This window comes from Papaver somniferum, chromosome 4, assembly GCF_003573695.1.
Source record: "Papaver somniferum cultivar HN1 chromosome 4, ASM357369v1, whole genome shotgun sequence".
Classification (NCBI taxonomy): Eukaryota; Viridiplantae; Streptophyta; class Magnoliopsida; order Ranunculales; family Papaveraceae; genus Papaver; species Papaver somniferum.
In genome coordinates this window covers 77,750,076-77,822,164 of record NC_039361.1, presented here as the reverse complement: position 1 = coordinate 77,822,164, position 72,089 = coordinate 77,750,076, and the positions used below count along the sequence as shown (strand labels likewise).

Below are 72,089 nucleotides of genomic sequence, written 5' to 3'. Positions count from 1 at the left end.
TGTTGAACTAGAACATCGAGCATATTGGGTTGTTAAGAAACTTAACTTTTCTCTTGATAAGGAAGGTACTCAACGGAAACTTCAACTCAACGAGTTGGAAGAGCTGAGGAATGATGCTTATGATAGTGCTAAGTTGTACCAAAATATAATGAAAGTGTTTCATGACAAGCGCATTCTGCGCAAGTCATTCACACCTGGATAGAAAGTGTTATTGTACAACTCTCGTTTGCATCTTTTTCCAGGTAAATTGCGTTCTAGATGGACAAGCCCGTTCTTGGTGCGCACAATATTCCCTCGTGGAGCTGTAGAACTCGAAGATGTAGCAACAAAGAACGTTTTCAAAGTCAATGGCCAGAGACTAAAGCCATTCCTTGAACCAATTCCACATGAAATTGAAACAACTGATCTGGAGGACCCTGTCTATCTGGATTGAATAAGTTGTCCCTTGTACATGTCAGGTTTAGAATTCCTTTTTCTTTCTCTTGCTTTCTTTTGGTTTCAGTTTGATAGATTAGTTTTTTATTTGCTATCTATAAGTTCTGTTTTTGTGATATCTGCCTGGCTGTGTGATTCGAAACACTCAATCGTCTAGTTTGACAACACTTGGTGGATCCGGTACTCTCTAACCTCTTCTTTCTCTTCATGAACTTCATGGCATGTTATAACTTTGTGAATCCTTAGAAACATTGAAGATACTGTTTAACATAGGTTTGGGGGTGTGAGTAGATATTACATGAACTTTATAGTGATTTGGTATGAATATTGTAAATAGATATTATCTATAAAAAAAAAGAGAAAAATGAAAAAGTGAGCTCATTTACCTTGATTTCTGATTCATGTGAAAGTAGCATAGTGTAGGGTTTTTGACCTGATGATAAGGTACTCCTGATTTCTAGCACCATAACATATGAAACTCGATTTAGTTTATTTTTTTTGAAACCTTTTGAACATCTGATCTGAAAATACACTTGTGCAATCTATCAGGAAATAATGTGTGCTACTTTGAACTTGTGCCTTTGAAAGCTAAATTGATATATCCAACTATTGAGAATAGAAATTGAGATACATGTGTCACATTTCATGGAATTTGAGCTTATATTTTGTCCTAGAACTTTGTGGGTGTGTTCTAAGCAAACCCTCACGAGACTTCAACTCGTCCACTAGGGACACTTGGTGGTTTAAAAGGCTTATTGCATTAGCTAAATGCAATCGAGAAACCAGCGACAGTGGTATAGGTAGGATTTTCTTAGTTTTATGTTACTCGTGGACGAGCAAAATTCAGGTTTGGGGGTGTAATCGGTGCCTACTAATGCGTATTTCTAGGCCATTTTGTTGTCTTTTGTCACATCTGAAGTACTTTAATGTATTATTTCAAGTCAAATTATGCGTTTTACATGCCGAGTATCAATAATCCTTTTTGTTGTAAATATTGATATTTTGTGCTTATTTATAGGATTGATAAATATGGGGGATTCATAAAGCGAGCCGGGGACTGAAGGTTGGAGTGGCAACATTATATAGAGTGGAGTTTGTGTGTGGCCTTGAGGATAAACGCATTATCAGAAAGAAGATGGACCAAGTAATGGGATTAGTCTGTGTTTGGAAAATGAGGAAACAAATGGAAATTTCATTTATCCATACCTAAGCTAAGGAAAGCATCCAAACATTCCCTAGAGAACTTTACCATTGTCTTTTCCACGGTCAGAAACAAGTTTGCTCAACTTTTATTTCTCTCTTTAACCACCGACACTACCTTCTCTGCCAATCAAAACCAAAAAGAACCCTATATCTCTATCAACCCTAATCTAGCCCTATTTCCCAAGCCTTCTCTTCAATTGGTACCATCTCACATCAAGTTACCGTTAGAAGCAAGATTTGAAGAGGCATGGAGATAAATCAGAACGTTGTGAAATGAGTATTTTGAAATCTGCATCAATGGTGAGTTCCGAGAATATCAAACCCCTAAATTTTATATTATTTGTTGTATTGTACAAGGGGAAATTGGGTATGGGTATGAGAATTGTATAAAAAGGGGTTATGTTGTGTAATTGAGGGGTGGAGGCAGAGAGGGATAAAGGAAGTACTCTAATTAGTTTACTTTTGCTCTTAGGGTTCTAAAAGAGATCAGTTGAAAAACAAATCAATTGGGTTTTGTTGCTTCAATGAATTTATCTATAATTGAATCTCATTTATCTCTTGTTTTCAGTATGTTCTATTTTTTTAAGTGACGCATTTATGTGTCTATTTTGATCTCGATTTTCTATTTTGTTAGTACCCATTTTTGTACTTATTTTGGTATTTTATGTCTTTGTAGGTGTTTTTGGAGAAATAAGTTTTTGCGGGAAAATTGGCTCGAAAAGTGGTATTTGAGCTCGTGGGAGAAAATTATTATTCAGACTCTTAGTTTGGATAAGGGGCATCCTAATTACTAAAGGACACCCACTTGATGTTTGCACCCCAGGGCACCCAGCTGATAAAGACACACCATCAGAGGTTAGGGGACATCTCTTCTTCACAGTTCAAAGTTGGCAAATTGGCGGGAAAAATTACATCCACCGCGTGAAATTCTGGGAAAGATTCAAGCGAGCTATTATTGGACTTTCTCGTTGGATTGGGTCTGAATTAGTCTGTTAGGACAGCACAGGCTTGGTAATGACTTTCGTTACGTGAAAAAAGGAAATCTACATGGGTTTTGGATAAAACAGAGGAGGTGGAAACTTTGTCGGGTCTGTTGATGATTTGGGAAGATACGTGATATATGAAGAGAGTATATGTACGTCTAGGATCGCATCCTATATTTACTAAAGAGGGTTTTAATAAAACAGGGAAGATACTGTTTTAGAATCGTAAGGAAATGGAAGTCTAATATTTTCTCGGTTAAACAGGGAAAGAGAATTGGTTGGAGTATGGAAGTTACATGGAGGAAATCAGGGAGAATATCTTATCTTCTGACTTGAGCTTACCTTTGGAATAACTCAGCTCCTATTGAAAACGCGTAAGTAGAGAAAAAAGGAAAAATCCCGAGTCTTTTGGGTGAAAGAAAAAAAAGATTTGGAAGCAATATTCTTGGACTGTGGTGTATATATAGTCTTGGAGGAGTATTAAGAAAAGAGGATCGAGTAGTTTGGGGCCTTACGTAGTTTAGGGGAAGCTCTGGTACGAAGAAATCACACTGCAGAGAAAGTTGCAGCAGCAGGAAGAAGAAGACGAAGCTGAAGAACATTGGACAGACGAAGACAGTCGCAGAATCCGTGGCCTTTTCTTTCAAAATTCAGTCACTTTGTAACAATTTCTGTAACAACTATTCAGAGTTCGCAACAGTTCTGTGTTAGGGTACTCTGTAACAGTGGTTCGTAACAATTATATCCGTTACAAACACGTTATTTTATACCTTCTCTTCTTTTTAATCAACTTTTGAGCAACAAGCATGTATTTTGAGCAAGTGGTTAATATGAGGAGCTAAACCCCATTGCTGAGGCGATAGAGGAAGCTATTTTTCCAACAAAAAGTGGTATATTCTTATTTATTTATTTATCGCAATTATTTTTATGATTGTTTTTCCTTGATTGAAAATTGTTTGAATGATTCTTGTTAAGCAATTGTTATTTCTTTTGATAGAGCATGCTTGGACCTAGGTTTTTGATGTTCTATGCTTCGGATTTACACCTGTTATTTTGAGAATCTACTTGTTTCAATAGTTTAGAATCAAATTAAACGAAAAAATTGCATGAATATAAATATTGGATTAAATCACTTTGAATTTGGAAAATAGTGGAATCTTAGCCTCGGTGTTTCTTTTAGTATTGATATCATCTTTGATTGAGTTTGCTATAATTTTTAGTGAGTTTTCTATTTTAATATTAGGATTTAAGTCTAATTAATATCTTTCACAAGTCTGAGAATCGAACCACTTTTACCACTATCTACAAATCACATCAATTTTTGGCGCCGCCGACGCGGACTTGTTTTTAGGGTTTTAGATTTATTTTTTTTATTTTTTTTGTTTTTATTATTTTTGTCTTTTTTTTATGTTTTTGGGTATTTATCTTGTGTCTACAGGTTCTGGATCATAAAGAAAATTGAGTCAAGGAGTTTGGTGATTTCATAAAGACTTGGAGCTAAAGGTTAAAGCAAAAAGAACAGAAAAGAAGACAATTTTATTTTAGACAATTTTAGTTTAGGGTTTGTTTATTTTATTTAAAAAAAACTGTATTAGGGTTTATTATTTTTGTAATTTTTCTTTATTTTTTTGGACTTTTGGACTTTGGGACATTATTTTTTTTTTATTACCCTATGGAAGGGTACTTTAAATATAAATTGTTTGCAGAGAAGGAGGACAATTACGATATTTTATCTGCACCTTGGGTTCGTACACTAGACATCGGAGTCAGTGGCCCGAGTCGACTACAACCGATTCATCCCCCGTCTAGAACGGGAGGTAAGATTCTAAACACTCGTGAATCCCCTGTCAGCGAGTTACTGGACTCCTTCGTATGCATATATGTTGAGGACTGAATACGGACATTTATTTTTCTTGTAAAGGGCAAGGCCTGGCCATACAAGATAAGGGTTCGGATTTCATCACCGTTCTCTTCTTGCCTGCTTTAGGAACACGTAACCTATGCGAACCTAAGCCTAAAATTTTGACTAGAATGAGACCGATAAGGTAACGAGCTTAACAGGAAAGTCATTCGAAAAATATTGGTTACTCTTTTAAGCATACTTCGAAGTTCGTGACGGTTTCTGTAAGTTGAATGCGTGACTGTGTCGCCTTGTAATACCGGGTGAGGCCTTGGGTATCAAAGCTCCACCGAGCTTCCCTCGCCTCTATTCAACTTACGTTAACTCGGATTGATTCCATAGGGGTTTTCTTAAATTGTAACGAAATCCCGTTCGAAGGATTAGAAGCTGGTCTAGAAACAATCTAAGTGGAGCCATCATGATTTTTGTTTGCTAGAAATCAATAGGTTTGATTTGGTTGAGTCGGCCTTGATCTGTGTTTGCTTACCCTTCCAATTTAGAAAATTCTATTGTATGCCTGAACGTAAAAGAGACGCACTAGGTAGATTTGTTAAAGAGAAACCTAGTAGTTCGAAGCGTCTCGATTACCTTAATCTAGAAAGTCCGGCTTTTGAAGAGTCTGTTTTTGAACGTTGTTTAACTGAGGAGAGAATCCATGTTGCTCCGATAGCGCCAGAAATGGCAACTTTGAAAGCTTTGTTGAATCCAACTAGGACTACCCGTCCTTCGTGTATTAAGTTAGCTGAAACGGAGGCACCCTATGAGCAGAAACCTGGGACCTTACAGATGCTCCCAATCTTTTTAGGGAAAGAAAATGAAAACCCTTATTACCATGTTAGGGATTTTGAGGAAATTTGTAGTACTCTAAGAATTAGAGGCTTAGATGATGATGCTTTGAAACTTAGGTTATTCCCATTTTCCCTGAAAGATAAGGCCAAGTCGTGGATGTATAGTTTGGACTCCGAGTGAATTGAGACATATGAACAACTTAATCTGCCTTTTTCAATAAGTTTTTCCCTAGACACAAAACATGGTCTATTAGGACGCAAATATGCACATTTTCACAACAAGAGGGAGAATCTTTATATAGGTATTTGGAAAGGTTCAATGATTTATTATCCCAGTGTCCTGTTTAGAAAAGGTTAGGCTAGTTCAGATCCTTTATGAGGGTATAGATTATTCCCAAACGACCATGGTTGAGTCTCTATGCACTGGTGGATTTGAAAACCAAACTGTTGATGCGGCGATGGAATTTTTTAATGAAATCGCCGAAAAAACCCATCAATGGGAAAATAGTAGGGCACCCCAGAAAACAATTCTTTTAAGTAGAGGAAACGTTAATAGGGTAGAAGGAGGCTATGAATCAGATGCCAAAATTGTTGTTATAGCAAAAAGGTTAGAAGCCTTAGAAGTGGGCCAGACTAGTGGTAGAGTGGAGCCTTTTTGGGAAGGCCAGAATATTGAAGAGCAGGCCAATGCTCTTTATAATAACACTAGATTTGATAACCGTCAAAAGATTGACCCATATTCAGAAACCTATAATCCTGGTTGGAGAAACCATCCGAACCTTTCGTGGTCTAAGGGCCAAAGTCAAGGTCAGTTTAGTAATTCTAATGCTCCCCCAGGTTTTGGCTATACTAAGAATCCTTCAGGACTAGCTCAGTTTCAGAATCAGTCAGATAAGAAAATCCTAAGTTTAGAGGAATCTCTCGCCTTGTTAACTCAGCAAACTGCAAAATTCAGTTATCCGTAGAACAAGTCTACAAGCTAGTAACAGGATAGGACAAGAAAATAGTCAGGCTATTTCCGAGTTAAAAACCCAGGTTGGTCTGATAAGTGATTCTTTGAGAGAAAAAGGTAAGTTTCCTAGTCAAACACAACCCAACCCTAGAGGAGTTCATGAATTAGGTGCAAAACCATCGAATCAATTGAATGTGTTAGAACCCTTAGAAGTGGTAGAGTTGTAGACAATAAGGTAACCATGCCCGATAGTGAACATACTGTAGTTCACCCCTCAGGATCTCACCTCTCAGGACCAGTAGCTGAAGAGACTGATAAAGTTTCTATGATGTGAATTCGGTTCCTGAAAGGTCTGATTTTAGCCTAGAGCCCCATTTCCTCAGCTATTAGTACCAACAAAGAAGGAATCGAACTTTAATGACATAGTGGAGGTTTTTAAGCAAGTTACCATAAACCTTCCCTTATTAGATGCAATTAGGCAAATTCCTGCTTATGCCAAGTTCCTTAAGGATATGTGTACGCGAAAGCGAAAACTTAGCGTCCATAAGAAAGCCTTTTTAGCTAGTCACGTAAGTTCAATCATTCAGAACACCACAACTCCAAAGTACAAAGACCCAGGTTCTCCTACCATTGCTTGCACAATAGGTAACTTCCGGGTAGAAAAAGCTTTACTTGACTTAGGAGCCAGTGTGAACTTACTGCCATTCCATGTATACTTACAGCTAGGACTTGGTGAAATGAAACCTACTCAGATGACACTGCAGTTAGCTGATAGGTCTGTTAAAATCCCTCGAGGTGTTATCGAGGATGTTCTTATTGAGGTCGACAAGTTTTTTATCCAGTGGATTTCGTGGTCCTAGATACCCAACCTGTCCCTGACCCAGAGAACCAGATACCTGTGATTTTAGGTCGCCCATTTTTAGCTACGTCTAATGCGATCATTAACTGTCGAAATGGTGTGATGAGTTTATCTTTTGGTAATATGACTATGGAGATGAACATTTTTAATGTCAGTAAGCAACCTCATGAGCTAGATGACACATGTGTTGAGAGGTGAACATGATAGAAGCCTTAGTTCAGGAGTCATTACCAAACATCTTGTCTGAAGACCCATTAGAAAGTTGTCTATCCCATTTTGGTTTAGATTTTGACGACGATAGCACTATTGAACAGGTGAATGCTCTATTAGATTCTACCCCTGTGTTAGACACTGATAGATGGAAAGCTAGGTTCGAACCGTTACCAGTTTCTGAGACTACCCTAATTCCTTCTTTAGAAGAGCCCCCAAAGTTGGACCTTAAACCACTACCCGATACTCTAAAGTATGTGTTTTTAGGCCCATCTGAGACTTTACCTGTGATTGTAGCTTCCATTTGGATAGTGATCAGGAAAGTAGGCTAGTAAATGTACTTCAAGACAATAAGGAAGCTTTAGGGTGGACTATAGCAGACATTAAGGGTATAAGTCCTACTGTGTGTATGCATCAGATTCATTTAGAGGAAGACTCCAAACCTTCTAGGGAGATGCAACGTCGACTGAACCCTAACATGAAAGAGGTAGTTCGAAAAGAGGTGCTTAAGTTGTTAGATGCGGGTATTATTTACCCAATTTCAGACAGTAAGTGGGTCAGCCCTGTTCAGGTTGTCCCCAAGAAATCAGGTATCACTGTAGTCCAGAATGATAATAATGAATTAATCCCAACCCGAGTGACCACGGGATGGCGTGTGTGTATTGACTATAGGAAATTGAACAAGGTCACAAGGAAGGATCACTTTCCCCTTCCTTTTATCGACCAAATGCTAGAGCGATTAGCTGGACATAGTCACTATTGCTTCTTAGATGGCTACTCCGGTTATAATCAGATCGTTATTGCCCCAGAAGACCAAGAGAAAACCACTTTTACCTGTCCCTTTGGTACCTTTGCGTATAGACGCATGCCTTTCGGGCTATGTAATGCCCCTGCAACTTTTCAGCGTTGTATGATGAGCATATTTTCTGATATGGTAGAACGGTTCTTAGAGGTCTTTATGGATGATTTTTCAGTGTTTGGTTCATCTTTCGATGAGTGCTTGCATCATTTGACATTAGTGTTGACTAGGTGTAAGGAAAAAAATTTAGTGCTTAATTGGGAAAAATGCCATTTCATGGTTAAATCAGGAATTGTATTAGGGCACATCGTCTCTTCAAAGGGTATAGAGGTAGACAAAGCCAAAGTTGACCTTATTAAGACTTTACAGGTCCCAAAAACCGTAAAAGATATTAGGTCATTCCTAGGGCATGCAGGTTTTTACCGTCGATTCATTAAGGATTTTAGCTTGATTTCTAGACCTCTTTGCAATTTGCTTGCAAAAGATGTTAAGTTTGTCTTTGATGATGCTTGTTTAGAGGCTTTTGAGAAGCTTAAAACTTTACTCACTACTGCCCCGATAGTCCAGGCACCTAACTGGAACCTACCCTTTGAGATTATGTGTGATTCTTCAGATTATGCTATAGGCGTCGTTTTAGGACAACGAGAAAACAAATTACTTCATGTGATTTATTATGCTAGCAAAACTCTGAATGATGCCCAAATGAACTACACAACTACCGAGAAGGAACTTTTAGCCATCGTGTTTGCCTTGGATAAGTTTAGGTCCTACCTATTAGGTTCTAAGATCATAATCTATACAGATCATGCTGCTTTGAAATACCTTTTATCTAAGAAGGATACCAAACCTAGATTGATTAGATGGATCCTATTGTTACAGGAATTTTCCCCAGACATTAGAGACAAAAAGGGTGCAGAAAATGTAGTAGCAGACACTTGTCTAGGCTAGTTGTTAGTTCCCCTAGTGATTCCCTTCCTATAAGGGATAGCTTTCCTGATGAACAATTGTTCTCTGTTTCCCAATCACCTTGGTATGCAAATATAGTGAATTATCTTGTTACTGGTCGAACCCCTCACATTGGGGTAAGCAAGATCGTTCTAGGTTTTTAGCCGAGGTTAAGCATTTCTTTTGGGACGATCCTTATCTGTTTAAGTATTGTCCGGACCAGATTATTAGGAGATGTGTATCTGAGAGTGACCAGTCTAGTATTATCTCCTTTTGTCATGAACATGCATGTGGGGGTCATTTTAGTGCTAAGAAGACTGCTGCTAAGATTTTGCAGTGTGGATTTTACTGGCCTTCGTTGTTTAAAGATTCCCATAGTCATTGTGTTTCTTGTGAGCGTTGCCAGAAGTTAGGAACCATTTCCCGTAGAAATATGATGCCTTTGAACCCTATTTTAGTGATTGAGGTCTTTGATGTGTGGGGCATTGATTTTATGGGTCCATTTCCTATTTCGTTTGGTTATCTTTACATACTTGTCGCTGTAGACTATGTGTCTAAGTGGGTTGAGGCGGTTCCGTGTAAACGAATGACCACAGGGTCGTAGTCCAGTTTTTGAAAGAGAATATACTTACACGTTTTGGTACGCCGCGAGCTATAATTAGTGATGGAGGTTCACACTTTTGTAATAGACCGTTTTCTCTTTTAATGAAACAATACGGTATTACCCATAAAGTAGCAACCCCATATCACCCTCAGACTAGTGGTCAGGTAGAGGTTTCCAATAGAGAAAGACTGGTCGTCGAGGCTTACTGATGCCTTATGGGCTTACCGTACTGCGTTTAAGACACCCATTGGAATGTCACCTTATCGTTTAGTGTTTGGAAGGCATGTCACCTGCCTGTTGAGTTAGAGCATCGAGCCTATTGGGCTATTAAGAACTTAAACTTTTCACTTGACAAGGCAGGAGCTCAAAGAAAGCTCCAGCTCAATGAGTTGGACGAGATTCGTAGAGATGCATACGATAGTGCTAAGGAGTATAAGAACAAATGAAACTTGTGCATGATAGGAATATTTTACGAAAGTCATTTTCTCCAGGTCAAAAAGTTCTTCTGTATGACACTCGTTTGCATCTATTCCCCGGGAAGTTGCGCTCTCGGTGGACCGGTCCTTTTGTGGTCCGTACTGTTTTTCCTCATGGCGCTGTTGAGATTGAGACACCAGATGGTAGTAGTTCTTCGAAGGTTAACGGTCAGCGATTGAAGCCCTTTTTAGAGCCTTTTCCTACAGGTGATGTTGAGGAGGTCCCTCTGGAGGACCCTGTTTACCTTGATTGACCATCGAGGCGATTTTGTATGTTGTATAATATTTTTGTAGGTTTTTGGTTACACTTCACCCAGGTACTATCTTTCCGACTTCTCTCTTTACTATTTCCTCATGTTACTTATATTTTTGGTACTGTTCTTTGATTAGAAACATTGAGGACAATGTTAGATTTAAGTTTGGGGGTGGGGTAGAACTTTTTGTTACCTTTTCGTTGCAATAAATAAACTCCAGAGCCTAGAAATTTATCCCTATTAAGGATGGCACTAACCAATCTAAGTGGATGGAAGCATTTTGGTTGTAGGAGTTGAGGAACCAATCTGACTAGATGGCAACATCTAAAGAGTCTATTCATAAAAGCACAGAGCTCAGGTGTTAGAAATAACATGATAGTTTCACCATATCTCGTTGAGTCCTTTTCACTTCTGTTTTTATTTTGTTTTGTTTTTAAACTATGTTTCTCTAAGTGATTAGGTGGGGCTCACGATTCAAGTTGTTACCAATGCTAGGGTGAATTAGAGTGATTGAGATACAAAAAAAAAAAAAGTTGAAAAAAAAAAGACCAGACCATCACACCAACTGGAATAAATTCAATAAAGTCGACCACTGGAACCCTTGTATATGCCGGTTGTGTTGACCTATAGTTAGGATTATCGACCACTGGTACCCTTGTATATGCCAGTGTGTTGATATTAGTCAGACTAGTATCTCAGTCCATTAGGATAGGTTCATTTTGGCGGAGGCCTTCAGATAGATATGAGAAACACCGTTCACCTAGTAAACATCAAAACCATCTATGTTTTTCTATATCCATCTTCTTGATCTATCCATGTGATTAGTTTTGACTCCGGATATTGATGTCCATAGTGCGACTATCTGAGTAGAGCTCTGTAACTTCATATGAATTTTTAGTATGCTTGAGTGCAAACTCGTGTACAACAATTGGAATTTCGCATCAGGGTACTTCCTCCTGTAGTCAATAAGTATGCCGACCAAGGAGATTCTTTAGTGCCTTCCAAGGTTCTGTGTAGATAGCTAGGGTCTGGAGTAAAAATGTTTTGCGGGTATACCTCTGGTAAGTCCTCCGGAGACAACACTCCGCCACTAGGGACACCTAGGAGTTTAAAGGCTTATTGCATACGCTAAATGCAATCGACGATGCCTGCGACAGTGAGTTAGGATTTTATTCTATTTTATTTTTGCTCGAGGACTAGCAAATAATAGGTTTGGGGGTATTTGATAGACGCATTTATGTGTCTATTTTGATCTCGATTTTCTATTTTGTTAGTACCCATTTTTGTACTTATTTTGGTATTTTATGTCTTTGTAGGTGTTTTTGGAGAAATAAGTTTTTGCGGGAAAATTGGCTCGAAAAGTGGTATTTGAGCTCGTGGGAGAAAATTACTATTCGGACTCTCAGTTTGGGTAAGGGGCATCCTAATTACTAAAGGACACCCACTTGTTGTTTGCACCCCAGGGCACCCAGCTGATAAAGACACCCCATCAGAGGTTAGGGGACATCTCTTCTTCACAGTTCAAAGTTGGCAAATTGGAGGGAAAAATTACATCCACCGCGTGAAATTCTGGGAAAGATTCAAGCGAGCTATTATTGGACTTTCTCGCTGGATTGGGTCTGAATTAGTCTGTTAGGACAGCACAGGCTTGGTAATGACTTTTGTTACATGAAAAAAGGAAGTTTACATGGGTTTTGGATAAAACAGAGGAGGTGGAAACTTTGTCGGGTCTGTTGATGATTTGGGAAGATACGTGATATATGAAGAGAGTATATGTACGTCTAGGATCGCATCCTATATTTACTAAAGAGGGTTTTAATCAAAACAGGGAAGATACTGTTTTAGAATCGTAAGGAAAGGGAAATCTAATATTTTCTCGGTTAAACAGGGAAAGAGAATTGGTTGGAGTATGGAAGTTACATGGAGGAAATCAGGGAGAATATCTTATCTTTTGACTTGAGATTACCTTTGGAATAACTCATCTCCTATTGAAAACGCGTAAGTAGAGAAAAAAGGAAAAATCCCGAGTCTTTTGGGTGAAAGAAAAAAAAGATTTGGAAGCAATATTCTTGGAATGTGGTATATATATAGTCTTGGAGGAGTATTAAGAAAAGAGGATCGAGTAGTTTGGGGCCTTACGTAGTTTAGGGGAAGCTCTGGTACGAAGAAATCACACTGCAGAGAAAGTTGCAGCAGCAGGAAGAAGAAGACGAAGCTGAAGAACATTGGACAGACGAAGACAGTTGCAGAATCCGTGGCCTTTTCTTTCAAAATTCAGTCACTTTGTAACTATTTCTGTAACAACTATTCAGAGTTCGCAACAGTTCTGTGTTAGGGTACTCTGTCACAGTGGTTCGTAACAATTATATCTGTTACAAACACGTTATTTTATACCTTCTCTTCTTTTTAATCAACTTTTGAGCAACAAGCATGTATTTTGAGCAAGTGGTTAATATGAGGAGCTAAACCCCATTGCTGAGGCGATAGAGGAAGCTATTTTTCCAACAAAAAGTGGTATATTCTTATTTATTTATTTATCGCAATTATTTTTATGATTGTTTTGCCTTGATTGAAAATTGTTTGAATGATTCTTGTTAAGCAATTGTTATTTCTTTTGATAGAGCATGCTTGGACCTAGGTTTTTGATGTTCCATGCTTCGGATTTACACCTGTTATTTTGAGAATCTACTTGTTGCAATAGTTTAGAATCAAATTGAATGAAAAAATTGCATGAATATAAATATTGGATTAAATCACTTTGAATTTGGAAAATAGTGGAATCTTAGCCTTGGTGTTTCTTTTAGTATTGATATCATCTTTGATTGAGTTTGCTATAATTTTTAGTGAGTTTTCTATTTTAATATTAGGATTTAAGTCTAATTAATATCCTTCACAAGTCTAATTTCTTAAGCTGGGGCTGAGATGAAACCCTTAGACTATCACTAGATACTTATATTTTGATGTTGTTCTTGATGTGCTTTACTGAATTAGGAAATGTTTAATCTTTGAGCTGCAATATATAACTTACACCTAGTATGTCATGCATCTTAGGTTGTTAGAACAATTGTATATTGCTATATCAACTCATGTTTAATTGAATACATTAATCTGTGATTAGATGTGTTGTCTGAATACATTAATCTATGATTAGATGTGTTGTAATAAGACATCTAATACTAGGGATTAATACCTTAGTTGATATTAAATCTTCCACATTGAGATCCCTTTGATGAAGCGAAAGAATCGTATCTCCATCGCTGATTCAATATATGGGAAAAGAACAACTTCATTGTTGAATATCTAGTATAGTTTGAGTAGTGAAATCAACTACCCTAGTACCACCCATCAACTGTTTCAAAGTCTTTCTTTTGTTGTAGCATTTTACATTTAAATCTTTCTCAAAACAAACTATTTCGTCGTTTCGACAATCATCCGGTTTTAAATTAGTATAGTAGAACTTAGAAATTCAACTTCACACCAATCAAGTCCCTGTGGGAACGATCCGTGCTTACTGTATTCTACATTGTAGATACCGTATACTTGCGGTTAGTTTAATTGTAGGCTTTCAAGTCTTACGAATATCCTATGAAAAATATTATTAGTTAATGTGCTAGACTAATAATAGAAGTTTTCTAAGAGAGTTTATGGAAATATGGTTGGTAATTAATTGGAAATAGGAAAACCGAAATTAGGTACTTTAATTTTAATATCTTGAGAATATTTTCGGTTTTGGAATTTCCTTGTTTTCCAAACAACCTTGGTCTATAAATACTTGAGTTTCCATTTCTTTCAAACTATCCTAAGAGCCGGGCAAACTTCATTCTTATTGTTTCTGGAGAGGAAAGTACCCTAATTGGGTGAAATCTCTTACGACCGCTCGTTTAAAGACTTCAGTGGGATCAAGAAGCTCTATGAGTACCATTGGTGAGAAACCAGATAATTGCATTGTTATTTTAGTTTTAGATTATTGATTTAATTGACTAACGGTTGTTGAAAATTTGACTCCACCTAGTTTGTTTATTCTTGAGAACATTTTCTTCTGATATAAGGCTCACTCAAAATATATCAAAGTATCGACGGTATCTTTAGAACCATTTTCGGATGTAAAGACATCTTGTGATAATCCATGTTAACAGACTTTGTTATGTGTGTGATTGATCACAAGAGGATTCAAGGTATGTTGTGCAGGTTATTTTTGAATACAAACGAAGATCTAAAGACGACGAAGTTTTTCTTATTAGTTTTCGTATTTTGTGAATTGTGTGCACAAACCTTGATCAGCTGGGATCCAACTAGAATTGTTTTTATCTTTGATAGACTTGATTGGCTAGTTGCGTGAGATCGGCATCACCTTATAGTTTCTCTTTGAGATCTATATTGATTGATTTTAAATCTAGAATTTGGTTATTTCGGTAATCAAAGTTTAGGTTGATCTAACCAGACAAAGGAGTTTATTAGTTTAAATGGAAGAGTCGTTGTCAACAACTCAAACAATATCTTTTCAGCAAAGATTGATTAGAGTTGTTACCAAATAGATTCTTCCTTTGTTGTTTGGAATACGATCCAAAGGACTTGATTCACGTGCGTGAATCCAGAAGTCGAAGGCACGGGGATACTAAGGAAACTAAGTATTTAGGGGTAGTCTACTTGGTCTCAACTATACGAAGTTGGTATTAGATTTTGTATAGCGGCTTAATTCTGAGAGTACTCAAAACTGGACTAGGTCGCGAGGTTTTTCTACATTTGCGGTTTCCTCGAAATCTTGTTATGTCATTACTTTGTTTTCCGCATTAAAATTTTTATTATAATTAAGTAAATTGCACACGTACGTTAATCCGAATTACTTGACTTTGATCCTAATAGTCAATCGGTTATTACCGTAACTATTGTCAAGTAAATATCTTGTTGTCGTCTTGTTTCGATCTCGTCCATAAATAATCACACAAGGTATATGACTTAAGTTGTGTTGTTTCGACTCTGTCCATAGACGATCACTTAAGAAACCGGACTTATAGGTTGATATTTAAAAGATTGTGGTGTATTTGGGTACCTTCATCTTTTCACTAGTCTAACCTAACGAAGTTGACTTTAGTAATATAATCAAGTATATTCGAGTTTTGGAGCTAAAATTTGACAACCAAACTTGACATACCAACGCTTGGTGGGTGGGTTCAATCGAGCAATACTCTAACACTACTAATATTAACAATACTTGATTACTTGGTGTCCTTGTTGTTATTCTATATGATTGTATCCGTAATGTTACCTTCTCATCTTGTAACCTTCCAATCGCCATTGCATCATGTAAATTAATAAGGGCGTGGGATTGAGTTTCTAGTCTCACCTCGTCATTTAATTCACTTATAAAATAGCTCCCAAAATTTCTTCGAGAAAATTATCTACCAAATTTGATAATCGTTCAAATTTTTCACAATATTCAACATATGAACCCGAGTGCCTAATTTTAGCCAGTTTGGCCCTTACATCCTCATACGAAGTAATATCAAAATGACTAATAATGGCTTTCTCAAATTCTGGCCAAGTATCTACATGTTTAGTTCTCTTGAACCACTTATACCACTGTAAAGCTTTGCCATCCAAAGTACATGTTTCTAACTTTATTTTCTGATTTGCAGGTTTTTCATACTACTCAAAATATTGTGCACATCAGATCCATCGAACTTAGAAAAGTATAGTCGCTTTTTTCATATCTTTAATTGGCTATCTCTCTCATTATTCCCGATTTTTTTACTTTCCACAAGCTGGACGATCTTCTCAATTAAAAAAAAAGTTTTATTTAATTTCATCTTAGCCATCTTCTCTGATATCTCACCCTATTACTTTTCCATAATTGCTTGTTTTTGTTTTCGAGTTTTGGTCATAAACAGGAAAGGCCTGCTCTGATACCAATTGATAAGAACTTAATAGTTCTTAATTCTTACCCATGTCCAGCAGAGTAAACTTTAAAAGAACACATAAAAATCTTACAAACTTACAATTCTCACAGGTAAAAAAACTAGATTTTCTTATATAGGCCACTGAACTCATTGAATTGGGGAAAAAATGCTAAAAGGGAACTACTTCTATAACTAGGAATCTAAAACAAATTCTTAAAACTAATCAATTTATAAGCATTCCTAAAGCAAAAAAAACTTAGGGATTTCTTACCCTAACTGTTAGAGCATTGCTCGGTTGAACCCAGCAAGCGTCGGTATGTCAAGTTTGGTTTGCCACGTTTTAGTTTCAAAACTCGAAGTTGCTTGTTTTAATTGCTAAAGTCAACTTTGTTAGGTTAGACTAGGAACATAGAGATTTTGAGAATCGCGCTTGTTACTGATGAAGAACCTCAAGACGTATCGGCACCAATAAACACATCATCCTACAGTTCGAGATTAGTAACACGGACTTTGGTTGTTCCATTTCTATCCACGTTTCTTTCAAGTCAGTTTGTACTGAAAACATAACATACGAAGTTTATTTACGTGTCTCTAGTATGGTAACTTAATTATTTTAATATGATCATAGTGTGAAGGAAAGATATACAAGTTGTTTCATACAACTTTGGTATATGTAATTATGAAGTGTAGTTTATTTATGGACTCCGGAGAATCGACATAACACTAATTGGTAATACGTAATTATTTAGTGTGTTGAACTTCCGGTTGAATCCATACCTTGGAATTTTGTTCAACTACATAGTTTAAGGAAGCAAATTGAGAAACTTATTTCGTAATTGGATAGTGATTCAGATGATCTATAGTAGGACCGATACCTTAAATAAGGATCTCTACCAGGACCGATCTCTAGTAGGATCTCTACTAGAACAGATCCTATATAACCAAAAGTGAATTTTCGGTTTGTCTACTATCTTAGGGTTTATATAGATACCAAAAATTTAGTTTGGTTATAAAAGAAAGGTCATAAGATAATGGCATAGTGATTTGAACATGTGTTAAACTCTTATTACTTAATTTTCAAGTATTTTCCTTGATACTCAGACGAGATCCCGAAACCGAAATATTCTGATATCTTTTTGATATTCGAATTTTTATATGATTTCCATATCCTAGGGGATAGTATATCTCTTGTTTTTATATTAGTAAAGTATATTTTGTATACTATCTAATATTAGTTGTCATCCAAGAGGGAGTTCGGTACAAAACTGAAAATATATTATTATTGCATACCTTCTGGATTCTCAGATTTGGTAATTCCTTGTTGTCCATACAAGACATTGGTATTTACACTACAAATAGTGGAGCTTGTGTTCTTACAAACTCGTCCGGGAATATGCTGATAATTATCGGTGTTTAAGGGAAGATTCCGGAAAGTTCCATAACACACTAGAAATATCTAGTGTAGAGAAACATAAGGTTTCCTAGTTTAAGTTGATTTTCATATTTAGATAGGTTACCTAAATAACATTAGGTTTCCTAGTTGGTTTGGGTTTCCTTTTCCAAGGAGACTAATACTTGGGAATCAAGTTATGAATACTATATAAGGAGGCATGTATGGTGATTCTGAGACATGGAATTTTAAAGGTTTTCTAGAGAATTATAGAATACACAATGTAGTTCTCTAAGGTTTTGTAGGGATTACATCCCACCTCTTGCGGTGGAGTTTAGAGAAGAGGGACACCATTCTCTGGTGTTGTAAGATACACTGTTGGTGTTGAAAGAGTACATCGTTATGGTTTTATGAAGATGTGGAAGACATCGTGTAGTGAAGAGAAGATCTCCTTGTTCGTTGGTGTTGGAAGTGACATCGCTTGTGTTGGAAGTGACATCGTTTAGAAGGATATCATCTTGTTATATGAGATAAGTATTATATATCTTGTTTGGTTAGCCATTATTTGGGTTTATGGATCGTTTTTGTCCAAGAGAGTTATTTTAGGGTTTATGATCAACACAATGTTGAATCATAGTTTGTTGATTTATTCGTCAATCGTTAAGTGTGTATTATCTATTTAGTGGTTCCATAATAATGAAGAAGTCATAACTTTTTTGGTGTATGTAGGCATATTACCGAACCACGTTAAGTTTGTGTTCTTTACTTATTGCTTCTAATGTATGTTTGCATCGTTTATCTTTCATTCTACGTCGATCCAAAGATCTAGTTTCTTGTGGGTTAGTTCTTGTTGGATTTTTCCAATAAGTGGTGCGGTTAGTTTGGCTATCTCCCACAACAAATGGTGCGGTGAGCGTAGACAGGATCAGAGTTAGATGTGGGGATGTTTCGGTTTTCTGCGGATATACGGATTTTTTGGTTTGGTTTCAAAGGAGTTGATGTTTTCAAGTATTCAAGTACGATTGATTTGAAGTTATCAAATATTCGAAGATGCATATATTGATGTTATCAAGCATTCAAGTTTAAAGGGTTTGATGTTATGAAGCAAGTTAAAGTGTTTTAGAAGAATGGGATACTTTGATATTCCACATTCGTTTTTGGTAGTGCTTTACATCGAAGGATTTGACGTTATTCTTCTTGAAGCATATTAAAAAAACGGGGGTCTAAAAACCACACCCAATATATCGCTTAGCAATCTGTATGGACAAACTCCAATGTACTTTTGAGAGAATCAACTATACAGTAAGACTCAATCTAGATAAAAGTATATCAAAGAGTTAATATCTCAATCTCTCGATTTGATCTATACTCAAGCAAATAGAAACCTGCGAGTTTTTATCAAATACTACAGAGATAACTTGGATGGTACCAAAGACCAGTATCCAAATGTCAATCAATTTAAATCAACAACCAAAGGTTGGATATTATAATTGATTGAACCTAACGCACAACCTGTGATATTTCAATTATAAAGATAAACAATATAATGCGGAAATAGAAATAACACAGACACCGGAATTTTGTTAACGAGGAAACCGCAAATGCAGAAAAACCTCGGGACCTAGTCCAGATTGAACACACACTGCATTAAGCCGCTACAGACACTAGCCTACTTCAAACTAACTTCGGTCTGGACTGTAGTTGAACCCCAATCAATCTCAGATTGATCCAAGGTGCAGTTGCACTCCTTACGTCTCTGATCCCAGCAGGATACTACGCACCTGATTCCCTTAGATGATCTCACCCACAACTAAGAGTTGCTACGAGCCAAAGTCGAAGACTTTGATAAACAAATATGTCTCACACAGAAAAGCCTATAGAAATAGATAAATCTGTCTCCCAAAGAAATACCTACGAGTTTTGTTCTGTATTTTGATAAATCAAGGTGAACAGGAACCAATTGATAAACCAGACTTATATTCCCGAAGAACAGCTTAGTATTATCAATCACCTCACAATAAGCTTAATCGACGCGGCGAAAGAAGATATTGTGGAATCACAAACGATGAGACGAAGATGTTTGTGATTACTTTTATATCTTGCCTATCTTAGATATTAATCTCAAGCCAATATTTACGATTGTACTCGTACGATAGAATATACAAGATCAGATCACACAACTATGATAAAGTAGTATAGGTCTGGCTTCACAATCCCAATGAAGTCTTTAAGTCGTTAACCTGGTTTAGAAGAAGAAACCAAAGGTTAAAGGATAATCGACTCTAGCTATGCAACTAGTATCACACAGAAGGTGTGGGGATTAAGTTTCCCAGTTGCTAGAGTTCTCCCTTATACAATCTTTCAAATCATGGTTTGCAATCAATGTTAGCTTGGTAACAAAGCATTCAGTATTCACCGTTAGATGAAAACCTGATTTAGATTCAAGCTAATATCTTTCAACCGTTAGATCGAAAAACCTAGCTTGTTACACACAAATAAAATGTACGATTTTAGATTTGTGTAACCGTACCTAAACATGTATATTTTTTGGTTCAACGGTAGTTAACCAAATAGTTATCCATATGAGCACTTTCATATCGACCAATATCTTCTTCACCATAACTAGTTCAAATGACTCAAATGAATTAGTTAGAGAGTTGTTCAATTGCAAGGAAATCTTATGTAACTCTACAAGACAAAATCGAAGCAAAAACGATTTGATTCACTCGAATCGGTTTATGAACTTTATATCCACGGTTTGCAAACTTGCATTCCTTAGTTTATATAAACATGAGTTCACAAACAATCGTCTTTAGATATAACCTAACTCAAGTTCGTGGACTGGGTTTGCGGACTTAAGTTCCCATAAGGAGTTCTCAAACTCCAGCAGATTTTCTGGGGTCGAGAACTTCCACCAGTTCGCGGACTGGGTTTGCGGACTGAGTTCAGGGCTCTTGTTCTGGTTCTCTTGATCAACAAAGTTCGCAAACTTCGGTTCAAGGAATAAGGACTTATACATATATGTGTTTCCACAACAATGCTTATATCCAACAATGGTTATATAATCTAAACTCTCATTTCAATCATTGAAACATTCTTCTATAATGTTATAATAGTCGTTAGACATAAAGAATCAACTATCGTCATCAAAGCCATTTTCAAAGTGATTGAAACATAATATGACTTTCGTCACTAGGTAAAGATAAATTTGTCCAAAGCGAAAGCTTACCAACACATATTTTGAGAAATAGATAGGCGAGATAAACTCGGCTCGAAATAAAAAATGTGTATAATCAAAGTCTATATAGCACAATGACTTTTGTCTCAAGATAGGAGAAAGAGTAAATAGACTTTTGAGTGATAGATAAGTTCAAGTCTCCACATACCTTTTAGTCAATGAAGATCCACCAGTTCCTTGAGCAGTCCTTCGTCTTGTATGATGATCGCCATGGAGTTCTTGAGCTCAACTACACTTTCTATCCTAGTCCGAGACATTAGCTATAGTAGACTAGAAATCAAGACTTATAGTTTTGATCACTAACATCGACAAACATGCTTGAGATAGCAACGCATACGAGGTTGACCGAGAAATTCTCTAACACATATAAGTCTATGCATTCTGCATAGCTCCAAGTAAGTATTTGTGTAACCATATTTGGTTAGTTGATTGTGTTTTTTACTTCGTTTCGTATGAGGCTCTTGTGGACTATTTTGGAAGACCAAGTTGTTTTCGTTTTGGTGTATTTGCTTCACAATTCACATTTTAAGAAAGCAAGAGCATTGTGGTTGAGATACAAGCTTTGGATTGTATGTTTGCTAAACTAAAGACGACAATGTTTAGTGTGTCAAATTCTTATTATAGTTTCGGTACGAAGGGTACAAGTTTGATATCGGTCGTCATCAGTTAGATCATGTTGTTGTTAATCTTTTGACCTAAAAAGTCAAAGGAAGTTAAGCATAAGTTAGGATCAAGTATTTTTGTGGCTTCAATTGCATAAGGCAGTGAAGATTTGGGGAGATCTTTTTGAAGATTTCATTTTGGGAATTGTTGACTGTTATCAAGGATCAACATGTTTCTGTTTCAAAGAGTTTAATTTCTCTTGGAGTACTTGTTGCGCGTTGGTTACAAGTAAGTTGAAGCGTGATGATCGTTTGATGAGATGTGGTACTTTTGGACCTCGTATACGGGGATTTCAGTTTTGGTTGATCTATTGTTTCTTACTATTTAATGAGAAATAATTTTTTTAACAGTTAACACAAGTTATGGAATATGCATCTTAGGCATATGATTGAAGAAATAGTTATTTAGTTGTGTTTCTGTGAATGTTGTAGCTTCGAAGGGCGTTTACCTTTGGAGAGCGATGTGGTTGCAGGTTTGGGTATCATTATGTTTCGTATACATGATATGTTTAGTGACATCCATTTGGGTTTTTAGGGCATCTTTCTTACTGTTTCTTAGAGAGATGATAAGTAGATTATGACCTTTGTTTCGATGATGTTTTTGCGGAGGATTTTGGCAGTGTATCAGGGATCATCGAAGAGGTTTGAAGTGGAAGACCGTTTTGAGAAACAGGTTGATTTTTTATGTTGATTTGTTCCAATTTGGAGGTGAAGACCCGTTTGAGAGGAACAAGGTATCGTTTGGGCACTTTATAAGTTTAGGTACAATTATATTGTTTGGTGTAGAAAGCGATTTTATCGCATACTACTTGGAGAAAGCACAGTGCATGTTGTTCAAGTTTCTTGGACAAGTTTGGGGCTGAAGTTTTGGTGTGCTATCTCGTGAACCTTTTATCATCTATTGTTATTTGGCGAAGTACTTCTGGAAAGTGATCAAGTTTTGGTTGCCAAGTTTATTTCTTGTAAGAGGAAATAGTTTTGGTGTTAGAGTTGAAGAAGGTGTTATTTTTTTGGTATTTCAGAAGTTGTGTTTGTAATTCTTGATCAGTTTTGAACTCTCGGTTGAGAGATTTATGTTATGGCAGTGATGATGATTTGAGAGGTTTTGGTTTTAGTGGAGCAGTGTGTTCCCTTTGCTCATCTACTATAAATATTGAGATTGTGGTTTCAATAGTAATAGAGGCGGTAGAAGATGAGATCAGATATTTCTCTTGAGACGTCTATTCAGCAACAATTTAGTTTTATCATCCTTTTCTTCTCAGCTTAGCGTGAGAAGTTAGCACTATTGTCTTGGATAGTTATTTAAGAACTTATTACGGTTGCTTAAGAGTAAGAAGACAATGGGTGAGCACAACAAAATTTTGGATAGTTGCTTGGGATCTAGTGGAGTTGCCTAAGGTTAAGAAAACGGTTGGGGTGTGTTTGGGTCTTCACATTTTTTTGAAGGATGATTGCCAGATTTTGTTTGGAATAATTACACACTGATACACGTTTTTGGGTAAGGTTGACTAAAAGATGTGCACAAGACGAAATTTGATTGTTATGAAGTTTTCCTCCTTGGTTAATCATATTTCTATTCGAGTCCTGTTAGTTTTGATGTGGTGGTTTGACTTAGTCGACGAAGTCGAAACTGCATTATTTCCTGGAGATTTGGTGGAGGACATTAACTTGTCATAACTCGTTTGGTTTGATGTTGCTGGTTTTGTTTGGAAGTTTGGTATGTCAGCTTTTGGAGCCTCTGGTTTGTTTGTTCATCGAGTTACTGATTTTGTGAAGCTTGACATGTTTGGTTTCTTCGTATCCCTTTACTCGTTTTAGGGGATATGCTCATGGAAAAGAGCAAGTTCAGTTTTATTGCTTTAAGAAGCAATTGATTTTGGAGTTTCGAGATGAAGGGGGTTTATTCTGCTAAGAAGACACTTAGGCATAAATTTTGACGAGATTTGTTGACTTCAGTCGTTTGGGGGGTTAAGTTGGTACTTGATCCAGTTTTATCTTCGTTGAGGTCCTTTTGGATGCTGAAGTGATTGTCGTGGTTTGAAGATCGGCTCAGATTAATGGAATCTTTACCGAGGTGGAGATTTGTTAAAACATCGACAAGGTGGAGATTGTTGATAATTCTCGGTGTTTAAGGGAAGATTCCGGAACACACTAGGAATCTTTAGTATAGAGAAACATAAGGTTTCCTAGTTTAGGTTGATTTCCATATTTAGATAGGTTACCTAAATGACACTAGGTTTCCTAGTTGGTTTGGGTTTCCTTTTCCAATGAGACCAATACTTGGGACTCAAGTTATGAATATTATATAAGGAGGCATGTATGGTGAATCTTAGATATGGAATTTTAGAGGTTTTCTGGAGAATTAGAGAATACACAATGTCGTTCTCTAAGGTTTCTAGGGATTCCATCCCACTTCTTGGGGTGGAGTTTATAAAAGATAGAGATCATTTTATGGGGTTGTAAGATACACCGTTGGTGTTGAAAGAGTACATTGTTATGGTTTTATGAAGATGCGGAAGACATCGTTTAGTGAAGAGAAGATCGCCTTGTTCGTTGATGGTGAAAAAGACATCGTTGGTATTGAAAGTGACATCGTTTAGAAGGAGATCATCTCGTTATGTGAGATAAGCATTATATATCTTGTTTGGTTAGCCATTATTTGGGTATATGGATCGTTTTGTCCAAGAGGGTTATTTTAGGATTTATGATCAACACAATGTTGGATCGTAGTTTGTTGATTGATTCTTCAATCGTTAAGTGTGTAATTCTCTATTTAGTGGTTCCATAATAATGAAGAAGTCGTAACTGTTTTGGTGGATGTAGGCGTATTGCCGAACCACGTTAAGTCTTGTATGCTTTACTTATTACTTCTAATGTGTGTTTGCATCGTTTATCTTTCATTCTACGTCGATCCAAAGATCTAGTTTCTTGTGGGTTAGTTCTTGTTGGATTTTCCCAACAAGTGGTGCGGTTAGTTTGGCTATCTCCCACAACATAATATACTGGCTAACAGTTTGTGCGGGAAGCCCATTGATAAAGGAGAATAGTCTAATTAGTTGAAATTTCTTGTGTGTCCTTCGTTCAAAGTCTTCTTTGGGATCAAAAAGCTTTTAATACTATCGTTGGTGGAATTATTTTAGTTTACAATTACTGATTTGATTTCCTAACGGTGTGGTTATCCTTGATAGATCAAACTTGTTTATTTTATGGTCCTTATCTTCTAATATAATGCCACTAGAGTTTGTTTCATACATTATGGATTCGGGATATGAAGATAGGACTAGTGATCATCCAATGTTAATGGACTTTGTTCTGCGTGTGATCGACTAATAGTGGGAATCAATTTGTTTGTTCGGGTACTTTGAAAATTGAAGATTGGAGGGTGGAAGACTTGCTTTTTGGTATTCTGATCTTTGTGATACTTCATGCACACTTGATTGACTGGGATCCAAACAAGGAATATATTTTGATAGACGTCAGATTTTTTGTAAAGATCGATAGTCTATCTAGTTGTTTCTCTTTTGAAAATTGCTTTGATAATTTGTAAACTAAGATTGACTATTTCGGTAATCTTTATCTTAGTTGATCTTTGACCATAAAGAAGTATATAATGGTTAGACGGAAGATCGTTTGACTTATATCTGGTTAAACTTTTGATTTTTGGAGATTGATAAGTGAGTGGTTACTGAAAAATATTACCTTTACTGTTTCGGATTAAGATCCAAGGGAATTGCGAAGCCTAAGTCTTCACAGTATGTGAAGCGACTTGAGATAGTAGACTATGTCTTTGGATTCACGTGCGTAGACCAATTTGGTTGTAGGCGCAGAGATACTGAAGGAACTGAGTAACTAGGAGTATTTTACTTGGTCTCAACTATACGAAGTTGCGGTAGTCAATTTTTATAACGGCTTGATTATGAGAGTATTCAAAACTAGACTAGGTCTCGGGATTTTTCGCCGTTGCAGTTCCTCAATAATAAAATCTTGTGTGTCGTGTGATTCACTTTACTTCCACATTATGTTGCTTTGATTTTATAATCTAAGTAAATACACTTGTTCGTTAATAAAACTTGGTATGGTCCCATAGATTGGTCCGATCATGAACTTCAGCTATATAACAAGTTACATCTTGTTGAAATAATCTTTTGACATATATTGTCTCTATAGGAATATACAAGGTGTGTCTGTAGTAGGTTGATATGAAAATATTTTGGTGTACTTGGTACCTTCGTCATTTCACTAACGCTAATTTTAATCATAGATTCAAGCAAATTTGTGCATATGTGTGACATCACCTTTGTTATCTTAGCCTAAAGTTTATTGATTAATTTTCTTAGTTAAAGAAGATTCTTTGTGAGATATAACATCGAGAATATATTACGTAATCTACAGGAAAAGTGTGCATCCAAAAAACGTTTCAGTCGATTTAAATATGAAACAAAAGAAAGTACGGAAAAAAGGTTTCATCTATGTCGGTTTGAATATGAACCACAAAAAAAACACAAATATGTAACATTATTGTAGATTTCATAATCTAGACAAAATAACTCAACATGAAAATTCAAAACAATCGAATCAGTAAAAAGAAAATCGAAGAATTTGAAGGATCAACTGATAAATCAAAAAGAAAGAGAAAGAAACTTGAAAAATCGAATTTGAGTCTCTGATAACTGATTCGACTACTACGATTAGCTTAGTTTGAAGATGATCGACTGAAGATAATCAATTTGAAGGATCAACTGTAACTTCTCTTCTCTACTTCAATTCTATGGAAAAGCACATCGGGTCTCAAAGACTGAAGATGATCAATTGTTTAGCCATTAAAAATCAATCTTCATATGCAATTCGAAAGATAAACTATGATTGGCACCTAAACTTTTTTTGTATTGATAAATCTTCAATCGCGTGAACCATAAAAATCTAAGGATTTGATGAAGATCTGGATTTGTCTCTCTGAATCTGATTTCTTTGAAGAAAATCTCGATTCTCTAAAAGATTTTTTTCCGCCAATGTTTCCTTTCAAACAGTGAAAATATATAGGTGAGTGCAGGTTTAAAATTTTGAAAGTATTAAAAACTAGTAAATCTAAAGGCTTCGAAAGAAAATAATGTTTTTGTATCATTTTTATTGCAGAGGACTATGTATACAGTATTATGTTTGGAGTTTTAAATTTTAATCTAGAAGTATGGGAGTTGAAACTAACCTATTATTTTGAAACGGATGAAATATGAAAGTTTTAAATTTAATCTAAAAGGTACAGGGGTTTTAATCTAACAGATACAATCACCTTGGTGTTTTACACCATTTTAGGTTTTTCTTTTGCTTATTCTCTACACCCTAGAGGTCAGGTTCTTGACCCCCTCCAGCTCTTGTTTCTTTTTTGCTTTCTTTTTCAATAAAATTTTCTCGCGACTTGGATTAAAAGAAAAGCAGAAAAAAAATCAATTACAGGAAGTGGTAATAATTACAACAGGCCCCAAGAGATGCACACCCCTCGTTGGCCTTCTAGCAAACTTTGCAACACAGTCACAACAACCTTGTTACTAGTTCTATTGACAAAATTAAGAGACATTACAATACAAAATGGAAGGCGTAATCTAGCTCTAATTTCAATAATTAGATTTTACGCATTTCGTTATCAGTTAGATGAGCTAAAACAAGGGTTGTTTTTTCTCCATTTACATCTATCAAAACAACCTGAAGTGTGACTACTGTAATATCACATGCAACATTGGAGAGTCAACACAGATCCAATGTACCGTTCGTATGCTAACCAGTTTTCAATTTCATATATGTACAACATTTGAGGAGGTTAACTGGAGATGCAAGATTGCAATGGCTAGTGAAAAAAATTGAAGGCCACTCACACAACAATCTATCACTTAGCAGTTTGATCTCCATGGCTGGCAGTTGTAGCGGGAAGGAAATAAGGATCTTTTCCTTTTTGGTAAATATTGAATAACTGCTTTGAGTAACTTCTAGCCAGCCTCTTGCAGTCTTCAACCGCTTTAGAATCAAATATCTCCAACTGTTTCACAGATTTCTTTAGGTCACCTTTGCAGTCCTTATCCATTAAGAACTTGGCCAAAGTAGTAACCCTGTTAAGAGAAAATATCAATTAAGGACAAAAGAATATGAAAAGAGAACACCAAGAAAAGATTATATTGTTGATTCTTCTCAATTCGATTTTGTTTAATGTTCTTCGACATAACTATGGTATTTCCTATCCTATACAGGTGCACCCACGAGCAAGAAGCTCTGTAGCTCCCACTGTTCACCTAACAACTACAGATATCTGGGGAAGCCAACAAATCTTATATCTGACAGTTACGGAAAAGTCGACACTAAATTTTCTTGTGCTGCCCAACTCCGTACATACAAAGTCTGCGGTCAATATAAAGATTGAATTTTCATATTGACGAGTGAGGTAGTGTCGAGGCCACTTAAAGCTATTTGCAGGTCTCCACTAACTATATTGAGAATTTACAACCACAAGTTTTCAGTAACGATAGGAAGTGCTATGATCATTACTCTTAGACGGAGGATCTGCAAGTAATAATTCTCTAACTACTGCCAAACTGAGAGGATACCTCTCTAGGGTAAAGCAAATGTTAGACGAATTGCATCAGTTGAGATATATGATATGGCTAACTAAGATATCAAGAAAACGAACTATGAATACAGCAGCAGAAAATGAAAAGAGTCTGTGCAATAGATTAGGCAATTGAACATAGACAGTATAAAAATGTAAACCAAAAAGTTTTCAAAAAATTTGCAACATTTGAACAAGCCCATCTGTAACTGCAAAACAATACTTTCTTCCAGTTCAAGTATAAGTTAACTGGAAGTGAAGGAAAAGTGTAGAGAATTCTTTACACACCTGAATGCATCGCTGCAATGGAACAGTCCCTTGGCTGATATTGCGTCTTCAGATACATGCTGTCGATAGAGAGCACAAACAGCTTTTAAACAGAGTTCAGGATTCTCTTCAAATGAAGAAAGCATATCAGCTTCAAACTTCCATTTAATCTCTTGGTCTTTGTTACTGTTCCAGCTATTCATCGGCATCATATCCAAAAGGTCACCAAGAGAATTCTTCGGATCAACAGAACTATCAGAATCTTCAGATTCGCCGGGACTTTCACCACCGTTATCCGAGACCAAGTTCAAAAAAGGTTTCTTACTCATTCCCAATTGATCTTGAGATGATGATCCATGTTGAGATGGTCTCTCCTCAACAAAGCCCCAACCCCTCCCTTCTTTAACATTATCACCCCAATTTAATAAATGTAAACTTACAGAAGAAATGTTCACATATTCAGACTCCGACTCATGATGCTTATTGATGCTAGCGTTGTACACATTCAGCACATTCTCTGCGGGGTTCAACTTGTACACATGAGAATCCTCCCTCACTCCACTGCTGGTTTCAGCATTAGGTTCGTTCCTGGTGTTTTCATCTCTTGGGTTTACACCACTTTGAGTAACTTCATTCTGCAAACACTCTTCAGGCTCAATTATCTTTTCAGAATTACGCAACTCTGCACATCTCAGTATTGAACTTTTCTTTCCATTCCTCTGGACTAGACTCTCCAACTTCGAATGCGAGACTCTGGACATCCCGCGGCTGTTGAATTTTCATTTTCCATCCTCAAGACTAGACTCTCCAACTTCGAAATGCGAGACTCTAAACATCCCATTGTTGAATTTCATTTTCCATCCTCAAGACTAGACTCTCCAACTTCGAAATGCGAGACTCTAAACATCCCATTGTTGAATTTTCATTTTCCAACCTCAGGACTAGGCTCTCCAACTTTGAAATGCAAGACTCTACACACCCCGCCATTGCTGAATTTTTATTTTCCATCGTCTCAACTAGGCTCTCCAAATTCGAAATGACACATCTCAGTGTTGAATTTTCTTTCTCCATCATTAGAAATTCACTCTGCAAATCCGAAAACTTATTCCTCCAATATTCAGCTGCATCCTCATCTCCAGCAGCAGCCTTTCCAGTTTATTCCTCCGCATATTTACTCCGGAGTTCAGTGAACTCAACTTTTTTCTTCTGGAGCTCCAGACTCTCCGATTCAACCACAGGCTCCCTTATTTCTGCTAATGATTTTAGTTCTCCAGAAGTTTCCGTTCTTTTGACTTTTTTCCTCTTCGTCCCAATTTTAGCAGAACTACCTTCTATAATTCTATCAGCTGCATAGAAAATTCCCAATTTGTTACAATGCAATGATTCTTACTATTCCTTTGGAGAACTTAACAGATAAACTATGAAATTTCTCAATCAGTCATCAAAATTTCTAACATTCAAGCAAACAGAAACGAACAACAACATAAAAAAAAAAAAAATCGCTAAAACAAAGATACATTAGAGAAATGTAATGTATGTAAGAGTAACTCACAGTCACAGGTATGATTAGTAGGTGGTTGAACTCCTGTCCGGTCATCTTCCTCCGCTAGCCGCTTCTTCTGCCATTTCAAGCATTTTGAATCCCTAGTTTCTATATCGCTATCAGCTTCATCATCTCCACTTTTCTTCTTAAGCTTCTTCTTAGTTTGGATTGCAACATAATAATTGTAATGTTTTTCACAATATTTATTATCAAGAGCACTACTATCATCAGCAGCACCACCACCAGAACTCCCCATTCTAAAATTCTTGCATCTCCATTTTACATTATCAGTCCTACAACAACGCTGTTCATCAGGAGCGATGGAACTCAGCTGATCAGGAGGCAGCAGACTCAGCTTCTTCATCTTCTTTTTCTTCTTCTTGGTTAGATCTAGAATTTCACCAGCCATTTTCTGAGTCTTCATCACGACAAGATAATGCCCTAAAAATCACTTAAGAGGAATACAGAATGGGATAAAAGTACAACTTTTGTGAAGCTTGAAGTGGTAGTACAAATGTACAATACTAGTGAAATGGGGTTCTCCTGTATACCCTTTTAATTTTGCCCAGGGCTTTCTAGACATGTTCCTTTATTACCACCGTACAAACTGTAAAAAATGTTTCTACAGCTGTAATAAAGTTAAAATAAAAATTCCCCTCTGACTAGTTTGCCCATTACCTATGGATAGATAGGCTGCCCAAACCATCATTGGATCTCTCCTCGGCCAATTTAACAATACAGGTGGTTGCAGACTAGTGTTTGATTGACTAGACCTACTCAGGCGCAGTAGCAGGATGTAGTGCATTTTTTTTTTCTGAAAGTTTAAATATTGAAATAGACCAACTAAAAATTACATGAGGCTGAGTATCCTGTTGACTGTCCTTATCTCACTGTTAGGTACTGAAATACGGGAAACTTCCAACAGGTTGTTCTCCTATGATTGTAATTGAATTACATTTGAAAGTAAAAACTGCTCTAAAGCAACAAATAAAAAACTTGGCATCTGTTTACAATGTTGTTTGTGGTGACCTTGACTCCTTGCTTGCTTAGCTAACACATTTGCTACTTTATTACTACTCCTATGAAAAAAAATAAAAAAACACTCACAAGACTTCGGAATCCTTGGAGCTTAATTTCTCCACTATCGTGTTTGCTAGTCCCTTCGCAAACTCAATTTCTCCTTTGCAATCTCCTTCGGGCCGAAAATGGTGACAGTCCATGCTTTCTGCCCGCTTTGCTGCTTCTAGGATGTAGTGCATTAAACACTTGAAAGAGCACAAATGAGGTAGTGCATTCCTTTTGCCCCTTGTTGAAATATCTGTCTTTGTGCTAATTGGATATTGCATAATGAGTAATATGAATAATATCTTCGGGTCTAGAAGGTGGATGCGTTTTATTTCTCAACCTAAGTGCTTGATAATCTTTGTAATAGAAACCTCTATATTTTGGTTTCTCTCCTATATCTGTTGTATACTGAGGTAATGGTTCAACCCACTAATCTCCTTCCAAGTTATAAAAGAATGCATAAGAGTGTCGACGTCTTCCTCCTGTTGGTCTCACCACCCTATGTGTTGCACTTTTGTACTTGTTGTTGCTCAGCACCTTCAGTTTGGGTAGTCATGCATTAGTCTTATTTGTTATTTTTATTTATTAGCAGGAGGAAAAATGGTATATATGGAGCTAGGAATAGATGTACCTGAATAACATCACTTATGTTGACAATGATACTACCTTTGATTGGAACTACTGGAATCCATCCTCCGTCCTTGAGAACTTCAAGACCTCCAACATCATCCTGAAACACAAAAGTGAAACAATTTCCATCTTGGTGTTCGCTTAAACCGTTGCTTTCGGTTTCTGTTGCTGGATGGTAGCTTAAGTTCGCCATGAAATCCCAACTTCGATCGAGGTTATACTCATGGAGAAAATTCGGAGGAAGGTTTAAACATTCGTTCAAAATTCCCTCTATAACTGACCCTGTTTTGGTGAGGTGGGAAAAAACTTCTTGCAACACTTCCCTGGTGAATAATATCGCAAAGATTATAAACACGTATCTACGAATTATTGGCAATGGAGTGATATGGCAGGCATGTAAATGTGAACAAACCTGAACTCTGGCGGATTGTCGGGGTATATATTCTTGAAACTCGATTTCGAGTGAACATCAACAAGTACTCATTCTGACCTGCAGTAGGATTAACTTGGCGGCTATAACTAGCTGGAAGAGGTGCACCAGGAACAGGACTATACTTGAGCTTCTCTTCATCAGGTAAATCAAAAAACGTTTTGGAAAGATCAAGTGCTTGGCTCATTAAACCTGCAGAAACACCATGATTCACAATTTGGAAGAACCCATACTGAGAAGTGAGAACACGCCTGATCTATGACCTCTTTGATTTTCTTCTTCTTGGCATCTAATTCATCTGGATCAACTTCATTGTTGCTAAAGAATGGAAGGAGATCAATTGTAGGGATCCTCTCAGTTTGAGGCATAATGTGGACACCAGAAAAATCCTCCTAGACAAATATGAAAGTTTGGCTATGAATATGATCTAGAGAAACACTTTCGTCAGATGGCTATGAAAAATAACCACAGGTTTTTTTTCTTAATTTTTTTCTTAAAGTTGATGAAATTGCTGCTTTCCATCTCTTGGACAGAGTGAGGGAGTAATTACAATCAAAAAGATTTTGACCGACTGTTTCAAGGATTTGGTAGGTACAAGGGCAACCGCCTAACTAGCTAACTATGGATCACCACCATGTGAACTAAGAATTATCTACCTCAGCTGCAGATTAGTAATAGCAAACAACTCTATGACTCCGTATAGAGTATGCTCGGAGACGAAGGATCCCAATAAGATGTCCCATAAACCATTTCTGACAAACAGGAGATATACAGTGCAAATCCAAGTAAAAAATAGAGCAACCACAAAAGATAAGGAAAACTATATAGCTCATATATGTAAAAAGTAGTAATGTATCGACAAGATTTAGAAATAACTTTACTCCTATTACTTGATCATTTTGTAACCAGATAGATATACTAGATGCACATGACCCAAAATCAGAGCATATAGCCAAAAGAAAAAAGAGCAAAAGGAAAGCTGAAAACATCAGCCAGAACAGGACTATCTCTATCATTCCTCATCGTCCTCATCATCATCGTCCTCATCATCATCGTCATCCTTTCCCTGATGATAACAAGTGACAGTTAATTTTAGGAATAGCACCAAGCATTATCTAAAACATTTAATAAAGCATGCCTATATAACTACCTCTTCGTCCCCTTCTTCGCCTTCCTCATCATCAAAATCCTCATCAGCTTCCTGTACCAATGAAATTCAAGGTTAGGAATATAGAAAATAACATAGGCGAGCTTAAAATAACCGTTGGCTAAATATAAAAAACAGAAAAACAATAAAGGTGCCAGTAACTTACATTGTTAAAATATTTGAGGGGATTGGGCCATAGATCCTCTTTGATAACTTCAGCCACCTGCAACACAACGATGATATTCGAAACACAGATGAGCTAGAAGGATGACAAAGGAAGCGATAACCACTTGCTTAATTGATATACATATAGCCTGGGCTTAGGGAATTAACAACTGAGGGCAGAAGGGAAGACTTCCACCATTCGAAACCAGTGATTTTCTTCGTTAGGGTATACATGTGGTAACATCATAATGAAACTTACATGGGCCTTAACTTAGTAAAGGGAAGAAAGGTTACCTCATCATGAAGAGCTTCTAAAAGGGTTTTGTCTTGATCGTCGCAGAACCAGGTAAAAAAGCTGTAGTTACAGCAAATATAGGATCAGATAATGCATCACCATGCACGTAACTAAAAATCATATAAAACTTCTTAAAAAGTTAACTAGACGGCGAGTAATACTTATTTAGCAATATAATCATCTGATGAAGATCAAAATTTGTTAAGTAATTCACAAATTTATGGGTCCAAAAGATTGAAACTAAGCATTCGACAAGTGTACTGACACTATTGTGTTAAAATGCACACAGCAGTGACAAATTTCTCGCACCAGGAATTAGTTTTTACTATACACAATCCTGCATCTTATACAACCGATGCAAGCTTAAGTTCGAACATATCAGCTTGTTAACTGTTATAAACCATAACATATGAGAAACTATTTTCAACCATATTATACTAACACATCCAATAATGCAAGCAATACATAGAAAAGGTATGGCTAACTAATCTGTTCCTATTTTCGCTTAATCAATCAATAGACCAGACGATGATTCAAGTAACTTAGAAAAAATAATGAACTATAAATTGAGACAAAATCTCCAGCGGACCTTCCAAGAAGAATTGGACAAACAGCTTCAAATCCCAATGAAACCTAGTGCAATTCACAATAAGTTTGCAAGAAAAGAAGCTAGGCATGACAGTAACAAACCTTGTATCTTCATGTGAACGCTTGTTCCCCTTTTTCTCATGATTGACTCCATTTGAAATGTCCTAAAAAAGAAAAGTGAAAACCATATTAGAACATAATGTGCAGGCAGCAGGTATAGTGGGCCACAAGCACATTTTTAGAAGTTTCTTCTTACCATTCCCTCCTTCCAGTTGATTTTTGTGCCACTTATCTTGGTTGTGCCTTCGTCTGAGAATAAGAATGACTTTACAAGACTCTCATTTTCAAAGTATGGGTTCTCATTGAAGTTCTGAGACAAGAAGAACATAGTTAATGAAATGTATAAAATCATAGAACTAGTTAGCTAATCTCGATACGGGAATAGCAAATATAAAGTAGTAGCATTCAAACAAAGAACAAAACAACGGACTAGGAATTAAGATACTCACAAAGGTAATCGAGTACCCAGATTTCACATCTTTACAATCTTCAACATCCATAGATTTTAGATACTTAAATATCTGCGTCGAATGAGAAGTGGCAGATGTGAGTTTCAAACATTAGCAAATTAAGACGCGAGGTCTCTACTACTTGTTCAAGCCCTTCAAGGAAAGTAAACATGCAAGTATTTAAACTCCAGTCATGTAATTGAAGATAAAAATGCAATACCTTCTGGTCGTCTTCGTTTAACAGATCACCAAGTGCAGGATGACTTAAAAACTGTAAACAGTAACATCGTCAGGGTCCCGATAACAGAAATGTTAGTTACACAATACAAAATCACATAAACTAGTGAAGAAAAACTGAATATGTAATAGAGAGAGTATCACGCACAGCAGTTAACCAAAAATCAGGAATTGATTTGATAATCTCGTTCCTTTTATCGTATACAGGCCTCCTGATTAAGGTATACTTCTGCTCCACTACCAACACTTCATCACTAGCTTCCTCGTTTACCTACAATGCAGTGATGCACCACCAAATAGACAGCAATCATAGTCAAGCATTATTGTACTTTAATTTTTTATAACTCAGCATAATTTTTCATCCATAAAGCAACATATATTGAAAAAACAATAATTGTAACCATGGCTTTTAATGGATAATATATAATGCTTCTGCTAACATACAAGTAGAAACATCACAAAAACGTAATTAAGCATGTTGTTTTGAGTATTTCTTGTAATAGTATCTAATTCTTCGCACCAACTCAAGAGAAGGTTTTACAATGTTTAGAAGAAAAAAAACTCAAATTCCACAACCCACTACACCCTAAACGCCTTCCTCCTCAATAGTTAAAATAGAACTCTAGCCAGTGTATACTACCTAATCAACCTGGGTCTTTCATTCAGTCAGCTCTGCAAACATCGTTTGCGACCTTTCCTAGCTAGAAGGTTTGTTATATACAAACAATTAAACACAAAACAGTAAACAACCCATGAAACAGAGAGATTCACACAAAAGCTACTACAGCAAAAAAAACACAGCTTTCATACATATGTTAGAGAATAATCAGTGAAAAATTCCCACAACACAACATACCATGAAGATAAGCAGAGGCAACAAAAAATAAATATAAAGAATTGAACCACAATAAACATCATCAGTACACATGCACTAAAACTTGAAGCTGAAACGAAATCAAGAAAATACAAACAAAAAATCAACGGCTGGCTAAGAAAAGCTTCTTCACCTTTTCGAGCTCATCTTGTATTTCCTGCAACTTTTCAATAGACAAAACAAGCTCGCCGTCAATGTGATCTACTTCTTCGACCTCAGGTTTCTCTTCAACTTTCAATTTCTTTCCTTTGTCTGCACCCATTTTTTTCCTCACACCAAAAACCCTAACCTTTCCTCTCTAAAACCCTAATTTTGTCAGTGAGAGAGAGACCAACGAATGAAAACAAGAGAAAAAGAGAGAGTGAAAGTGAATAATAAAAAATTTCTAGAGAATGTAGGGGTTTTATGGTGGCCTCTCTTTTATCTTATGGGTACAAGAATGTAGCAGTAATTAGAACAAGAGAAGTGTGTAACTATTAAAAAGTGATCGCTTTGGTTGTAAGTTGCGATTTTGGGCACTACTTCTATGTGGGACCGACCTTTTTATTAGATCAGTCACCGTTTATTGAATTACAAGATTAGGATGGATGGATGTGATTTAGTTAGGATGTGTTGACAAAACCCTAACCCTAGGAAGACCATTCGGGACATAAGTTAACTATTTAGAGGTGGCTTGGGCCTCTGGTGTGTTTGTTGACGAGCTTGGGCTTCTGGTCTGTTTTTTTATTATTATTTGTTGTTTTTTTTATGTCCTAGATTAGTGGTCCCTAGAGTCATACTACATCCAAACTCCTTAAATTGGAGTGGATTTCAACAATTACAGGGTTCGAACCCCTACCTTCGTAGTGGAGGGTGCATGGCAACCACCGGACCACTTTGGTGATTGGCGGCTTCTGGTCATCTTCTACTTGTTGTCTTTTAAAGACAATTGGTTTGCGCTGTGAAATCTCATATAGCGCAACTTCCCTAGGCGACAAAACCAGATGTTACCCTAATCCTCAAATGTAGCTTTTATCTGAAGTTTATATACATTGTCTATTTTATCCTTTCATATATACAATGAGATTTGAAGACAGAAAGACTTTCATTTCTCCTCTTATGTGATTTCAGGTCCTCTTTTCTTCAACTACAGTGACTAAAATTTCAATAATAAAATTGATAAGATCTTTTGTTTTTAATCGCGTTGAAGAAAATATTTTCACAATTGTTTCATGATTTACTTGGGTAAACCAAAAAATTTGTTCAAATTACATCAAAAACTTCATTGATTCGATCGGAATCGGTCAACTTCATAATCATGTTCATTCAAAATACAAAAAGAACTGTCTATTTTGAAATCCAGTTAATTGAGACAATCATACTTCAGTTAAATTCAAAACTCACGTTTATAAGTGGAGGTTTCACTGAATTTTACCATGAAAACACGACCAAGTTGAAGAAACTGTGTAAGAACGGTGCATCATCAAGCAACCCGAAAAACAGAGATGTCATGTAAAGAAGACTCATTCACGGATCAGGTAATTATATAGCTTGTATTTACTAAATTAATTAATACTCTCTCCATCCCACTATTAAGTGTCCTACTTGATTTTAGATTTTGTCCCACTAATAAGTGACCTATATCACTAAACAATGAGATATTTCTGAAATTATCCTTTTAGTTAATTATAAAAAAAATATAAGAAATATGCATAATTTGATAGGCATGTTTATATTCGTTACGTAGGTGTTTGAAAATGCTTTTCAATGGTATGAAGTTTACGAACATCTGCGGAGTAGTTTGAGAGATAAATCGTTTCTAAATTTCACTAGTTATTATCCATAAGGGTATAATTGTAAAAAAATGCTTAAAAGTACCCTTTTCCTTGCTTGCCTTAAAAATTGTGCAAACTTAAACTAGGTCACTTAATAATGTGACGGAGGGAGTATAGTTTTAGTTTGAAATATGTTTCATATGTTGGGTCAATCACAACTTATGGTACTAGTGCTAGCTTCAGTCATTACGTAGGATTAACTTAACCAGGAGCTCTGATACAACTTGCTTGGGGAGACTTACAACTCCGAGCCGCCATGCGCAATACGAAACCTACACAAGCAATGAAACACAATGTGGAAATAGTAGAACTATGACGATATAAGAAGCAATCATACAACACTTGGAATTATGTGGAAAAACCCCTCCAAGGTGAAGAGTAAAAAACCACAGGAAAATCTTCCATTATAATCCAAAAATAGATTACACACAATTCTCCCAAATTGGGGTTACACTCTTTTTCAAGGTTCATATAACACTTGGATATCAAATTTTCCTAATTACACTTACCACTAGGGTGAATCAACAATTCATTCACCTAAATAGGTAACACTCACTATCAATTGACAGCATCAAGAGTAAGAATACTTACTACTAGGGTTTGAACAAACCCTAGATTTTCCCCTTTGAAGATATGTGGAAATTGATGGAACAATCTTCACCACATTAGCCAACGGACCCTTAGATAAGAACCCTTCTTTTTCCTCTTTAAGATCAACTCAAATCTCACCAAAAAAATGATGGCTTCACTCTTTATCTCCTATTCTCACTGCATCCCTTTCTTTCTCTTTTACACGAACAAGAGAAGGTATCTCCTGGATGTTTCAAAGTCAAACATAAAACCTAACTAGTCACATGTTAGGCAAACTCCCTAAATGGTTAAGGGGATAACCATGTGTTGGATAGAATGGTCATTTTGACTGGTGAGAACTATATGATATGAAAGGAGAAAATGGAAGATTGGTTATATTGTAGATGAGAAGACGAGGGTACCCAAATACACCATAATATTTTATTTATCCACCTGTAAGTCCTCTACCGAATATGATCGTCTATGGACAGAGTCGAGACAATACGAAAATTCGGTCCACACTTCGTGTGATTGTCTATGGATACGAGATTGAGACAATACAACAACAAGATCACTTGTGTGATTCGCTATGGATACAAGATCGAGACGATACGACAACAAAGTGTGTACTTGATAATAGGTTCGGAAATAACAAAAATTCTATAGGTTCAATATCAATTATTATGGAGTTAACGTACTTGTGTATTTTACTTAATTATAATAACAATTATAATGCGGAAAACAAAGTAAAAGACACAGCAAGATTTTGTTAATGAGGAAACCGCAAATGCAGAAAAACCCTGGACATAGTCCAGTTTTGAATACTCTCAGAATTAAGCCGTTATACAAAATTAAATACCAATTTTTTATAGTTGAGACCAAGCAGACTACTCCTAGCTACTTAGTTCCCTCAGTATCCATGTTCCTTCGACTTCTAGAGTCACCCACGTGAATAGCAAGTCCTTTAAATCGTATTCCAAACAGCAAAAGAAGATTCTGTTTGGTAACTACTCTAATCAATCTTGCTAGAAGATATGTGAGTTTTTGACAAAGGCTCTTATGTTTAGTATAATAAACTACTTTTTCTGGTTAGATCAATCTATCCAATAATTACAGAAATAGTCAAGTTTAGATTGCACCCAATCGATATTGATCTCAAAGAGAAACTATAGAGAATTCCGATCTCACGCAACTAATCAATCAGATCTATCGAAGATAAACTGATTGTAGTTGGATCCCAGACGATAAGGTTTTTGCACTAAATCCACAAGATAAGAAAACTAATGAAAATTCTTCTTCGTCTTCAAATCTTCTTTTGCCTTCAAATACCTGCACAACATTGAATCATTTTGTGGTCAATCACTCACAAAACGGAGTCTGTTAACAATGGATTATCATAAAATTTCTTTAGATCTAACAACAGTTCTAAAGATCTCGTCGATACTTTGATCTAGTCTGAGTGAATCTTATATCAGAAGAGAAGATTCTCAAGAATAATCAAACTAGGTGCAATCAAAGTTTCAACAACCGTTAGTCAATCAAATCAATAATCGGAGAATATAATAACAATGCAATTATCTAGTTTCCACTAACGGTACTCGTATAGCTTCTTGATCCAACAGAAGTTTTTAAACGAGCAATCGTAATAGATTTCACCTAATTATGATACTTTTCTCTCTGAATAGACGGCTCCACCATAAACAACAAGAAATGAAGTTTTCCTGGCTCTTAGGATAGTTTGCAATAAAGGCAAACTTAGGTATTTATAGACCAAGGTTGTTTGGACACCAAGGAATTTCCAAAACCGAAAATATACTTAAGGTATGCAAATTCGGTTTTCCTAGTTCCAATAAATGCAGTCCAATATTTTCTGAAATCTCTCATAGAAAATATCCAATTAGTAAATGCACATTACTAATTTTTATTCTCTAGAGCTATGTATTAATTGCTGGTAATAAAAGCATATAAAACCAAAAACCTTAATTAAAAAATTCTTAATCGGGGATCAAACTTAGCCAATTCGTTTGATACAAAAGAAAATGCATCTTGCATCTTACGAACTTTGCATCCCCGTTGAAAGTGTCCTTTATTACCACAAAAATAACAATGTTTAGTAACATAAGGAGTGTGAGTTTTAATGAACCTTTTTATGGAACCTCTTGCATTGGAGATCGACGAGTTTTATGCTTCTTCATCTTATCTTTGTCCAACGTTGTTGCTTTCTTGGCATTGACAGAAGTGCTTTCTTTGATAGCTGCACTTCAAGAGTCTGGTTGAACATGATTCTTAGGCATGACATGCTTTACTTCTTTATAATAAATAGGAGCATCTTTGACAACATTGGAAGTCTCTGGTTGAGAAGAATTTGTAGCTTTGACAAATTTTATCTCATTGTTATCGTTGGAAGCACTTGATTCCTTATACCCCAATCTTCGTGTATCACCATGATATCTTACTGCTTCTAACAATGAGGATACATTGTTTGTGCTATCATTGGACCTTTTCAAGTACAAATTTTCTTCTTCCAACATTTTGATTTTATCAAGAGCACCAGCTAGTTCATCCTCAAGGTGTTTTTCTCGCGAGAGATATTGACCTTCTTTCTCTTCAAAACTCTTTTGTTGAGAATTAACCCTTGCTTCAGATTCAGCAAGTTTCTTTTCCGACAAAAAAGAGATCTCTTCGAAGATTTTCACATTCCAATTTCTTAGAATTTAGCTCGTTTGTACGATCTTTGAGACGAGAATCATTGGTGCGGTAACCAGTATAATATCCTTGAAAAAACCTCTTCAGTTTCTTGTTCTCACGACAAAGAGGAGTCATAACACCAAGAAAATCTGAAGTTTTCAGTTTTTTATTTTTCAAATTATCCAGTAGTTTAGAGTATTCTGAGATATCCTCTCTACATCTCGTTCAAAATCTGAGTCATCATCATCGAAAATTTCATCCAACCCCTTTTGTAGATATACTTTCCAGTTGTCATTAGTTTTTACATCATTAACAAGATTAACCTGTCTAGTAGATTCTCTCGAGATGATTTCATGAAGATCTTCAGATATCGATTCGTATATTCCATCATCAAGAGTTAATTCAAAACTCTTGGTACCTTGCTTTACGTAAACTAAATCATTCTTAAGTTCAATAAAACCCATTTTTAGATTCCAGACTTATAAGTTGGATTGCGCCAAACACATATTGTTAGATCTTTTCGTGTTTTCCTGCTCTGATACCAATTGAAAAAACGAGGGTACCCAAATATACCACAATCTTTTTGTTTCAACCCATAAGTCCTCTTACCGAGTGTGATCGTATATGGACAAAGTCAAGAGAATACAACAACTCGGTATTCGCATTTTCTGAGATCGTTTATGGATACGAGATCGAGACAATACGACAACAAGATAACTTGTGTGATTGACTATGGATACAAGATCGAGACGATACGACAATCAAAGTGTGATACTTGATAATAGGTTCGGTAATAACCAAACTCTATAGGATCACTATCAAGTATAATGAAGTTGACGAAAAGTGAAATTTACTTTAATTATAATAAAACAGTTATAATGCGGAAAAGTAAAGTAAATGGCATAGCAAGATTTTGTTAACGAGGAAACCGCAAATGTAGTAAACCCCGGGTCCTAGTCCAGTTTTGAATACTCTCAGAATTAAGCTGCTATACAAAATCTAAACCAACTTCGTATAATTGAGACCAAGCAGACTACCCCTAACTACTTAGTTCCCACAGTATCCATGTGCCTTCGAATTTTAGAGTCACGCACATGAATAGCAAGTCCTTTGGATCGTATTCCAAACAGCAAAGGAAGAATCTGTTTGGTAACCACTCTAATCAATATTTGTTAAAGATATAGATGAGTCATTGACTAAGGCTCATATGTTTAATCTAATAAACTTCTTTGTCTGGTTAGATAAATCTACTTTAACTACCGAACAAGATAGTTAATATCGTGTATGGGTATCGTATCGGTCGGGTCCTATATGCATATACAAATGATAATATATGTTTTTATAGGCGATATATCATTAGGATTTTTTAATATTTATTATTTATCAAAAAATATATATATTGATATAACCATAATAAAAAATAATAATTGTAGTAAGCATACTTCAACCTTACAAAATAATAGGTGGTTGATTAGAGCCTTATAGTATAAAAAACAAACCAAACATTGAATGTCTGTTAGCCCATCAACATCACATTTATAGTAATTACATCCACCATAGTCATATATGAAGTTACCAAAATTAGTGGAGTTACTTTCTTGAACTAAAAGTTCAATAAATCATAATCAAAAGACAAAATACGTTAGTGATATATTAGTGTACAAGTGAAACCTATATTATCAATGTACAAGTGAAACCGATATATCTGTCTGTATAGGACGATACACGCGTTTTTATCGTTTCTCCTTCGTATCGTCGATATTTTCAATATCTTAAAGATTTTTCTCCGATATCCTATAAAAACCTTTAATATCGGCATGTACAACCGATATTGACTAACTTGCTACCGGAATAGTCAAGTATAGATTCACACTCAATCAAAATAGATCTCAAAGAGATATATAGAGAATGTCGATCTCACGTAACTAATCAACCGAATAAATCTGATTTTAGTTGGATCCCATCCGATCAAGGTTTGTGCACACAATTCATAAGATAAGAAATCCAATAAGAAATCTTCTTCGTCTTCAAATATTCTTTAGTCTTCAATAAATTGTACAACACCACTTGAATCTATTGTGATCAATCACGCACAGAACGGAGTCTGTGAACAATGGATTATCACGAGATGTCTTTAGATATACAAATAGTTCTAAAGATCTCGTTGATACTTCTATCCAGTTTGAGTGAATCTTATATCAGAAGAGAAGATTCTCAAGAATAATCAAACTAGGTGCAATCAAAGTTTCAAAAACCGTTAGTCAATCAAATCAATCGAAAACTATAACACTACAATTATCTAGTTTCCCACAAACGGTACTCGTAGAGATTCTTGATCCCACGGAAGTATTTAGATAAGCGGTCGTAAGAGATTTCACCTAATTAGGATACTTTCCTCTCCAAATAGACGGCTCCACGAGAAACAACAAGAAATGAAGTTTGCCTGGCTCTTAGGATAGTTTTCTAGAAATGCAAACTTTGGTATTTATAGGCCAAGGATATTTGGACACCAAGGAATTTCCAAAACCGAAAATATTCTCAAGATATGCAATGAATGGAAAAATTCGGTTTTCATAATTCCAATAAATGCTTGTCCAATATTTCTGAAATCTCTCAATAGAAAATCTCCAATTAGTAAATGCACATTACTAATTTTTATTCTTTAGAGATTTGCATTTAACTGCTGGTAATTAAAGCATATAAAACCAAAAACCTTAATTAAAAGATTCTCAATTTATTTAGGCACATGATCACCATTAGTACTAAGGAATAACTTTGAATAATAAATGATAAGAGTTATTGTTCGTGTTCAAAGTGCATTGACATTTTTCACTGCAAATTCGTATTTCATAATTACATCGATTTGCATTCTTGGAATAGATTATACCACACTTACAAACACGTTTAGAATTGGTTCACTTGTATTCCGAGACTACTATGTGATTGATCAATTACCAAATCACATACATAGGTTCAATCGGTTCTACCAATCACTAGGATCGGTTATTCCTAATTATGGAAATACTTGTGATCGGTCACACCAGTCATTGTGATCAGTTACACCAGTTACAAGGATCGGTTCCATATACACATGGTATTACTTGTGATCGGTCACACCAGTTACCAGGACCGGTTACACCAATTACAAGGATCGATTACACACACTCATGATCGGTTACACCAATTACAAGGATCGATTACTTAGGATCGGTTACACCAATTAATAAAAACCAGCCATACCAAATCATAAGTCAGGCATTGTGATTAGTTATACAAAGATACATAACATAAGTTAAGATTGGTTCTACCATCTCACACATATTGGTCATCCAAATATTTGCAATGAATAGCCGGACCAATAAGCCTAATGATTTTCCTTTCGATTCACGAAACAAGTTCATGAATGTACTTCCTTTAAACAAATGTAAAACATTATTTTCTAGGATGAAATCTTTACCATAACCCATTCACATAATCATAACAATATATACAAGATTATGTCGATGTCACATCTACGAAGTTCAAAAGATAAGCGTTATACTTCGTAGTCTAATTCCCCAATATTATGATCATGTCACATCACTGGAGTATTATACAATATGTACAGTATATACAGATTCACAGTTATGTTTTCAATATAGCACGTCTTGAAAGATAAGTTAGGAATGAAAAAAGTTCAAGTCAGTATTACTCACCTCAAGTGGAAGGATGATGTCGTCATTGTAGTTCGCCACTTCTTCACATTCTTCAGGTCTCCGGAGTAATACTTGTATGTCTCAACATTCCTAGACTTTATAGTCTAACCTAAACGAAGTTGACTCTAGTATTTAATCAAGCGACTCTAAATGAGTTTTGATACTAAAATATGACAACCAAACTTTACATACTAACGCTTAGTGAGTTCAACCGATCTATGCTCTAACAATTACAAAATAACTCACTCTCCATACGCTTGATTCCAAGTTTCAACATCACAATAACCTGCATATATTCAAGAAATAAATATCGTTGTTGACATTTGAATAACAAAAGCTTTTACTCCCCCTAAAAGAAAGATAGGTAAATATTCAATCCGAACATCTTTGTTATTCCCCTTTTGTAGTAAGAAATACTACATATCAATATGATATGTTTCCACCCCTTAGTCAATGCATTACTTTTTCGTTAGATACAATGTTTAAGCACAATTGTCCTTTCCTAATGATTAAAAATCAGTTGTTTACTCCATATATTTCTCCCCCTTTTTGTCACAAAATGACAAAGGTTCGAGAAAATAAAGGACAAACCGAAAGGATCTTAAAAATTTATAAGACTTGTACAACCTATAAGAGTAAGCACGAAGGTTTCACATATTATTTTAGATAACCAATATTAAAACCGAAACTACAAAATTAATTTAGTTTTAATATGTTATCAAGGAAACAATTTCCCGAAGCACTTTTCGCTATAGTCCAACAAATCGACTAAGAAGATTAATTCTATTGTTGAAACGATTGCGTATGTACAATCGTTTGTTTGGATAATACCAAAATAAAAATCAGAATTAACTTTATCTTTCTTATCAGGCTCTAATTATTCAGACAATAACTTAGACCTTTCCCTTTAGACAAGATAAACATTAAGTTAGTTAACTAGATTTTCTTGTCAAGGCATTCGATTGGACTTGAATAACCAAATCCTCAAATTGATAAGTCTTACTAAGATCATAATTAACTTAGTTTCTCTTATCCGGAATCAATTGGACTAAACAAATGAACCCGTAGTTTTGTTAAGCCTAAAACAATAGATACAAACAAAAATAAATTGACTTGAAATTGCTTTTCTTAACCGGAAGCAATTGAAACAAATATATACATTACAGCACCACAATTGCACTGAACTTCGTTAACTAAAAACACTTGATACCCAATAATAAAGAAGATACTAAACCATAAGCCAAATAAATTGACACTGTTTTTCTTAACCGGGAACAATTGAGTCACATAAACAATCCATACACAATAATGGAACATATTAATTGTACCAAAATTTTGTTAAGCAAAAGCAAAATATATGCAATATAAACAGGCTTTTCTTAAACAGGAAAAACAATTAACTAACAAATAAAATCGTACCTCAATTTCCGCATCCACTTCTTCCCAGAAAGTAATATCATTAAGCACAGGTTCAAATAAGAAGTCTCCCCATGTGTGTTGTCATCCTCTCGCAAGAACAAAAGAACAACAACAAAAGCAACCTTTACCAGAAAAAGGTTGAATCGGTTTTCAACTAATGCGTGCCAATAACAAAAGTTGAAAACCCGAAACACATATGTTATTCTAAACACTTTTATAAACATAAATTGATTCAACATACTATAACTTTTCACATTTGAGTTTCAATCGGAACACCTTACGATTCTTTGATAAAGCCTACCAACATGGGCTAGAACTTAATCCTGCTAAATAAAAAAGTCACAGAAATCGTAAGGGAAACACTATATGAGATCGAATATTAAGGTTAATAAAAACCGAAATCAGACATCTCATAAAAACTAAAATCACATAGCAAAAAAATAAACATCCATACACAGGCTATGTAATCAGAAACTATCACATGAATTTTTTTTTATAAAATAATAGTTTTATTCATAAATAATAATATTGATAGTTTTATTCAAAATAGACCTTATACAAAAATATTGAAATAAATCAATACATTGATGTATATTTTCTGGATCAAGTAACTCATTATATGACTTAATTCATAGAGGTGCTCTGATTGTTCACTGAGGTTTCTTCAGTGTTGAAGTTCTTGAGTTTCCTCTTTTCTTTCAGCTGATTGAGTCGCCTCTTCAAAAGATTCACTTCCACGGTCATCTTCAAAAGATTTGACTCGAGTCATTCCTCATTCTTTACAGAAGCCTCCAATTGTTCACGAGCAATTTCAAAATTTTGCATTAGCATAAACATGAGATCAATAGATAATTGATTCCTCTTATGTTCTTTTGAGAAATAACACTTAATCTCAGAGGGGAGATAAGTTTCAAGCTTCTGTAATTGAGAATCAATATCAATAGTATTTTCACCCATCTTGAACAACAATCTAATTGTAGAGAGAAGAATCGGTTCTTAAGATGTTTTATATATATCAAATAAAACTTAGTTTCCAAGTTTTGAAACACCTAGATAAGGAGGTATTTTATTTGGATAAAACAGGTGTGAATATACACAAGTTCGGAAACAAAGTCAAGGAAGATTTCCGAAATATTACTGTCAAGAGAGTCCTAATATATCCTGTACAAATTAATGATGAACTTACTTGGTAAGGACCGAAAGTATTACTCTAAAAGGTGAAAGAATCAATTTTTATAAAAATACTTAAGCGGTTTATGATGGAGATAGATCAACTATATATATTATATATCTCATATGTTCCCTGGTGCTCTTTTAAGAACTTCTCCATTTATTAAGTCGAACACAAATTTGAGGAAGTTCCGATCAACAAACTTATAGTTGTTGAAGTGAGCTCTCAGTGGCTAAATATTACACAATCTTGATGTTTTTGGACATCTTCTTTTTTTGAACAATTCCAATAATAGGTTTCACACATTTGTAAGTCACAACTTGAAGGATCTGATTTAACAGATAGATCTATTCGAGTACGAATAGGATTACAAGTGTGACTATAAACCTTTTTGGTCATGAGTTGAGTAGTACTCTTAGATCGGCCTAGTTTTTCTTTGGAATACAATAACATTTTTAAATGAGACTGTTTCTTTGATCCTGATTTGGACAGTCGATCAAAACTAAATGATCTGAAATCATTAGTTTGCGTGCATTTAAATTGATTTTTGTCACTGTAGGAGACAGTTCTTCTTGACCGGATATTAGTCAAAGGATCATTTTTCGAAACACATCTCTTTTGATTCTGGCAGGTGGTTAGTCTGTTTGAATCAATATGTTGTTTATTAATTAAGGGATTCCGAAAGACAGAATCACATATTCTAGTCTTAACTAATAAATCTTTTCTGAATTTAACATGATTGTCGGAACTTTCAGATTCATTTTCAAGTGGAATCAAGACTATATTTTCATCTTGAAAAAGACTAGACGTGATTATCATCATGTTAGGGGGTTCATGAAATGCAAGAGTTTCTTGGAGCACAATTTCTTCATGAGACCCGGTTTTATCAAAAAATCTTTGATAATCTTTTTGACATATGGATAATATATATTATCTTTTAGATTATATTTTTCAGCAAGCTTTACGAAGAATTTAATCTCATCACTGTCATCTGAATCCGACTTGTGCATCACAGGTGTTTGTTTTCTTATTAACTCATAATGATTATGTTAGAACACTGCTCGGTCGGACTCGCAAGCGTTGCTATCTCAAGCTTGTTTGTCAAGTTTAGGTGTCGAAACTATAAGACTTGATTTATAATCTACTTATAGCTATGTCTCAGATTAAGGTAGAATGTGTAGTTGAGCTTTAGACTTCACGTTGTTCATCGATTGAAGACGAATATCTACTAAGGGGAGCTTGGAGGAACTTCATCAACAAACCGTATGTGGATACTTGAACTCATCTATCACTCAGAAGTCTATTTTATCTCCCATTGAGACTAAGTCGTATAGCTATATAGACTTTTACATTATACACATTTGATATTTCGAGTTGAGTTTAACTCGCTTATATCTTTCTCAAAATATGTGTTGGAAAGCTTTTCGTATTAACTACGTTCCTTATTATTCTTGAAAAGTTTAGTTGGGAACAATTTATTTGTTGCAAACTAAATAATGAGTCAAAAGATGATCATGTGAAAATCGCCTTGTAACATATTACATGATTTGTGTGAGACAGTCATTTGATGTAGACTCGAAATGTTTCGTATTGATCATTCGATCACTTGAAAATTGCTTATAAGCTAATAGTTTGTGTGAGACAGCTATTGTCGTCTTCTAAGAATGTTTCAATGATTGAAATGGGAGTTTTAAACAATTATTCATTGTCTAGATATTGCACGGTATGCAAACCCATATGCAAACTGTTGTAAGAATGATTCAGGTTCGAGAACCAAGTATGCATACGTGTATGCGAACGGTTTTAATCGTCAAAGTCCGGGAAATAAGTTTGCATACCCATTTGCAAACGGTTTCACCTGAATTAGGTTTGGAACGACAGTATGCGTACCCGTTTTCAAACTGTCGGAAAAGATCAAAGTCCGGAACTTAGGTCTGCGTACCCGTTTGCAAACTTATGTGGTTAAGTTCTAAAATCGGTTAAGTATGATTTCATACTCATGAAGAAATACATTTATATATTAAGGAATACAATTTTTGCAAACTGTGGATAAAGTGTTCACGAATTGTTCTTGTAAATCAAATCCGATTTTGCTTCAATTATGCCTTGTATATTTCTATGAGAATATAAACAATTGAACAACTCTATGATTAACACAATAAGATTCATCTGATTATCATTTGATCTGGAAGTGTTAAGATGAATATGGTTAACACAAAAGTGCTCATATGGCTAACTTCGGTCAATTGTTATTAAGGCAACTCAATATACACGTTTAATTAGGTACGGTTACCCATATATAAATGAAGGTATATTTCATTTGTGTGTAACAAGCTAAGAACATCTAACAGTGGAGAGGTATTGCTTTGGTTTTAATCAAACTTAGCTTGAATCTTAAATCAGGATTTCATCCAACGATTAATATTGATTGCTTTGTGTCAAAGTTATCAAACCCTGATTTGAAGACTATATAAGGGAGAACTCTAGCAACTGGGAAACCTAATCCCCACACCTTTTGTGTGATAATAGTTGCGACTAGAGTCGATTCTCCTTTAACCTAGGTTTTTCCTAAAACCATTATAGGTTAACGACTTAAAGACTTGTTGATGGTGGTTTTTAGATTAGGGTTAAAATCGTAGAACCTTGCATCTGATGTGACGTCACTCTGCAAGGAAGCGGTGTCGTGAGTGCCAACCTCTCCACCGACATATTTATTGAGCCGTTCAATATATCTACATGAAATTTATCCAGACTGGCGAGTGTAACAACCATCCCAGATGTCATGTAAATTTCGGCGCCTTGCCTATATTTAAGTTCCTTTGAATGACTTCTATGCTATGTTCTCCGGCTGAACCCTTAATGTTGATATGGCATGACGATTTGTGTTCACTCGCAGCAGAGTAGCACGAATCTCCAAATATCAAGGATAAGATCTTTGCATAATCTATTCAATCAGAAAAACATGTTGCTCTCTGGCAATGAACTTAAAATAAATTTGTGTCAACACATAAAATTAATTCAATTGTCCTGACTAACTTGCATAAGTTAGGGTTTTGCGCCTCGCGCAGTATACCAGACCTTGCTTGTCAAAATTAAGCCTAGGAAAACTAGGTAATTAATCCGTCATGGATTGGTAGGTGCAAAACCTCACCCAGAATCAGAAAAACGGGGAGTCACAGCAGCAAAGGAAGGCGTGGACATACTTTAGGCCAGCTGGCGCCACTTTCCATTGGCCACGTCCCATCCTAATCCGACCCTATTTCCCTCGACCAATCAGGTCGCTTTAAACTCGCTACGCGCACATAAGTTGTGGTTGGGCCCATGCTTGCTGGCCCCACTTCTCATCGACCAATCGGGTCGCCATAAAGCCGCCACACTCTCGCCATAAGTGTAGCCACGCCCATGCTTGTCCGGCCCCCCTTTTCGTGGACAATCAAGTTGCTCTAAACTTGCCACCATACATTAAAGGCCAAACGCACCCTGCCGCGCCACCATACTAACTGGCAAGCCAAACGTGCCCTGCCACGACAACATATTGATCGGCATGCCAGCATACCACTCTACCGCGGTAACATGCCACTCTGCCGCGGTAACATGCCACTTCATGGCAACCTGCCATAAATAGCCACCACACGGCAACCCCTACTCTTGTGGATGTTTCCACACTGCGGCCTTGCCATAGTTCCTTTGGCATAGCCATGGCGCCATTCGCACAAAAGTATCCCCATGTCGCGGCCGCATTCCACACGCGTTATTTAAGGTTTCGACATGCCAAACCCTAATTTGGGCAAGTTGCTACCAAAGCCAAATAACATTTCCCATAGCAATGGGATTGATGTGGCAACATGTCCAATGTTTCTACGCCACATGTGGGTCCAACACCACGGCGCCAAACCCTAGCATTGTCCATGGAACCAAACGCTAGCCTTGGCCATGCCACCAAGCCCTAACTTTTGTCACAGAGCCAAATCTTAACTTTGGTCGTGTTACAACTGGCGTGGCCATGCCACAACGCCACTGGCACACTGCTATGCCACGGCTACTAGTATGCCGCCATGCCACGACTACTAGCACGCCGCCATGCCACGACTACTAGCACACCCCATGCCACGGCTACTGGCACACTGCTATGCTACGGCTACTAGCATGCCGCCATGCCACGGCTACGCCATTGACATGCTGCTATGCCATGGCTACGCCACTGGCATGCCACTAGCATGCCGCTATGCCAATGGCGCCACTCCGCTATACAACAAGATCAGGAACGACTTCTCCAAAATCGGGGCAAAGGAAATCAGCAACCCTCCTGAGTTCACATAGACCCTCTTCCCGTCAGGAGCTGCATGATTTCTGGGGACTTCGCTCACAAAATCGTGCAGTCTATGATGAAACATTTATGTGAGGTTCTTTATTTCTCCAAGGCGTGGCGTCAAGACATATTTACAGCCCTCAGCCGCACTGCATCAGGAAAGTAGCTTTTTCCAGCCAGGGAAGCCGTTCGCAAACCCCAACCTCTCCTGGAAAGCACGATTGATAGATGGAACCGGTAACTCCTAACCACTATTCACTTGAAGGATGTCGAGTTTGACAACGCGCTAATTGACGCGGCCTCCGACTTCAACATTGTAACCGCCAAGGCTCTGAGAGTTGCAAGGGAAAATCAAACAGAAGGAGCGTATTCTTTCCCATGAGGAGAAAAACACGACTTGCCGACCAGCATTATTGGTGACGTCTTCCCATATGCCATATCGTATCAAGTCGTTTTCCGAAGTCAAGGGTTAATAGCTCCCTCACTAAAGTTCTCTCCCGGAGCCGCTTCAACGTTCTCTCCAGAAGTCGCTCTGCTTCAACGTTCTCCAGCAGCGGATCCGCTTCAACGTTCTCTTCGGTAGCGGCTCCACTTCAACGTTCTCCAACAGCGGCTCCGCTTCAACGTTCTCTCCAGAAGTCGCTCTTCTTCAACGTTCTCTCCAGCAGCGGCTCCACTTCAACGTTCTCCAGCAGCGGCTCTGCTTCAACGTTCTCTCCAGAAGTCGCTCCGCTTCAACGTTCGTTCCAGCAGCCGCTCCGCTTCAGCATTCTCTCCATAAGATTCTCCGAGATCCGAAGCCGAAGCTTCAGCGTTTTGCTCCATAAGCTTCAACGTCCTCTCCAAGAGCCGAAGTCGCTTCAACGCCTCCTTCCTCCCAAGGATCGTGTCGTAGCCTCCACTTCTTCCTGCCAAGGATCGTGTCATAGCCACCACTCCTTCCTTCCAAGTTTCGTGCCCGTAGCCACCACACTCCTCCCTGTCAAGAATCGTGATCACAGCCAGCCAAGCATCGCAGTTGTGGCCACTTTTTGATCCATCTCGCCAAACCTCGTGGTCGTGGACAGTTTACTCGCTTACGCATCTAGCCGATCCATTTACTTCCATGGACGCCCATGCAATTCCAGCCAACCTATTTTGGTTCCCACGACGACGTAGTCTTTTATGATCACATCTGCTTCCAAGAACTGTTGCTGCTCGTTTGTCGGTACCAGCCAGAGCTTTACCATAGCAACAACCACTACAAAGTTTCACGTGGAAGAAGTAATAGAGTCACCATTACGGATGCAAGATGATGTTTTTATCGTGGTCAACTCACCGACCATACAAGATAGAAACATGTAAACTACACTTGGGGACTGAGGCTCTACACGGGATCCCTTCACTGTCAAAGCTCAGAATATCATCACCTCTCAGTCTGGAAGGCGCCTGCAACACTTTACGAGGTCGTGATGAACACGCAAGTGTGACGCATTTTCACCCATAAAACATTAGCTGAGACTCATTTTATCACTAATAAACTTGTTTGTAGGTATTTTTGGACATTAGACATTTTTGGAAAAATCAGCTCGAAAAGTTGTTAAAGGCACCCCCGGAGGGCATTTATTATTCGGACTCTCACTGTTGGTTAAGGGGCACCTCAATTACTAAGAGGCACCTTATTTGTTAGGGGGCACCTGCTTTACTATTCAGCACCCGCTGCTATTCACACACCGGATTTGGTCAAGGGTTGTCCATCTTCTTCCTCGTTTGAAACTGAGAAAAAAAAGCGGGAAACTTGGTTCATCAGAAAAACAGATTTTAGGGTTTGCATTTGGAGATGATTCAAGGAGACTCAATGGCTGAATTTGTTTGGGAAGATTTTATGGAGCTAAACAGGCATGGTAATGGCTTTAGATTCGATTAAAATTGGTTCGAATCTACGTTGAAAGAAATCAGGGAAGTGTTGTTTCTCTTGGAAAACCCGAAAATGTTGTTTTGGATTTGGAAGTTATGTAGAGAGATTCAATCGATAAAATCTGTTGTGTTGGGCCTGATTCATCTAAACAGGATTGGCAAATCCATCGAATTCGAAGCAATAGGGTTGCAACGTGGGATTGAAGTGAAACAGAGGTTGAATAATACTCGGGATTCTATAGGGTTGTGTTGGAAATATTGCGAGTGTTTTCAACGTGTTGGCTCATTCTTTCATGTGTTGACAGCATGTTTGAAGCATTTAGTCACTGGTTGACAGCGTCAGAAGACTGGAAAGGGAAGAAAATATTCCCACGAATATATTCTTTACTGCCGAGTAATGGAATAATATTTGGAGTAATTGAGCGAGATTTCTCGGGGCTATTCCCTATATAAAGGGTGCTGGTGTATCAGAGAGAGGTATCGATTGATAGGGGTAAAGAACAGAGGGTTGCAGAGCAGATATCTCTGCTGCTGCAGAGAAGAAGAAGAAGAAGAAGAAGAAAAACATTTGACGTCCATTGATTGTCGCAGAGAACTGTCGTTTATAAATAGTACTCGTAACAGTCAATTTGGCACGCTTATTTTGAATTTACAACAACTCTTGTTACGGTGATTTCTGTAACGATCTTTCAACGTTGCAGATTCATTGTATTATTAGTTTTCTTTAATAAAAACACCATTTGAGCTATGAATTATATTTTTGAGTGTGTTTTTATCATGAGAAGCTAGACCCCTACACTGGGTCGACGGAGGAGGCCGAATATCATAAATGGTTGAATTTATTTTACTCTTTATTTGACTTTTGCACTAATTAAAATTAGAATTAGTGATTTTAATTAATTAGTTACTATCATTTTATTTGATGTGTCATGCTTGCTTAGATGTTTGATGTCCCAGGCATACGATTTATAACTAATATTTTGAGAATCTACCTTGGCAGAAATAAGAGTCTGTGTTACTTTATTTATTGAGCGATAATTGTTGAGAATAAATAATTGAAACTCATGTTATGAAATCGGTGGAATCCTAGTCCCGGTAAATCTCTCTTTTATTTATTATTTTATTTAAACCTTTAAATTTAGTCTTGACAAGTCTTAGAGTTCGAATCTTTATTTACTACAACAACGACAATAGAAAAATCACTATCATTTTAATTTTTAGGTTTATTTTTATTTTTATTTTGTACAGTATTTTCATTTTATTTTGGATTTTTTTTCCTTTTTATGCGTTTCTTTTTGTATTTCTTTGTAGGGACTTTTTGAGGATGATGACTTCTTCTGAGGAGACGTCACCTAAGATGACGCTGGCAGAATATAAGCGCAGAAATGCAAATTATCAGGCAACCTCATCTGAGATGACGCTTGCTGAATATAAGCGTAGTCAACGGTATGGAGTTTCTGCTCCACATGAAGTAAGTGAAGAATCTCCTATAATGATATGCGAGAAGTATTACAAACACACACCACCTAGTTTGGAACAAAGACTGAGAATTCTGGAATGCCAAAAGTTATTTAATGATGATGATGATCAGTCTTGTAGTGACTCTCCGTTCCAGAGAGAATTCGTAGATGACCCTGTGGATGATTGTGTATATGATTTGCCTAATTCCATAGATGAATCTATATCACAAAATAATTCACCGAACTTAGAGGTTGTTTCTATACCCCTAGATTTCCAAAAGTTACCTAATTTAGGGTTAGAATTGTGTGATTCTACAATTTTATTGGAGTACTTTGCATCTAAATACCCAGAGGAATTCCCTGTTTCTGATACCGTGCATGAGCCAATTGAAAATTTCCCGGTCCCAATAGTATCCCCATATTATTTCTTTACACACTTCCTTGTGTAGTAAAAACTAGATTTGGGGGTAATCCTCATTTTCTGACAGTTTCAGTGTCCTTGCATTTTTATAACTTAATTGTGAAGCTGTCGTTTGTAAATATTGTATTTTGGGTCGATCCCCAAGTTTTCAGGTTATTAGTTTATGGGGATCCTTTTTGTACATTCCAGTAGGTGAATTTTCATTTTTATTTTTTCGTTTACTTTTTTTGCATCTTATGGACCCATCTTAAGTTTTGCATTGGATGACTCAATTACACTGAGGACGATGTAATGTTTAAGTGTGGGGGAGTGGTTAACGTTCTATTTTTCTTTTTCAGGAATTTTCTTGTATATTATGACCAACTGTGTAGCGCGTCTACAAAAAAAATTAATTTTTTTTTATAGTTGTTAGGGTTATAACCAGTTGTGTAGCGGGTCTTTTATTTTTTCTTGCATGTTATGACCAGCTGTGTAGCGGGTCTAAAAAAGAAAAATTATATGACCAGCTGTGTAGCGGGTCTCTCTCTCTCTTATTACATGAGCAGCTGTGTAGCGGGTCAATTTTCTGTTTTGCTCGAGGACTAGCAAAATGTAAGTGTGGGGGAATTTGATGAACACGCAAGTGTGACGCATTTTCACCCATAAATACATTAGCCGGGACTCATTTTATCACTAATAAACTTGTTTGTAGGTGTTTTTGGACATCAGACATTTTTGTAAAAATCAACTCGAAAAGTTGTTAAAGGCACCCTCGGAGGGCATTTGTTATTCGGACTCTCACTGTTGGTTAAGGGGCACCTACTTTACTGTTCAGCACCCGCTGCTATTCACACACCGTATTTGGTTAAGGGCTGTCCATCTTCTTCCTCGTTTGAAACTGAAGAAAAAAAAAGCGGGAAACTTGGTTCATCAGAAAAACAGATTTTAGGATTTGCATTTGGAGATGATTCAAGGAGATTAAATGGCTGAATTTGTTTGGGAAGATTTTATGGAGCTAAACAGGCCTGGTAATGGCTTTAGATTCGATTAAAATTGGTTTGAATCTCCGTTGGAAGAAATCAGGGAAGTGCTATTTCTCTTGGAAAACCCGAGAATGTTGTTTTAGATTTGGAAGTTATGTAGAGACATTCAATCGATAAAATCTGTTGTGTTGGGCCTGTTTCATCTAAACAAGATTGGTAAGTACATCAAATTCGAAGCAATATGGCTGCAATGTGGGATTGAAGTGAAACAGAGGTTGAATAATACTCGGGATTCTGTAGGGCTGTGTTGGAAAGACTGCGAGTGTTTTCAACGTGTTGACTCATTCTTTCATGTGTTGGCAGCATGTTTGAAGCATTTAGTCACTGGTTGACAGCGTCAGAAGACTAGAAAGGGAAGAAAATATTCCCGAGGATATATTCTTTACTGCCGAGTAATGGGATAATATTTGGAGTAATTGAGCGATATTTCTCGGGGTTGTTGCCTATATAAAGGGTGCTGGTGTATCATAGAGAGGTATCGAGTGATAGGGTTGAAGAACAGAGGGTTGCAGAGCAGATATCTCTGCTGCTGCAGAGAAGAAGAAGAAGAAGAAGAGTTGACGTCCATTGACTGTCGCAGAGAACTATGGTTTATAAACAATACTAATAACCGTCAATTTGGCACGCTTAATTTGAATTTGCAACAACTCTTGTTACAGTGATTTCTGTAACGATCTTTCAGCGTTGCAGATTCATTGTATTATTAGTTTTCTTTAATAAAAACACCATTTGAGCTATGAATTATATTTTTGAGTGTGTTTTTATCATGAGAAGCTAGACCCCTACACTGGGTCGACGTAGGAAGCCGAATATCATAAATGGGTGAATTTATTTTATTCTTTATTTGACTTTTGCACTAATTAAAATTAGAATTATGATTTTGATTAATTAGTTATCATTTTATTTTATGGGTCATGCTTGCTTAGATGTTTGATGTCCCATGCCTTCGATTTATAACTAATATTTTGAGAATCTACCTTGGCAAAAATAAGAGTCTGTGTTACTTTATTTATTGAGCTATAATTGTTGAGAATAAATAACTGAACCTCATGTTATGAATTCGGTGGAATCCTAGTCCCAGTAAATTTCTCTTTTATTTATTATTCTAATTAAATCTTTAAATTTAGTCTTGACAAGTCTTAGAGTTCGAATCTTTATTTACTACAACAACGACAATAAAAAAATCACTATCATTTTTTTGCACCGCTGCCGGGGATTTGTTTCTAGATTAATTTTTAGTTTTTTTTTTTTGTACAGTATTTTCATTTTTTTTTGTTTTTTCCTTTTTTATGTGTTTCTTTTTTTATTTCTTTTGAGGGACTTTTTGAGGATGATGACTTCTTCTGAGGAGACATCACCTAAGATGACGCTGGCAGAATATAAGCGCAGAAATGCAAATTATCAGGCAACCTCATCTGAGATGATGCTTGCTGAATATAAGCGTAGGCAACGATATGGAGTTTCCGCTCCACATGAGGTAAGTGAAAAATCTCCTCTAATGATAAACGAGAATTATTACAAACACACATCACCTAGTTTGGAACAAAGACTGAGAATTCTGGAATGCCAAAATTTATTTAATGATGATGATGATCAGTCTTGTAGTGACTCTCCGTTCCAGACAGAATTCGTAGATGACCCTGTGGATGATTGTGTAGATGATTTGCCTAATTCCATAGATGAATCTATCTCACAAAATAATTCACCGAACTTAGAGGTTGTTTCTATACCCCTAGACTTCCAAAAGTTACCTAATTTAGGGTTAGAATTGTGTGCTTCTACAATTTTATTGGAGTACTTTGCATCTAAATACCCAGAGGAATTCCCTGTTTCTGATACCGTGCATGAGCCAATTGAAAATTTTCCGGTCCCAATAGTATCCCCATATTATTTCTTTACACACTTCCTTGTGTAGTAAAAACTAGATTTGGGGGTAATCCTCATTTTCTGACAGTTTCAGTGTCCCTGCATTTTCATAACTTAATTGTGAAGCTGTCGTTTGTAAATAATGTATTTTGGGTCGATCCCCAAGTTTTCAGGTTATTAGTTTATGGGGATCCTTTTTGTACATTCCAGTAGGTGTATTTTTATTTTTATTTTTTCGTTTACTTTTTTGCATCTTATGGATTCCCCATCTTAAGTTTTGCATTAGATGACTCAATTACACTGAGGACGATGTAATGTTTAAGTGTAGGGGAGTGGTTAACGTTCTATTTTTCTTTCTCAGGAATTTTCTTGCATATTAGGACCAGCTGTGTATCGCGTCTATAATTTTTTTTTATTTTTTTTTTTCTTTTTATAGTTGTTAGGGTTATGACTAGTTGTGTAGCGGGTCTTTTCTTTTTTCTTGCATGTTATGACCAGCTGTGTAGCGGGTATAAAAAAGAATAAAAAAATTATATGACCAGTTTTGTAGTGGGTCTCTCTCTGTCTTATTACATGAGCAGCTGTGTAGCGGGTCAATTCTCTGTTTTGCTCGAGGACTAGCAAAATGTAAATGCGGGGGAATTTGATGAACACACAAGTGTGACGAATTTTCACCCATAAATACATTAACGGAGACTCATTTTATTACTAATAAACTTGTTTGTAGGTGTTTTTGGACATTAGACATTTTTGGAAAAATCAGCTCGAAAAATTGTTAAAGGCACCCCCGGAGGGCATTTGTTGTTCGGACTCTCACTGTTGGTTAAGGGGCACCTCAATTACTAAGGGGCACCTTCTTTACTATTCAGCACCCACTGCTATTCACACACCGGATTTGGTTAAGGGTTGTCCATCTTCTTCCTCGTTTGAAACTGAAAAAAAAAAACGGGAAACTTGGTTCATCAGAGACTCAATGGTTGAATTTGGAGATGATTCAAGGAGACTCAATGGTTGAATTTGTTTGGGAAGATTTTATGGAGCTAAACAGGCCTGGTAATGGCTTTAGATTCGATTAAAATTGGTTCGAATCTCCGTTGGAAGAAATCAGGGAAGTGTTGTTTCTCTTGGAAAACCCGAGAATGTTGTTTTGGATTTGGAAGTTATGTAGAGAGATTCAATCGATAAAATCTGTTGTGTTGGGCCTGTTTCATCTAAACAGGATTGGTAAGTCCATCAAATTCGAAGAAATAGGTTTGCAACGTGGGATTGAAGTGAAACATAGGTTGGATAATACTCGGGATTCTGTTGGGCTGTGTTGGAAAGATTGCGAGTGTTTTCAACGTGTTGACTCATTCTTTCATGTGTTGGCAGCATGTTTGAAGCATTTAGTCACTGGTCGACAGCGTCAGAAGACTATAAAGGGAAGAAAATATTCCTGAGGATATATTATTTACTGCCGAGTAATGGAATAATATTTGGAGTAATTGAGCGAGATTTTTCGGGGCTGTTGCATATATAAAGGGTGCTGGTGTATCAGAGAGAGGTATCGAGTGATAGGGGTAAAGAACAGAGGGTTTCAGAGCAGATATCTCTGCTGTTGCAGAGAAGAAGAAGAAGAAGAACATTTGACGTCCATTGACTGTCGCAGAGAACTGTCATTTATAAACAGTACTCGTAACAGTCAATTTGGCACGCTTAATTTGAATTTGCAGCAACTCTTGTTATGGTGATTTATGTAACGATCTTTCAGCGTTGCAGATTCATTGTATTATTAGTTTTATTTAATAAAAACACCATTTGGGATATGAATTATATTTTTGAGTGTGTTTTTATCATGAGAAGCTAGACCCCTACACTGGGTCGACGGAGGAAGCCGAATATCACAAATGGGTGAATTTATTTTATTCTTTATTTGACTTTTGCACTAATTAAAATTAGAATTATGATTTTGATTAATTAGTTATCATTTTATTTGATGGGTCATGCTTGTTTAGATGTTTGATGTTCCATGCTTACGATTTATAACTAATATTTTGAGAATCTACCTTGGCAAAAATAAGAGTCCGTGTTACTTTATTTATTGAGCGATAATTGTTGAGAATAAATAATTGAACCTCATGTTATGAATTCGATGGAATCCTAGTCCCAATAAATCTCTCTTTTATTTATTATTTTATTTAAACCTTTATATTTAGTCTTGACAAGTCTTAGAGTTCGAATCTTTATTTACTACAACAACGAAAATAAAAAAATCACTATCAGGCCGCGGAGGATCCTAAGCCTACTCAGAGAAAACAACTTAAGTAACCATAGAGAAGTGCGACTGGGGACTGCTCATCACGGTCCATCCCCGACAACAATTAAGCACTCATGAGATAACTCCAGAGACGCTGCTGAAACATTTTTCTTGAAGAGACAGAGGGAGCCACGATTAACGACATAACTCTCTCACTTCTACTTCTTTGTTATCCAGAATGTTTCGTCCATGTGATATTCCAAGCATCCCAGTATCACATCCAGAAGAGTATGATAAGATTGTATCAAATCCCATAAGCGTGGATTCAAGGCGATGCAATTAAAGTAGGCTACACCTGGGGGCTGAAGCCTCCTTCATGTTTTGAAGCTTAAACGAAGTCACCACCTTACCAGTGAATGCAACATAAGCACACCTTCCACGAGAAAATAGGCTCAGGATAATTACACATGGGGACTACCAGAATTTGGGCAAGTTGCTACCAAAGCCAAATAACGTTTCCCAGAGCAATGAGATTGATGTGGCAACATGGCCAATGTTTCTATGCCACATGTGGGTCCAACACCACGGCGCAAAACCCTATCCTTGGCCATGCCACCAAACCCTAGCCTTGGCCATGCCACCAATCCCTAACTTTGGTCACAGAGCCAATTTTAGCTTTGGCCGTTCTACAACGCCACAGGCATGGCCATGCCACAACGCCACTGGCACACTGTTATGCCACGGATACTAGCATGCCGCCATGCCACGGATACTAGCACACCACCATGCCACGGCTACTAGCACACCGCCATACCACGACTACTGGCACACTGCTATGCCACGACTACTAGCATGCCGCGATGTCACGGCTACTGGCACGCCGCCATGCCACGGCTACGCCATTGACATGCTGCTATTCCACGGCTACGCCACTGGCATGCTGCTAGCATGCCGTCATGCCAATGGCGCCACTCCGCTATACAACAATATGCGGCCATAATCAATGGACACCATTCCTCATGAGATGCAATATCGGCCATCCAAGCTCGCCACCAAACTGACAGACTTGTGGTGAGTTTTAGGCGACCAAGTTCCTAAATCTAGTGGCCATGGCTATGCCAGGCACCGCTTGCATCAACGTGCCACTTGCATGCACGAGCCATGCCAGCCATGCTACATTGCCATTGGCGTACACCAAAACGCCACTACGCCATTATCAGGCGCCAATACAAGGTAGCCATAATCAACAGATACCCTCCTTCATGAGATGAGATCTCAGCCACTGAAGTTCGCCACCAAACTGACAAACTTGTGGCAAGTTTTAGGCGACTAGCCAAAACGATCCTAATAGCCTTACATGATATTTTCCTGCGGTAAGTCCCTTGACTTTGACTTACCACACGTAGCAAAGTGCTACACATTTTCCACGAAAACACTTGAGACATCAAACATGTCACAAACTGGGGGATTCTCATCAGGGTATTGGTCTGGCGGTTTACAGCGTGCGGCGTGCAATACGCCCTTTACAAGAAAGTGTCATGAAGTAGGACAATTAGTGGTGGTAAAAATAACGGTGTAAACAATTCATTTCCTTCATCATGGAAGCGTAATGTCTGACGGTTACATGAATTCACTTCCTTCATCATGGAATCATAACGTCTGACAGTTACACGTTACTCTATTCTTCCACCACTCAATCGTTTCCACTTCCTACGAGACCAGGGTACGTTTCGATATGGCTTGTATAAATAGGCTTCACCTATTTTCACCAAACAACAAGTTTTGGTCGGCAACAACACGGTATCTATAAATCACCTGGCAGCTTTCCATTCTGCTAGCCAGTTCTACTTTCAAATAAAAGTCATAAACAACCACACCTTCAGAATCAACGATTCTGGTCTCAACACTCTCTTCGCTTCCCTCCCTAAGACCAACCCTTCTTCTTCACTTTGTGACCAAAGCAATCCTGGAACGGCCATTTCTTCGTTTAGGCCAGGATTGTACAGATTGATCTCTCGAATCAAAATTAATCCCGTGCAGTACATTATTTTGGGTTTATATTTGTTTCTCATCCACACACCCAGAATTACCAAAATCAGCAGAAACAGTTTTCACCCACAAACAAGACTTCATTGGGATTCTGAAGCCAGACCCAACTATTTTCTTTGTAGTTGCGTGTTCTGATCTTGCTTGTGTTTATCGTATTGAGTACTATATTATCTAAGATTTGCTCGAGATTTATCTTGGATATGTAAGATATAAAAAGTAATCACAAATATCTTCATTTCATTCTTTGTGACTCCACAATAACTTGTTCTACTACCTTATAGTTAAGTTATTGTGAGGTGATTGATATTTCTAGGTTGTTCTTCGAAAATATAATGTCGGATTAGCAATTGGTTCCTGTTCACCTTGATTTATCAAAAGACGGAACAAAAACTTCGTAGGTATTTCTGTGAGAGACAAATTTATCTATCAGAATAGACTTTTATGTAGGAGACAAATTTGTTTATCAAGTCTTCGACTTTTGGATAGTAACAACTCTTAGTTGTGGGTAAGATCAACTAAGGGAATCAAGTGCGTAGAGTCCTCCTAGGATTCAGAGGCGTAAGAAACGTGAATGTATCTTAATCAGTGTGAAATTGGTTAGGGCTCAACTACATTCCAGTCTGAAGTTATTTTGTAGTAGGCTAGAGTCTGTAGCGGCTTAATATTGTGTGGTGCTCAAATCTGGACTAGGTCCCGGGGTTTTTCTGCATTTGGAGTTTCCTCGTTAACAAAACTTCTGGTGTCGGTGTTATTTCTTTTTCGCATTATATTTTCTATATAATTGAAATATCACAGCTTGTGCGCAGTTCAATCAATTGGTAAATCCAACCTTTGGTTGTTGATTGAAATTGATTGACACTTGAACATTGGTCTTTGGAACCATTCAAGTTGTTTCTCATAATAATCATGCTCACATATTCCATCTATTTGATTTGCTGATTACATTGAGAAACAGAGATATAACTCTTGGATATATTTCCTTGATTGAGTTTGACTGTCTAGTTGATTCTTTTGGAATTATATTGGAGTTAGTCCATACAGATTGCCTAACGAAATATTGGGTGTGGTTGTTATACCCCCGCTTTTTCAATGGTGATAGTTGATATCAACGTCGACGTTGGTGGAGACGGTGTGCAAAGATTATGATGGTCCGTTAACGGTGGAAACATTGGGAGAAAGAGAAGTGGTGGCGATTACTGTTGCTTTCGCAGACGGTGGAGACCGTGGAAAAAAAAAGGTGGTGGTAGGTTAAAGATATTGGAGATAGCGGAAAAAAAGAAGGAGATATGTTCGATGTTATCTAAAGAGATATGATTTTGGGGTATTTAAGTCAGATTCTGATGTAAAAGATTTCCGTCCATTTCATCCATGTGAATATTTTACTCGCCCGTTTAAACCTAGAATAAAACAATTATGGGCATATTTCCCATTTTCTCTTATTTGACAGTGTAGAGTATGAGACTTTTCCCAAGCATTATAGTGTTATTACTGCATAACACATTTGGCACATCATGGGATGTTATTTGCTCCATTATGGTAGACGTTCATAGACAATATGTAAGTAATAAATGAAGTAAAGGGTGAAGTACTCACTCTGTCGGTGAGTAGTTCATAATTTTAATAGGGTCTCAGGTGAGAAATTCACTGTTGACATTGATAATGCAATTGTCGTCATGTTTTTCAACACAATTCGTTTCATTTCAGGCCAAACACAATGGTCAAGGATTTCCCTTAGTTATAATTGATTTGAGGTCAACCTCACTATAGGTGATGGGCATCCTTTAGCTTAAATAGTGCCAAATGAGTTTTCGATTATTTTTTTTGTCCAAATTTTATTTTCACGGATTTAGATGAATATTATCCATGGGTAAAAAAGAATTGGAGATATAGTAGGATCGCTTTCAAACTATCACATGGCCATATCCTTACTCAAACCAATCATTGGGATATTTTGCGCTCCAATGTTATTAGGATGGTTAGAGATTTCTTCACTCGTACGGTCTTTTCCTTATTCAATTCAACCGTACTAACATAGGCTTTATTAAAAAATAAATAAATCTAGTTGCAGAGGTTTGCCAGTGTAGACCAATAGACATGCAATTTTGTTCGTAAAATCATCTCGAAAGCTTTGGCTAATCCGATAATCCCATGAAACCCCACAGTGCCGGCCATGAGGCAAGGTCAACGAAGTTTGACTTCGGGGAAGCACGAGACTGGGGCAGCAAAACTAGTTTTTTGTGTAAGGGTGTTTTTGTGTTAAAAAGAAAAATAAAGGCTTAAATCATGATTACAAATGAAATAGATGACTTATTCCTATGAGATTTAGGGGTGTATTGTAAACAAAGAGTTATTTTAATGGTTCAGTGCTAAATATTTAACAATATCTTCTGAGGTTTTCATTGTTTTAAGTAATGACAAATATCTCATAGCTATCAAAATCACGTCCAGAAGGAGAAGGAAAAGTTGGAATATTGAACTCCAAATTTCAATTCCAAAATTAATATCCCATTTCTTCTACAATGATCTCGTCACTCTAATCACGGTTCATCTTATTTTATGAATGACCATGTGTCTACACGCTTATTATATCCACACTGACAAAGCTCAAAAACCTCCCAACACCTTAAACTGGCTTTCGAAAGTACAATGCTTGTTATTAGTTGGGAAATATCAGAACTTTTCATCTGCCAAATCAAAAGCAGTAATCTTCCGTTGGTACCGGTTCAACCGATGAAGGGATATCCATTCCAAAGTATACCGTCGGAACGTAATATATCATAACTGGGGCATAACTGATAACTAATTTCTCCTACATTTTTGCACCCACTGCTATCACCTTCTCCGAGAGTATATACTTGAACTGATCTTGTCTTTTGAACTATAGTAATTGGGATCATGAATTCTAATAACCTTGTAATTGTTATCAAAAAGATTAACAAAATCCAGTGACTATTCTAGTTCCTTCGCGGTAGATTCTTGAAAGGTTAAAGATTGTAACCAAATCAAGCCTCCCGTGTAAATGTATCTCTTTTCTTTAGAGATGGGATATTTTAGCTTTGTAAGTATTTTGTAAAAACATTTTTCGTTATCTTGTTCATCCCGATCAGACCATGTAAGTTTAAGAACCTCATCATATTATCCAAAACAAAGCCTCGAGTACCCACGTAATTCAACAAAAAAATAGAAACTTTTGGATGAGAAAAGAGAGATTCCCAATTTTTTGATCCAAGTTTGCAACTTAAGACATACCCGAAAGGAATATATGATAGGATTTTTTGATTGAATATCTATGCACAAATCAAAAATTTTGATATGCTTGTGGAAACATTTGGCAACTGAAAATATATATATAAACTTATATATGTGAAATGATGGTAACACAACTTCTAGACTATCTCTATACCCCTACTTACATTATTTATTTTTTTATGTAAAGGGGCAACATTTTTTGAGTATTCTTCGGGGCAGAAAAATGTCAGGGCCGGTCATGAAACCCCTCATGGCCGAATTATTATGTAAAAATAAGCTTTTTTATTCCTAAAAGATTTTGGTCATGAGCTAGCTAATTCATGTTAAACAAGGGCAATCTGGTCTTGCAGATATTAAGCATGATATTTATATATCTAGTACTAGTAATTCAAAATAGGTGTCGGACGATAAAACCCGAGCTGGTGTTTTAGACTGCAAGAGAAGTTACGATGCAGGTTTTTTTCACTCCTCTCCTCTCTCTCCCAAAAAAAACTCCTCTCTCTCTCTCCCTAAAAAACTCCCAACTTCTACAGCAATCTCCGCTTCCTTTCTTGCACGGATTTAGTGCCCGGACTAGATCCGAGCAAGGCTTTCTCATTTATGTTTTTTTGGGTTCTTTTGGGTGTGGTCATGAAGATTTCAAGTGGGTGTTTGCCTTGTTTTTTATTTATTTAAAACTCAAAATTCATCTTTTTAGATCCAGTACTTGTGCTTTGATTTTCTTCTTCATATCTCTTTCGCTTATTCCTCAGCATCATATTTTGTCAAGCTTTGATGATGGGAGCAGTTGATGGTGGAGTTGGGCTCTTATATTAAGTTGTTTGCATTTCCAGGGTATGATATTCATCTCCATTGTTACTCCTCTATTTCTTGTTTACCTGCAACTCCATCTCCTTCTCATTTACTCTTAAACTCTTCACATCAATCAAGTTGTCTCTTGGTTTTAGTTCAACCCAACAAATCTTTATCTAGGTGACGGCAATGGGTACTGATTTAGTTGGTGAAGGGGTGTTTCTAATATTCTTCTCATGAGGGTTCCAGTAATGAAAATGATGTATATCAATAAAATGTTTGGTCATCGTGATTTTCGGATAACAACGGTGGTTTCCATTAGTATATGGACTTTTGGGTGATGAAAGTGAAGATGGTTTGGAGGCGTGGAGGCAGACGGCGTTGATCGGCAAAAGCGGCAGCTGCAACAGCGGATGCAGTGGGATGACGGAAAAAACTGTTATAAGAAAATTTGGGTTATAATCCTTGTTAGGTTTTCTTTTTTTATTGTGGGCTTCTTAACCGGGGACTTATGTCCATGGGATATTATATGGGCTTTTCATTAGTGTTTCCAAGTAATATTTGTATGGGCTCGATCTTTAGGAGTTTTGGCTAGTGAAAACTACAGGGAGACCCATTCTCCCTGATGTTTCTACTGTGAAATCCACGCTCCCAAAATTACAGGCGCGCATCCAAATTATGGAAGAAAATTATTCTCAAACCCAAAATATATAAAATTCTGTTTCTGTTTCTGTTTCAATTTTTTTTTTCTTCTTCTTCTTCTCCACTATACCTAGATCTCAGAAAAAGGGAGATATTCGATTGATTTCGAGAACAAATTCATGCCTAAATTCGATTGATCTCAACAGCAGCACCAAATCGTCTTCTTCTTCGAATTAACGACGAACCCTCTTACTAACGATTCTCTTCATTACAATTTCAATTCACTACTGTTATTAATGGTAGCAGCAAAAATCCCTAAATGGGTTTGTAGAACACGGTTTGGTCATCATAGAGTTATGATCAAAACTTGTTTTCAATGAAGATTTTGAAATGAATTTCAGATTTTTATGAAACTCTCAGCCGTGAATTGGTTGGAGTAAGCAATACTGGATGAGTTGTGAAGAAGGTTTAATTGCAGATGATGGTGTAAATACATGAAAGAAGATGATGGTGTAAATACATGATTTTGACCAAGAGCCCCCGAATAACTGAAAGATAATGGTTTGCGTGGGAGTTAATGAAACATGAAAGAAGATGATGGTGTGGTTATGACTACATAACATGTCATTCAGTCGAGAAACTGTCTGCATAACATGTTATGCATTCGTGAAAATGGATGCATAACCTGTTATGCATCTACAAAAATTGTTGCATAACTTGTTATGCGGTCCAGAAAACCTGCATAACCTGTTATGCGTCCGAAAATATGGCTACATAATGCATTATGCATCGAGAAAATAGATGCATAACCAGATATGCATCCCTAAATATGGATGCATACTGCATTATGCATCAATTTTTTATATGTACTGCTAAAATCAACCAAAAAATGGTAATATATAACTTGTTATAGATGCATTATTTTGTTATCCAAATGCATAATTGTCATGCAGTGGAGAAAATGGTTGCATAATTCGTTATGCGTCTGCAGAATGTGTTATGCATCGTTTTTGGTGACTGCATAATGGTTAAGTATCAAGTTTTTAAAAAATTTCCCTAAAATGAGGATCACCTCCGATTTTTTCGTTAAAAACAAAAATTTGATATTATTGTTTGTACTCGTTGCGTAGCTCTTTTAAAAAGATTTCCAACGATATAAAATTTGTAAAATTCTAAGGCGTGGATTTTTAGATATGTTTTGTCCAAGTTGCGCTGCCAATTATACCCCTGAAAAATTAGGCCGCGTAACGAGTTATGCCTGAAAAGATAGTATGCATAATCAGTTATGTATTGATTCATATAATTATGGGTGTCATGGTATACAAAATTAATTGTGGGTCTGAGAATGAGAATATTATTTTTTTTGGATCTCCCCCTAATTTCTCCTTTTGTCTACGCATTCAACCATTTCGGTCTTTTGTAACTGGGTTTCCATTTTTGGTTCTTATAGGAATTTCAACTTTGAAATGCCATCAATATGGGTTGTAACTTGTATCTGGTTTCGTACAATACTTTTTGTACGTTACATTTCTAATATGATCTTATTTACCGAGCAACAACAACAAAAAAAAAAAGAAAAAAAAAAGGTTACGATGCAAGGGAAGTTTAAAACAGGGAACAAGTGCTCGAACGATGAATCACTTCTTAATGCCAGTGCAATTCAAAATGTTTCCAGAAAGCTATACGCGGTTTCAAACACATCCAGATTTTGCAACTAACGGGATTGAAACTGCAATCTCCCACCACATTTTAGACTTTATCCACGTGGATGCTTTATAAGGGCCGAATTTAACTCCCCTGTGCAGTTAAGTATTGCGAAAATCTTATTGGTTAACAATAAAGCACGCGGATCACTATATTTGTGCAAAGTATAAATATACAACCGTTAGATTATGATCTAAAGAGAATCGAAATACCAAAAGTCAATAGAAAAATATTGACCAAAATATTATTGGATAATAATGAAACACACGGATCGCTGGTTTGTATAAACAAACAAGTTGTATCAACCGTCGATTGTAATCTAAAGAGAGCCGAATACCAAAAATCCATTTCTGGAGTTCAGTATAAATGACCAGCAAACCAGACCAGTTAGATTAACAAACTCGATTCCATCTCTCAACAATCCACAGAAATTCTCTCAATCTCGAAACCCTAGTTTCAGAATAATTTTTAGGTTATTAATGGAAGGAACTGCAACTGCAAATGTTGGCAAGGGAGGAAGAAAAGGCGGTGATAGAAAGAAAGCAGTAACAAAATCAGCCAAAGCTGGATTACAATTCCCAGTTGGAAGAATCACTCGTTTCTTAAAGAAAGGTCGTTATTCTCAACGTCTTGGTTCTGGTGCTCCCGTTTACATGGCTGCTGTTCTTGAATATCTCGCTGCTGAGGTAACAACAAACAAAAAAAACCCTAATTTTCACTAGTTTTCTTCATTTTGAATCTGGGTTTTATCATTGATTTTGATTCTGATGAATCTGATTTGTGTAATTTAATTTGGGTTTTTAGGTATTGGAATTAGCTGGAAATGCTGCAAGAGACAACAAGAAATCAAGAATTATCCCAAAACATTTATGTTTAGCAATAAGGAATGATGAAGAATTGGGGAAATTACTTGCCGGTGTTACAATTGCTAGTGGTGGTGTTCTTCCTAACATTAATTCTGTTTTGTTACCAAAGAAGAGCGGAAAGACCGAGGCAGAGAAACCCTCTACTCCAAAATTTCCAGGAAAATCTGTTGCTTCTAAATCTCCTAAGAAGTAAAAATAGGATCTAGTTTACTTAGTAGTAGTGCTCATAATTTATTTGGGTGTAATACTGAATGTGTAAGTAATGAAATGTAGGGTTCAACCTTTTGGGTTGCAATTTGTAGTGAAACATTCGTCTTCTTCAATACATGTTTACCATTCATAAAACTTTTTGGGATGTAAAGTTTACCATTCATCTTCTTCAACTTTACTGAGTCACCCATTGTGTTCATTGACAAATGTTTCGTAGAATCGTAGTGGAAGAAGCTGTACATTGACTTTGAGGTTCTTTGCAATTCCAGCGAGATACTGACTGTGGTAAAATGCCTGTTTGGCTGTTTCATCTCTAATTCCGAAGGAAAACGAGTACCATCTGTAGATCCATATAAGATCCACGCTTTACTTCATTCATTTCATAATTCATACATACCGTCTCTGAATGTGTAGCCTAGGGGAACAAATAACATTCGCTGTAAGTCTGCAGTAATAACACTATAATGCTTGAGATAATTCTCATGGTTTGCACTCTTAACAAATCTAATATTGTCCAAAACCTGACAAGAAAAAATGCACTATAATTCAATTAACACTTTTCTGACATTTATATTCTGTTTAGTAGGAAAGCGGCAACTGGTGCAAGCGCAGCACAAAGTTTATTAGTAGTACTTCTATGGAACAGCACAAAGTTTATTAGTAACACTTTTCTGACAAGAAAAAAAATTGCACTCTATTCACTGGGAGCAAAAATAAAGTTGGTCTCGGACTTGGGTCCCTGGAACAGCTCAACAAGGCTCTCGTTGCAAAACTCGCATGGAGATTTCGTGATGACCCATCAGCGCCATGGTGCAAACTTCTTCGAGTGAAATATTCCAAGAGTACAAATATTTGGGCTGCAAAGACCCCTAAAAAATGCTCCTCGCCATGGCAGGTTTTGTTGAGCTCTAGAAGTATATACTCAAAAGAGGATGCTTATGGCTTGTTGGTGATGGAAATTCGATAGACATATGGGGTGATCCATGGAACCCTACTCTGCAAAATTTTAGGCCGACTGCTACTTCCACAGTCTGCTACGGTTACAACAAAGTCACTGAGCTTCTAATTCCAATGAAGGCACTTGCAATAACCACTTAATCCATGAGCTTTTTGACTCCAATGAAGCTGAGCAAATCCTGAAATTGCACATCACTAAAGGAGCCAGAACCTGACAAATTAGTATGTTGTCCCAATCCTGTCAAAAACTAATGGTCTCAATTTCGGGTGAGTCCTCTTCTCTTAATAACACGTCCTTCACATGGGTTAAGTTCTGGAGGAAGAAAATATTAGCTCCAAAAATTCGTATGTTCATTTGGAGGCTACTACATAATGGAGTGAGTGTTCTTGAGATAATTGGCAGATATATTAATGGGGTTGCAAATGATTGTAGATTCTGTGATAACCCGCCTGAGACCATTGATCATGTTGTTTCTTTTTACATTGTCCCTTCACCCAAGCTATCTGGTTTGCATCTCCTATCGGGGACAGAGGGAGAGGGTGCAGGTGATCGTTTTAAATTTAGGTAAGAAAGGGCTTAGGTTTTGTATAATATTAAGGTCTTGTGGGTGTAAATAACTAGAACACCGCTGACACGGTGGGAGGGCCGACCGAAGAAAACCGAAACAAATAACAATTTCCGTCGGTGGGCATATACTATCTTCGTTTTAGGAAAAATGATATTTTCATAGTTTTATTTTCACAAAATTGATTAAAAAGACCAAAACCAATAATTTTTGGGCGAAACAGACTTGTACATTTTGATACTGTTTATATGGACATGAATCAAGAAAATACAGTTCAATTATCCATTTTGGATATTTCAACCAGGGAAAAAAAATTGTTTACCTAAAATACCCTTACAACTCACCCGTTTATAAACAGAATTCTATAGAGTTTTACTATCTGACTTCTTTTCGTTACTTTAAGCATCGATCTTCTTCTCGGTTACTACCACTACACCCACGATGAATACCAGAACTACTAGTATGTGTGCGAAAAATGACTGGGAACAGGTTGGCATTGACGTTGAAGTTGGTAGTCAATGGATAGGGTTCAAGTGTTGTTCAAGATCCG

At 36.7% G+C, this 72,089-nt stretch overlaps 3 protein-coding genes and 1 pseudogene across 3 annotated transcripts; 1 reads left to right on the top strand and 3 right to left on the bottom strand.

The window, feature by feature from the left end:
* Positions 1 to 27,202: 27,202 nt before the first annotated feature.
* On the bottom strand, positions 27,203 to 30,499 carry LOC113275956. The gene is made up of 3 exons (XM_026525542.1): positions 30,007 to 30,499; positions 28,476 to 29,800; positions 27,203 to 27,693 (listed from the first exon to the last, which is right to left on the bottom strand). The coding sequence occupies exons 2-3, from the start codon at positions 29,213 to 29,215 to the stop codon at positions 27,474 to 27,476; spliced, it is 960 nt and encodes a 319-aa protein (XP_026381327.1). The 5' UTR covers positions 29,216 to 29,800; positions 30,007 to 30,499; the 3' UTR covers positions 27,203 to 27,473.
* Positions 30,500 to 31,159: 660 nt separating this feature from the next.
* LOC113272722 lies at positions 31,160 to 32,490 on the bottom strand (annotated as a pseudogene).
* Positions 32,491 to 32,921: 431 nt separating this feature from the next.
* LOC113275957 (NAP1-related protein 2-like) lies at positions 32,922 to 36,362 on the bottom strand. The gene is made up of 10 exons (XM_026525543.1): positions 36,071 to 36,362; positions 35,212 to 35,334; positions 35,047 to 35,097; positions 34,827 to 34,898; positions 34,574 to 34,687; positions 34,420 to 34,481; positions 33,729 to 33,789; positions 33,436 to 33,492; positions 33,273 to 33,323; positions 32,922 to 33,188 (listed from the first exon to the last, which is right to left on the bottom strand). The coding sequence occupies exons 1-10, from the start codon at positions 36,197 to 36,199 to the stop codon at positions 33,135 to 33,137; spliced, it is 774 nt and encodes a 257-aa protein (XP_026381328.1). The 5' UTR covers positions 36,200 to 36,362; the 3' UTR covers positions 32,922 to 33,134.
* A 32,986-nt stretch (positions 36,363 to 69,348) lies between these two features.
* On the top strand, positions 69,349 to 70,189 carry LOC113274010 (histone H2A.1-like). The gene is made up of 2 exons (XM_026523565.1): positions 69,349 to 69,626; positions 69,745 to 70,189. Exons 1-2 carry the CDS (start codon positions 69,420 to 69,422, stop codon positions 69,997 to 69,999), a joined length of 462 nt encoding a protein of 153 aa, XP_026379350.1. The 5' UTR covers positions 69,349 to 69,419; the 3' UTR covers positions 70,000 to 70,189.
* Positions 70,190 to 72,089: the final 1,900 nt, after the last annotated feature.

Excerpts from the sequence above, each read along its gene's own strand:
- LOC113275956 (XM_026525542.1), bottom strand. The coding sequence starts at position 29,215 with ATGTCCAGAGTCTCGCATTCGAAGTTGGAGAGTCTAGTCCAGAGGAAT. Across the intron at positions 27,694-28,475 it reads CATTGCAGCGATGCATTCAG|GGTTACTACTTTGGCCAAGT; the intron begins GTGTGTAAAGAA and ends TTCTCTTAACAG.
- LOC113275957 (XM_026525543.1), bottom strand. The coding sequence starts at position 36,199 with ATGGGTGCAGACAAAGGAAAGAAATTGAAAGTTGAAGAGAAACCTGAG. Across the intron at positions 34,899-35,046 it reads TAAACGAAGACGACCAGAAG|ATATTTAAGTATCTAAAATC; the intron begins GTATTGCATTTT and ends CATTCGACGCAG. Across the intron at positions 34,482-34,573 it reads TCAACTGGAAGGAGGGAATG|GACATTTCAAATGGAGTCAA; the intron begins GTAAGAAGAAAC and ends TTTCTTTTTTAG.
- LOC113274010 (XM_026523565.1), top strand. The coding sequence starts at position 69,420 with ATGGAAGGAACTGCAACTGCAAATGTTGGCAAGGGAGGAAGAAAAGGC. Across the intron at positions 69,627-69,744 it reads TTGAATATCTCGCTGCTGAG|GTATTGGAATTAGCTGGAAA; the intron begins GTAACAACAAAC and ends TTGGGTTTTTAG.